This window comes from Siniperca chuatsi, linkage group LG17 (assembly GCF_020085105.1).
Source record: "Siniperca chuatsi isolate FFG_IHB_CAS linkage group LG17, ASM2008510v1, whole genome shotgun sequence".
Taxonomy (NCBI): domain Eukaryota; kingdom Metazoa; phylum Chordata; class Actinopteri; order Centrarchiformes; family Sinipercidae; genus Siniperca; species Siniperca chuatsi.
Window position 1 is genome coordinate 25129140 of NC_058058.1, and position 72089 is coordinate 25201228.

The window sequence follows — 72089 nt, forward strand, 5'->3', positions numbered from 1 at the left end:
TTGTAGTGAGCCATAATTATTCCATAAGCACCATTCAATTTGAAAAGATATAAGCCAACTAAAATCTGAAGTCAAAGTCCGCTCAGTATTTCATCAGCACTTTCTCACATTCCCCACCCCCGGAGTGCAGAGGAGAGGGCCGGAGTGATGAAATTATCATCATTGGTTGTAGAAATCCAAGATTACATCAAATAGCATTAAAGAATTGACAGAACATCAGTAGTTTTTAATAATATCTTCTAATACTGTGCATATCACCAAGTATGATTTTAGCTGTTATATAGTTTTTGTGTGCCATGAACATGACTGCTGTCAGGTGCACAGAGCGTCCTAATCATAATGCAATACCATTAATCAGCAGACTGATTTATATGCATCAAAATTCATGTGGTGCTTTGCATTGACCATTTATGGTTTAATGTGAACGTGTAGAGGGTGGGATATGAGGCTGAACCATGTGCGCACATTTCTGGGTGGACTGTGATTTATAAAGGGAACATTGCCTGCAGGTTTTATTAGATCATTCATTTCATTCAGAGATGCACAAACTCTCATTCGTGCTTTTGTCTCTAGCCATCTGGTTTACTCATTATTTTAGACTTCTACATGCTACCTTGTGTTAGTTCTAGTCTTAGTCGGACTTTGGATAAAATTAAATATGAGAACTCATTGCACTGTGTAATGATTTCACCTTTCATCCATCACTCTGCTGTTACTTTCCCTGTCTGCAGTCTTTGTTATGCACATGCATACTTCGATTATAAAACTGGCATAGATACATGGCAGAGAAATCAACGTTCTCCAGCAGAAATCTAGCTGGGGAAATCAGGGTTCTCTAATCCCCTACCCGGATTAAAGAAGCCAGGTTTCTCATTTACATGACATTTAAGAAATCATTTTATTGGAGAAAGCCAACTGTAACCTGGTTACTGAAGTCCATGTAAATGCACTAACTGCTCAATTCATCAGTCTCATCTTGTGATGGTGAAGGCAAGTCATCCCCATGACCAGCAGCATGATATCTCAAAAGAAAGAAAATTATATTAATGTAACTTAAGATAACAGAACTTAAGTGTTGACAATACAAAATTACACACAGTTGTTTCATATACGTCTCTGAATGGTGAACCTGAAGGGCTGCGTAGTCAGGTCCCAGAGAATGATTCTCCCTTTACTGTCCTTTACGCTTTCCAACCAGCGAAGAGCTTTATGGTCAGTCTCCAGGGTGAATTTTCGGCCGAGGTAGTATTTAAGAGAGTAAAGGGCCCACTTAATGGCGAAGTGATTTGTTTTCCAGCATGGACTAATGGACCTCTGTGGGGAACAGTTTACCAGTTGCCGGTTGTCTTGTTGTCCCTGTAGGGGTACAGCCCCAAGACTGCTCTTGGACGCATCAGTTTGACAAAATGATTAAAATCTCGACCGAGCAAAACATTTCTTACTGAGTGAATCTTGGAAGTCATGAAAGGCTGCCACTGCCTCCTCTGTCCACTGGAGCTGGTTGGGTCATCTTGATCCAGTTACATCTGTATCACTGAGCAGAGCTGCCCTAGCAGAGAAGTGAGGTGTAAAGCAGTGGTAAAATCCAGCCATCCCCCAAAAGGACCTCAGCTGCTTCCTTGTTTGTGGCAAGGGACAGGACTGGATGGCCTGGATCTTTTTTGACCTGTGGTTTTATTACGCCAGTGCAAATGACAAAGCTCGTGATGAGCAAAGCAGTTCTTGTGTACGGAATCATTAGAATCAGTTCATTAAAAAAGATTTGTTCAAAAGATTCGTTCACTGAATCGTTCAGTGCTTGATTAGAGCTCCGACTGCGTAGTCCCACTCACTGAACTGAATTACGGCCGAACGTTCAGTTCTGCTCGCTAACTAGTGAACTGAGAACGGTTGTTCATGAAGGATAAGCCAGTGAGCTGAGAATTACTGTTTGCAACCTTCCTACCCTATTATATACAGCACTTATATTTTCACGACACCTAATTATTAAATAAATTATATGGTACTACTTCCTACTTAAAGACTTCAAGACATGAGAGGGAGGGTGAGGGAGAGGGGCGGGCTTGAGCAACTGTCTGTCAGTCAGGGCTCACGTTCACTGTGTACGTTCAGTGAACGAATCATTGAACACGCACCATTCCCTCGCTAGGATCTGAGACAGCCTCAGGCTCAGCCACCCATTTTTTCCATATTGAGAGATTTTAAACAAATTCAGGGATTGTCAAATGTAACCTAGCTCATTTTAAATTTATTCAAAATCTAATGAGTACAGATGCAGCAATTTTGTTTATGCACTCTGTGATACAGTACCATCCCATCTCGCATATTGTGTCACAACTTGGTCTCACGAGCAACACAACAGTGCAACCGCTATAAACAAACACTAAAGGTACTGGATAAAAAAATCAAATTCTATAAATCCTTATAGCTGTCCTCTTATGCAAACAGTAATGTGGTACAGTGCGCAGTAACGTTAAATGTTGAAATGAATGTATTGTTTCAGGAAGTGATTCAGTTCAGTTTGTTCACCCAAAAGATTCATTCTTGATGATAACACACTTGAAGGCATTGATGGTCAGCACTGTAGATTGATCAGTTCAATTAATCAACAATGCTGGTTATTAACACAGCCTAAAATTTGAAGAACTCTGGTACGACGGTAAGGACTCAAAAGCAAAAGGGCAAGGCAGGGAAGGTGAACGGCAGTTTACTTTGTAATAAGATAAAAACAGGTTCGGCAACAGGTAGGTAGTCAGCCAGGCAAACAGACAGGTTTCTGAGCAGCGTCATCAGTAGGATGCACACGCACAATAGGGGTAGAAAACAATCCAAAATGACTGAGAGCTTATGGGTAGATCACCATGAAAAGTTCTTTTGTCATAAACTGTATGAACCACAAAAGTAATGGGTGGAAAATGTTCATTATCCCAAGAAGGAAACCTCCTGGTTAGCTCAGTGCCGAAGTAGCTATTAGCTCTAGCAATCTGGTCAGAGCCCTGGACTTTATATGGGGCAAAGTACTGGAAGGTGGTGGATAGTTTTACACAGAACCTGGTCAGGAAGAAAGCATTTTAAGCAACATGTTCTCATTGTTTTAAGGCAAGTCTGCTCACACTGCATGTTTTTGGCTGATCAATGAATTTTGCAAACATTTGTCAGATTCTGTGATCAATATTGTGGTGATCAGTTTAGTGGTTAGAGTGTCAGTGTGGGACTCTGTGAAAGCTGACAGAGCTGCAGACTAATATTAGTTGGAAAATGCATCACGTAATAACACTACATTCTTCAGAGAAAAAAAAAATCTGAGTCTCTTAATTATCTTGTAGAACTAACTTTGTGTATCGTCTTGATTAGCATTATCAGTGCTACTAGCTGCCGTTTCTGACTGGAATTCCACATGCATTGTTAGCTACCCAAAAGGGAAGAGCAGGGTAGCAGGTACAGTATATATACTGAGAGGTTGATTGGATGCAGGTGTGTGGGCAGGAGGGAATCAGGACAGAGGAAAGGTGGGAAGGGGCAAGGGTCACTGCTGGTCAGGTGAGGGATGGCAGGGTCTAGAATGAGATTAGAGTTAGTACTGGGAATACATGATGAATGGGATGAGCAGAGCATTAAGTGGAAGTATTCAGATCCTTTACTTAAGTAAAAGTGCTAATACCACACTGTAAAAATACTCTATTCCAAGTAAAAGTCCAGTTACTTAGGTAAAAGTATAATCAGGAAAATGTACTTAAAGTATTACAAGTAAAAGTACCCAATGCAGAAAGATTTCCCCTGCAGACTGCTTCACTATTATATATCATTAGATTATTATTACTCATGCATTAAAGTTGCAATATTTATGTTTTGGCCCGAATTTTAGCATAAAACATAACACATAACAGAATATGGAGAAGTGACAGTGCTGACATCGTGTCAAAGACGTCTATGTACTGTGTTGCTGAAATGTCTACTGAAGTTAGCCTGCCAGCCTGCGAGCCCCGGCCCGTCCTGTGTTGTAATACCACTTGTGCCTTGAGAGGTGATAGTGTGATAGCTTTGCTCAGGTAGTTAGTTCCAGCAGGGAGATGTGTGCGAGCGGCGGCTAAGTTACACAAGCTCTCTTAGCTTTTTTAGACTAATAAATAAACAAAATAAACTCACAAAATGTCAAGAAGGAAATATCCTTACACCTATTTTCCTTATCAAACAGAAAAATACAACCGTACACCTTCTGAATTCAAGTTTCTTTCTTTCACTGAACTATTATGTAAAACACACTCGACAAAAACAAAATAAAACTCACCAAAACCGTCTTGGTGAAGTCTTTAAACTGTTCCAACAATCACCAACTCTCAATCCACGCGTTCGATGTAAAACATATTCTGGGTCTACAGGCTGTTGCTGCCTCTCTGATGCTCGACCTCCCTCTCGCTCCTCTTGGCATGCTCCTCTCCTGACCCGTGGAGTGTTTGTCATCCCGGGAGTCAGAGTCCTGGTCGGAGCCGCTGTAAATCACCTCGGTATTGTTTTCCCTGTCATCAAACAGGCCTCCGACAGTCTCCGAGGCTGCGTTCAGTCCCAGTCTGGCCGTGTTCACTGGGAGGCTGCTGGTCCCGGTCTGTTGCCCACTCACCCGACTCCGGTTCAGGTGCTCAGTCAGCTAATAGCACCATAACTAAGTTAGATGCACGACTAACTGAGCTAACTGAACTAGCTAATGGCAGCTAGCAGCAGTTATGAACTGATATGTGACATGCTGCCCCCTATTGATTTGGAGTATGAATTTCTTACATATTGCCCCTTTAATGTAAAAACAGGATTTTACTCTTGTAGTTGGTTGAGGTGGAGCAAATTTGTAACTATTTTGCATAGGACGCCAACTAATTATTATTCACAATGCTATAATATAATAGTACAAAATTCAAAATTATTAAAAATAAATTAAAAGTTTTAAGCAGCAAATCTTCACATTTGTAAAACTGGAACCTAACCATGTTTTTCATAAAAAATTACTTTAAAATTGTATTAAAGCCAATTAATTTTCTGTCAATCAGTTATTTGATTAATCGACTAATCATTTCAGCTGTACTTGTAGAAACTGTTGGATAGTTTAATTTGTAACCAAACATTTTATAAGCTGTCAGTACTTTAACCTCATTTTCAAATAAATGTAGTGAAGTAAAAAGTACAATATTTCCCTTTGAAATGTAGTGTAGTAGAAGTATAACGTGGCATGAAAAGAAAAGATTCAAAAAAGTACCACAAATTTGTACTTAAGTACAGTACTTGAGTAAACGTACTTAATGTTACATCCCACAGCTGCCATCCACAGAAACATGCAGAAGGCCATACAAGTTCCAGTGATGTGTTCATGACATGGGGTTAATTCCTGATATTTCAGTGACTTGTAAGCCATGGGTAACGGAGATAAATATTTTGTTCATGATCTTAAAACTTAACAGCAACAATCTTTGATCGCCAAAATGACAGAATCAATAGCTAACATATCTTCTGTAACTTATCACCATGAGCTATTCTCCCTCTGAAAGCAGAGCTATGCTATTGAAATGTGCATAAAATATGTTTTAAGAGATTCTGCACCCAGTAAAACTGACAAACCACATTGTTTGAAGCATGAATGTCACAAACTAAAAAGCCTTTTGACTTTCAGGGGTCACATAATTGCTCCTCATTCATTCTTTCATAACAAAGCTTATGCTTCCCACACAGTCTCTTAACCACTAAAACAGCTGTTGTATATCATTACAGTGGCAATTACAATCCTAATGACATTCACATGAGCTGTCTACAGTACAAGCTGCAATCATATTTGGTGATTATCAGTCATTATAAAGCACCATATGTACTGTAATTAGCCAATTCAAAAGTGTTCTGTACTGTACTGCATTCTGCTTTAGTCTTTTTAATTATCTTCCAAAAGAGAATATTTTGCTGTGCACAGTTATAGTACTGCAGAATTATAGCACTGCAGCAGTCTCTCCATATTGAGTCTCTCCAGCCTGGTTAGAAAAAAATCAAGTCATCACAGTAGCTGTTACAGACAGAAGGGCAGGAGACACAGAGGTGGAGACAGATGTGGTTTTTATTCAATACAGCAATGAGAATACAGTACATTGGTAAGTGGTGGGTGATGGAGCAGTCTAGACTAGCGAGTGGAGTACTGATACCGTCCTTTGTAGAATGGGGTTGGAGATGGGAGCTGGAGCTGGAGCCACACACACACTGGTGAACACTCGACTGGAGGAAGGAACACTGGAGTGGAAGCGCACACTGGCGTAGGAAAGGGACGGAATCCAACCATCATCTTTTCATCAATGGGTCGAGTCCTTAGTACAAACAAGACCAGACAACTGGCTGAGGTGAGTAGGGTGCTTTTATACTGCCGGTGATGAGGTGCTGATGGGGAGCAGGTGTGTGTGGTAGGGAACAGGTGTGTGGTTAGAACTCTGGTGAGGGAGTGCGCTGTGATTGGGTGATCGTGGAGCCTGGCGCGTCCGTGACAGAAGCACTGAGAGTTGCTCTCCACATTTATGATCACAGAAATAATACAGGTAATGCACAGTATTTAAAGATTCATTGTGTCATTTGCGATAGCTTGGTATAATTAACAAGAAATGAAAGCTACTCATTCATTCATGCATTTTCCATATGGTTTTATCCTTATTCAGGGTTATTTGCTGTTCACTGCTTCCACCATCTGCCACTGCCAGAAGCTTCAAGTATTTTATACACAACAACAATAAAACCAATACAAATATCAATAACGATAGTGATGTTGACAGTCTGTACTGTAAAGCTACAACTCAAGAATTTGTTGCAGCAAATAAAAACAATAATCTATCTTTAAACAATCTCCAAAACTTCCACTTGTATTTATTTTTCAATCAATTCAATTCAATTTATTTCTATAGCGCCAATTCATAACAGAAGTTATCTCATTGCACTTTTCCTAAAGAGCAGGTCTAGACCGTACTCTTTATAATATAATTTACAGAGACCCAACAAATCCCACCATGAACAAGCATTTGGCGACAGTGGCAAGGAAAAACTTTCTTTAAGAGCCAGAAACCTTGGACAGAACCAGACTCAATGGAGGGCGGCCATCCACCGCTGCCGTGTTAGGGAGAGACAGAGAGAACCACCTAGAATTTTTTTTCAACTCATGAACTTACAGTTCTTACAGTTCATTATATTTGTTTTGATTACAGAACTTTTTATTTAAATCTATGCTGTTTCTTACACATTGGTTCTTCTTAAAAAGGGACCTGATGTCTTCCATCTTTTGCTTTTTGTTAAAGATGGTTGATGTTAAAATGACATGTTTGAGAAAATTAACATATATTACTTGAATGATGGGTTATGTCCAGCGAACACGTTATTTTTAATTTGCTGATGTTTGTATGGTTTGTTTGAATGAAAACTAAAAATACAAACCGCTTCAAATTCACTGCCATACATGTGTATCACATAGACCCACTGCTGACAATGCATAGTACAGCCTAAGGGTTGCCAGATCCTCAGGTATCCCACATACCTCAGGTAACACACAAACCTGGCAATTCTGCAAAACCTTACTGGTAACTATTTGTGATGGGTGATTGTAAGAAATATTGGTAGGGAGGGACACTTGCATACTGTCCATACCCAAATCCATGCTTATGCTGTCTAGCATCACAGAATGTATGATGCAGTGTAAAGGCTGGTGGAGGCTTGTTTATGATAAGTCTATTAAAGTTTCTAAATAACTATGGTAATGATTTATGAATAATAAAATTATACTATGATGCAGCTTTAAAAGAGTAATTAATTTCAGTCTTGCAAAGTCACATTAATGTTTGAACCATATCATTAAGGTAAAGGTAAAGATTACCATCTGTTCGTCTGAAAACAGCTGTGGATGTCATTCTCATATATTCATCCTTTACTCTGGGACTACCTATTTGTCTTGACATTACAGAACACTGATAAAACACTACCAACCGGCCGCAGGATACACTAGCTCTGTAAAGACTGCTAATTCACGCATATAAGCCTTTCTCCTGCAGATTGTAACCTGTATGGCACGCTGGTTCTGGGATATCACCAAGAAACAACTTCCTCATCTGCTCTGTAGATCATATGATTGCAGTAAGTAGAAGGAAGGATGAGAATCCTCTATCATCTGCTCTTCGTCGCATATGGAAGGTCTCATGAGATGATGCAGAATTGTTAATGTCAGCCGTCCGGCTGCAGCGCCTGTCTCATTGTAATCATATAAAACTTTGTCTTCTGTGTCTTTTCAGCACGTTTGAATCGAGTTTGTACCACAAATACGAGATAAGGTATGTCGTCCCCTTTTTTTTAAAATGGAAAATGTCTCATGAGAATGGCAATGGCCTTTTGACAGTGTGTTGATATTCATAAGACTGTGTTCTGAAATAGTTGGAGCAGCACCATTGTAGTGTGAATGTTTAGACAGCCTCCACGAGCTGTCAGGAATTCAACAGACGCTTCTCACACAGCACAGATGGAAGTATTTCTCAAAACACTGTCCCACAAGCCAATATCACCAACACAAACCGTGTCTTCACTCAATACACTGCAAGGCATTTTGGTTTTCATGAATATTTCACAAACATTACCACAGAATGTCTATTGTAGCCATTGATCACAATACCCATTACTATTTATTATCCTGCATTATATTGATGCCCTTCAAGGAACAACCAATTTAACAAGTCGTTAAGTCTCATATCTTAAATGAGTACCTTAAAACAAGACAGAACAAGAAAGATTGGTGCATTAGTGTCAGAAAAATGTCACTTGAATTTAGAAGATTCTGGAATCATTAAAAGTTAATAACAATAACAATAAATATACACCAGAGCTGGATCAGAAATCTTAATTCTGTAAGCATGGCAGTATGAATGCCCAAACTAATTACACAATGTTTGATATGTAAATATGGTCAAAAAATTATGAATATAGTCAACTGCAAACATGACCTGTTGTGCTGCAATTTCATTGCAATCTGTCCAGTTTCAATTAGACTTGCAGGCCAGAAGTCATTCTGTCACTTTACAATGAGAATGCTCATCTTAGTATAGCTAATGAGGATGGTGATGTCAAGGGAGTTCACCACATCATTAGCATTCATCCTCTGGGGATCATCAATATTCACAGCACAGCATTTAATGGCAATCCAGCCTGTGGTAGTCAACATTTCTTGCTCTGGATCTGAGTGTTGAACAGACAGGCCGACTGGCTGGCATTGCCATTTTTAGGCCAGGGTGCTACTTGTGGAGGTTATTAAGTTTGAATAGATTTGTAATTGTATTAAAGCAAATGAAAGAGAGCAGTATCAATATCCATTTCTCATCTGCACTTCAGAAACTTCCACATTGTGTACTTGACATTGTGTCATGAATGCAACAAGACCTGACTTGTTATGACAGGGTGAAGACAAGTGAACAAATCCTGCAGAGAAGGCCGACACTGTTTCTGGACTCTCTTCTTGATCTCAATCACTTGGGTTTATTGAGTCATGCAAATTTGATTTATAGCACGAAAAGCTGAAATTCATCTGAAATCATGATCATTTCAGAAAATGTTTGTTAAAAATAAATGTTGCACATTCAGTACCAAAAAGTCCACTATTAACTGTGGAATCAGTATTATAACAGAGCCATGCCTGTGTGAAGGAAGCAGTTTATTATGAAGCTAAAATGGTCATTTTGATGATGAGATCCACTTGTTCTGAGAGCCAGCAGCAGCAGAGTCATGTGTCAGCAACATGACAAGGAGCTACCCACCGCCCACATTTAATATTTCATTTCTTATTGTACAAATGAGTCAGAAACATCGTTCTTTCTTATTCATTTTTATTCATTTTCTATTTCCTCGATTGGCTTGTGTAATTGTGTTTATGTGCAAATATCCAGGATAGACAATTTGGTAAACAGCTTTATTTTTTGTCCTTTGAGCAAAGCCATCCATCCGTTTCCTATACCCCTTTTATGCTCAGGTTGTTAAACATAACATAACAAATAAAGCCCTGTTAAAGCATGGTCACACCTGCATTTTAAATGGCAAAACCTGATTTCTTTTCTTTTTTCCTTAACTTAGTAGCACCTATAACAGACTGACAGGACAGCGTGTTCAGCTCTACATACACTTCAGGACTGATGAGACTGCAGTCTGTCCTCGTGATCCTAATCCTGGATATATCCTGCAAGTATAACAGTACATGATTCATTGTTAAGGTTGAGCTACTTTATCTCTCCCATCTCTTCCAAAGCCAGAAACAATAAAAGAAAAAATGTATTCATTGAAAGCCAATAAATATTATGGCAGTTTATAATTGCCTACACCAAAACAGGTGAAGATTTATATAACTGAAAATAAATGAACACTTTTATTACTATCAGGTGGAAACCTTATATTTCCAATGTGCCAACACAACAATGTCAAAGCATTCAAATTCTTACTTACTGTACTGTTGGAGGGTCCGGAAAAAAGCTAGTTAGTGGACCACGAGTTAGGAATATTATGTACAGAGTCTGATTCCAAAAGCAACTCAGTATAACTTAATAACAAAACTGAGATGCTGCCATCAATAATCTAATTAGTTAGTCACTGCCACCCTTGGTGACATGGTACAGAAGGATGGTGAACAGAACACAGCAGCTGAATGAACTGTACCTTCTCTTCTCCTGCACACACACACACACAGTGTTGTAGACTAGATCAGAATGAATTTATTCACCTCAGAATTCTGGGTAAGAAGGCAGAGGGAATAAGAATGTGTACATTTACATTTCTATTACATTGTACTTTGCATTTATCTTATCAGATGGTTTCACGTTTAATATCATACTCCACTTTGTGTTGCTATACCAGACAAGGAGGTAACAAAGGTTAAAGTAGAACATGAATTCATACAGAGTATAATTAGAAATAACTATAATGACTGTCTGACATGCTATATTAGTTCCTTACCAAAAAAGCAGTCATTTAGACAGAAAATTCAACATGAACATACGTGTTAGATGAGTGTTTGTGTTGCTATCAGGACATTGTAATATGAGGACGAGAACTAATGGGCACCATGTTGAGGACTGTCTAACTAATAACAAAAATCTTAATTTGTCTCAAGTGTTTCATACTGTACTTATGTTCAAGCATGCTCTTCAGTTCAAATCTGATCTATCCTCCCAAGACAGATTTTGTAGACTGCTAGTGAAAATGTAATTATGACAGCTGATTAGTGCAATCAAGACCCCATAATTCCAATTTGCGTCTACTGATTGATCAGTAAATTGCACGGTGGCAGAGCGGCTACAGCTCCTGCCTCCCAATAAGGAGATCGTGGGTTCGTGGGTTCGATTCCCGGACCGGACCAACATCACACAATCTCTCTGGGTGGAGTCTGCATGTCCTCCCTGTGTTACCGTGGGTTCTCTCCGGGTTCTCCGGCTTCCTCCCACCGTCCAAAGACATGCATGTGTAGGTTAATTGATAACTCTAAATTGCCCGTATTGAATGAATGTGTGAGTGAATGGTTGTCTGTCCTTGTCTGTGTCTGTGTTCGCCCTGCGACGAGTTGGCCACTGTCCAGGGTGTGCCCTGCCTAAGGCCCGAAGTCACTGGGATAGGCTCCAGTCACCCGCGACCCCCTAACGGGGACCAAGCGGTAGAAAATGGATGGATGGATGGATGGATGATTGATCAGTAAATGTGTGTGAGGAGGTGGGATTGAGATGTGGACGGAGGACAGATGTTTTTCATACTGTAGATAAGTAGACAATAAGTAAAAGTAACCTAGGTTACAAAGTGCTTTACAACAGAATAAAAGGTTAAAAAAAAGAACACACACAAAACATAATAGGGTTCTTGACTCAAGCACAAAAATACTTGAGAGATGGGTCTTCTGCTGTGACTTAAAACATCCAAGGGAGATTGCTGACCTGACTCCCAGGGGGAGGCTGTTCCACAACCTGTGACCCAGGACAGCAAATGCACAGCCCCCTTGTGTTTTCAGTCATGAATGAGGTATAACCAGCAGGCATCGTTCAGAGGAACTGAGAGGCCTAGCAAGGGTATAAGGCATTAGTGCTTCACTAATATACTCTGGAGCAAGATTATTCAAAGCCTTAGAAATGAGGAGGAGGATCTTGAACTGAATCCTAAATTGGAAGCCAGTGTAGTGACGTCAGAACCAGGATGATGTGAAAGCGATATGAGGTCTTGCTGAGTAATCTTGCTGCAGAGTTTTGGACTAACTGTAACCGGGCAACTGCATCTTGCCTTAGGCCAAGAGCATTACAGTAGTCTAGGCAAGAGGACACAAAAGCATGGATAACCATTTCCAATATGTCGTAGTGTATGAACCAGAACCCACAAATGCAGAACACAATGAGTAGATGAGGTAAGTCAGTATTTATTCAAACAGAGGACAATGAATGAATATAGTCTTTTGTCGAGGGTGTAGCCAGGGCTGTCCACTGTAGCTCTCGAGGACGCGGTGAGCCCAACCTGGGGCAGACTGCACAGATCCTGAAACGGAGAGTGGGGAGGTGTGCTCTGACCGGATCCGTAGAGTTGCGAGAACCTGCTCCGAGTGGCACGGGAGGTGTCGTTGATGGAGCAGAGGATATCGCTGGTTGGCTGGCAGAGCCGGGAGACCCGCTGGTTGGCTGGCAGAGCAGGGAGACCACTGGGTAGCTAGCAGAGCTGGGACAAGACAGGCAAACAGGTTGGCAGAGATCTGTAAGGTGACGTGGCTGTGATCACTGGCGAGAGGGATGTCTGCGGCAGAAGCAAACAAGAGTTCACAAAAGGCAAGATAACTAGACAGAGCTACAACAGTACTTAGCTGTATGAGGAGTGGAGCCGTTACGTTGGGTCGTACAAGTATACAGAGACGATCTGGCACTGGTAATGAGGAAGAGCCCGGTCTTTATGCTGTGGAGACTGATGACTAATTGGTGTCAGGTGCGCTGGTGATCAACAGCAGGCGGGAGCCCAGGAAGCCAGACCAGGAACACATACACACACACACACACTAGAGTCAAACGGAGGACACACAAGACACACAGGGAGAGGGAAACTGCACTGGATTCTGCAGGGGTCGCACAGCATGGTGGCTGACCATGACACAATATTCCTCAGGTGAAAGTAACAGGACTGTATAACTGTCTTGATGTGTTTATCGAATTTCAGCTGGTAGTCAAAAATGATGCCTAGGTTTTTGGAGAAAGGTTTTCTATTTGTAGCCAATGAACCAAGGTGTTGGAGGATGTTAGAAGAGATCTGATCTCAGGCAAAAACCAGAACTTCAGTTTTACTGTGATTTAGTTGAAGAAAATTATGAGACATCCAGTTACTAATCTCAGCCATACATGTGTGCAGAGTAGTTAAATGTGAGAGATCACCGGGCCTAACGGATAAGTAGAGTTGTGTGTCATCAGCGTAGCACTGATAAAACACACAGCTGAAATGGTGGATTAAGTGCCCTAAGGGGAGCATATATAATGAAAATAAAATGGGTCCTAGAATTGACCCCTGAGGCACCCCACAAGTCAAAGGAGCACAGGTGGACACCTTGTCATCAGTAGATACAAAAAAATTCTGGTTGAATAAATAAGAAGAAAACCAGTTTAGTGCTACACCAGATATCCCAACTCATTTTTCTAGAAGATCAATTAGAGTAGCGTGGTCAATAGTGTCAAAGGCTGCAGACAAATCTAAGAAAACTAGAATTGCAACTTCACCATGGTCTAACTGCATAAGAATGTCATTCGTGACTCGTAGCAGAACTGTCTCAGTGCTGTGTTTGTGATGAAAGCCTGATTGGTATTTATCAAATATGTAATTTTCTTCCACCAGTTCCAGAAGTTGCTTGCAGACCAATTTTTTTAGAAGCGGTTGAACTGCGGCCATTTTAAGATTCAGGGACTTAGCCTGATGCAAGTAACTGGTTCATTTTAACAAGTAGAGATGGTCCAATTATGCTGATGGCGTCTTTAAGTAGTCTGGGAGGCACAATGTCAAGGGGACACATGGAGGAACAAGTGTGGGAAACAGTATCAATCAAATCCCTGAGGGAGATGGGGGAAAACTGATCTATTAGGACGGGACATGTGTGAGACGGCTCAGTACGAGGGCAGGGGAGGCTGGGGGGCACAATAGATGCTCTTATTCTGTTGATTTTGTCTAGAAAGAATGATAAAAAAATTTCACAATCAAAGGTGAGGACATGCAGAAGGCTGGGTTTTAAGAGGTGGTCAATAGATTTAAAAAGAAACCTAAGATCGTGTTTGTTTGTGGTGATGAGATTATTGAAATAAGCAAATTCATGCATCCTTAATTTTTTGATTCAGCAAGATTATCAAGTCTTTCATTTGATTATAATGGAGAAGCAGTCGTGTAGTTTTCCACCTGCGCGCTGCTTGTCTACATTCTCTTTTCACAGAGCGGATGTCATCATTTAGCCAGGGAGAAGAATTGGTCTTAGAAACTGCCAAGGTTATGGGTGGACCCTTTACATGTTGTAAAAAAATAAAAGACTCAGTTACACTAATGAAATCCCTTGCTGGGGCATTTGTTGCATCATCAACATGGAAATTAAAAGCCCCAACCATAATCACTTTATCATACTTGACAACTGCAGCAGCAATAACATAAGAGAAATAAAAAGTTACTGTTCAGTTGTGGTGGACGATAAATGACAATGCAACATACAGGATTTGTGCAGCAGATAAGAGACACGAGAGCCTCAAAGCTGGTAAATTGTTTAACAGTAAGAAGAGATCATTTAAAGCGATTTTTAAAAACCACAGCTAGGCCACCACCACGGGAGTTACAATAACTACAATCTGGGAGGCATAGCTCTAAAAGGTGACTACATTCTCCTTCTTTCAGGTTTAAATTATATTACCTAATATATTTTGACCAATATAAATATACATTTAATGTACTAGAAATATTTGTTTAATATACCGTAAATATGTACATATCATATCTGGAGTACTTTGGTTAAACTGAAGTTATATTTGAAGTATGTCTGTATTAGGTAAACAGGAAGGTGTATTTAAATACATGTAATCATAACTTTGTGATGTCACAAAATCAGTCAGGTGCATTTAAGTGCAGTCAAGTATATTTTAAGTTGTACTACTTACATATCAATAATACACTAAGTACAAAATCAGTATATCAAAAAGTTAAGGTACAGAAATCATAGTACACTTTTGAGTACAATCGAAATATATTTTTACATAAGTATATACATTTTTTGAATAACACACTTGAAAATATGATTTCTGTTTCGAGTCAAGCTTATCATCGAGTAAGTACAACAAAGTGTATAAGGTGATAATATTTCAAATATGTTTTGATTTTACTGCCCTGAAGTGGCCAAAAAACATATTTGAAAATGTCATGTCAATCAATGCAATGAGTATGTATTTTAGTGGTTCTTTGCATTACATTTAGTTCATAACACTGAGTTCAGTATTTTGTCAAGTTAAATTCTTGCATTACTTATCGTTTGACAGTATACCGAGTCACCAACCTCTCTGTGGGGTTTTTCAGGCAAAGCCACAATGCGTTGCTCATGGTGTGCGAGCATGTCAAGTGTTATTAATGTCGGACTGGGGAAGGGAGACCACAGCTGCAACTGTCAATGCAGGCAATGCAGAGGTTATTACACCAAATATCAGGGGAAACAGCCTGCCCTGCTTGCCATGAGAATCTGTCAGTCCTGACCTACCCGAGAGGATCCACATGCCTGCTGTAGTGACTATATTCAACCCTGTACACTAAAGGATTCTGGGAGTAGCTATGACTTACTGTCCAATTAAATACATCCTGTTTTGATCCTGCACAATTTCAACTAATGGGTTGATTAGGTCCTCTGCCAAAGAACAGAGGTTATATGATCACCACCTTCTGTTTGTTTGTATTGACCTTAAGCTGCATCTTACCTAATGCTCCCAGAAGAATCTAATTGTTTGATTTTGGTGATGACCAACTGCAGGCCAAACTTTGCTTATCTTTATGTAACTGTTCTGTCATTGACGCAGTGCAGTAACATACTAATATATGAAATGTACACATAAGTGGGGGATTTTATTAGGCCTAGGTGGAGGCATGCACTCCTCTTAATGGAAAACATATACATTTTTCTTTAAAGAGGAAGTTAACCGCAGCTGAAAATCTTGTTTTTGCTGACCTCCAGGGGTTTAAATTCTCACCTTACTGCAGTGATGTAGAAGTGTACTCCAGGGTGTGTCAGTACACTGTGACATCATTGTTGGGTTTAGGTTAGTACATTTCTTTGGGAACCATGTACAAGAAACATTAATCTCATTCAAAGAGAAGAGATTGTTGTACCAGATTTAGCTGCTAGCTAATTTCCATCTGCAGTCCCTGGGTGTGGTTACACCTCTAACTAACACCACTAAAGCTCACCAATTAACATGTATCTTATTCATGTAAGTGTAAAAATTTCAATCTGTGGTTTCTGAGGGAGTTACATGCTAGAACTATTTCTTGGCAAACAACAGATGGGTTCAATGACTGTGTGCAGCTTCCTGGAGTCTGTCATCACAGTGAGGCTACCAGGTGTGGTACCATCACGCCTGTACTCACCACCAAAACCTGTACTCACTGACCGTATCTGGCAACCCACGCTATAGCTGAGCATGCTGCACAGAAGCGCTGGGTGAATGGATAAATCGTTGCTTAACACAAGCTAAGCTAGTTAGCCTAACATACAGACATGAGATTGACATCAATCTTCTCATCTTACTCTGGGAAAGAAAGCAAATATGTGTATTCCCAAAATGTTTAACTCTTTTAATCTTTTCACTTACCCAACTAAATATCAGGTAACGCCAAAGTCTTACTGCCATGTGACCCGGCTTATTGAAGTGACTACAGCTCCTTTGATGGGTTTCATTTCATTCTCAAAGCTTTGGGTTAAACGACTAAAACGAATGTATTATTTTGCATATAACGCAGGCACTTGGAGGATTTGACTGTTTCATTCAGTGCAACCTTTGTCTTTTCTCTTCTGCACAGTTTTAGGCAATTATCATTCATAATGTGCTTTAAGACTTCAAACACGAGTGCTGAGGCTTGTCTCTAAATATACACTGAAAAGTTCCCCCCAGAAGTCTATTTTAGTTTTTCTTGCAGATCGAAACGTGACCCAGAGATACCACTGTATTTCAGCGCTGTGAAGTATTAACGATCTGTAAATGACAGCGAAGGTGCTTCTCATTCTTTCATACTGAAGTTGAGAATGTATGTGAGAGTCTTCCCAGAGGAACGAGATGAGAAGATCAAGTGAAACGGTTGGATAATCATGTCCTCTTCATATTTAATTGCTGTATGAAGGCAGGCCATTTTTAGCCCCTTTATCAGCAGGGTAAGTTTAGCTGTAGTGCATGTGTGTATATATGTGTGCCTTCACTCTATGCAAGTGTCAGTGTTGCATTGCATTGCAAGACGAGATGCCATCACTCAATAAGTCTGGTATTTGTAATATATCACTTATGAAGCTTATTTACATCAAATCCCTGACATTTAGTTTGTAACTGCTTCAGTGTTGTTTGGCTTTGTTTAACAAGAGACCCTCCCTTTCTAACCATTACATTATGCTGAGTCAAATACCAACATGAATGTACCACTATGACTATGTCATGTTGTTCAGGCCGTAATTACGAGCAGCAGAGTGAGAAAAAACGTTCATGCCAGCCTCCTAATCGGAATTCCAAGTAGTAGATACTGGGAATTATCAAGTATCAACAAACCAGTGGGAAAATGGCTGCTTTGTATCTGGTTTCCCTTCCCTTGATCACTCCCATGTCGGAATAAAGAGAGCTTTCCCTGTTCTTCCCATTCTGCAGACATTGCCTCAATGCAGCAAGCGGTTGATTACAGCTTGTTACAACTTGGGTCTTATTTAAACCCTGTCTCCTACAAATTACGTTTATATATTACTAAATTGTTTTCCCAATTATGTTGTGGTGGAACACATTTTTGCTGCCTGGATTATGTTAATAGGCAACTTTTTTCCATTTATGTACACGCTGAAGTCGCAGGGGGGTGGAACTTTTTCTGCATTAAACCAAGAACACGATCTTTCCCTAGCCTTAAGTTGTGAGTGCCAAAATGTAAATATCTTGCATGCAGAATTTTGGCCAGTGAAATGTGCTGATGGAAAGCTAATGGGGTCTCCAAAGGGTTGATCCTCTGGGGAGCATGACTGTGCTCAGTACATTTCAGGACAATCTATCAGATTTTAATATTTCTGAGTGCAAGTGGAAATTTTAACCTTGACGGTGGCGCTAGACAAAAGGCAGGAGGTCACCAAAACATTAGCGTTCACTCTCTGGGGGCCATGATTATCCTTAACAAATTTTCTGGAAGTCATTTCATTAGATTTCTAAATAAGCAAAAGATTTTATCCAATGGTAGTGATCAACAAAAGATCAGAGGGTCATCAAGCTAATTAGCAATCATCCTCTGGGGACCTTGAATATCCATACTAAATGTGGATATCTGGCAGGTCATTGTGAAAATATCTTGCTCTGGACCAAAGCATTCAACAGACAGATGGATGGACAGAATGACCAATGACCAATGGATCAATAGATAGCGAGATCGATGTTAATTGGGCCTATTGTAGCTCAACAAATAACATGCGTCTATAAAGGAACATGAACTCATACATGAATTTCTATTGTTTTTCTCTTCTTTGAGCAGATCTAGAAGTGAGGATATACTGTCTCTGATCGGCGTCAGTTAAAGAAATCCCTCCATCTGTGCTCCACTGTCAAACACCTCCATCATCCCTCTGCATGAATTGACCAGTGAGACTCTACTAACCCACTGCATCGGAGCTGACATTTCCATGAGAGCATCACAGATCGATAAAATGTTATTTGATGGTCATGTTGATGTCCAAAGAAACATCGAGGGGCCATTATATTGTCCAAATTCAATACAATAATGATTCATGAATGATTTATGAGTAGTTGATATTCCTTCTGGGAGTTTAGTTACTGTAAATTCCTGGACTCTGTATCACAGCCAATGTGTTCTGTCAGGCTTCTCTGTGTGTAAACATTTGTAAGCTTACATGGCTGAAAATTGTAATAGGAAACATGTGAGTCATCCCGTGACATTTGAACAGGAAGCATTGTTTATGCTTCACACCAGGTGAATGGCATAATGAGCTGTGTATTGAACAGATAAAAATAAGCATTTGTCATGCTTCTCTTTCCTCTGGCTCCATTTACAGCATATAATTATCTCCAGGCTATAGGAAGACTGACCACCTCGTAAAGACGGGAACAAGTCATGACCTTGTTTCATGTAAGTTACATGGAATGAATCTGTGTATTGTTCCTCTTAGCATTAGTGGAAATACTCAGAAGGAGTCTTGGGAGCGCAGTGGAAACGGGTGTTGGCCCTCACACTTTTGGATAATGACTCATCTTGTGCTAATGAACCTTTTGGAGATGCACTTGTCGTAATAAATGAGCAGTTCAGCTGAGCAGAGTCGGTTCCTCGTGACAACAGAGTTGCCAAGGAATTTAAATGACAATACCAAGCATCATCATAACCAGTCTGTCTCGTTATCCCTATTCCTAATAAATCATATCAATATTTCAGCTATAATCACAGCAATAAGAACAACAACAATAATGTAGCTTAAATCCTCCAACTTTGTAAGTAAGAAAATTGCAAGGATGAATATCCAACAACTTGGGAACCAGCCTTGGGGCCCGCAAACCATAGGGGCCCCAAAGCCCCAAGCCTTCTGTGTGTCACCTTCTGGATCAAATGGAAAATGCAATTAGTGGGTTCGCTCACCGGGGCGAAGTAAATCTGCACAAATTTTTCATGTTGAGTTTAACTTTGGTGAACTTTGATGGGCAAATGTACGACGTTGACCAATGGCAAACCGTCTTACCAGCTCCGCCGTAGCTTCCACTGAGGTCCCTGAGGTCTGGACCTCGGTAACTTGTACCACGAGCTACACTTTTTTAGGTGTTTTTTTATTAAATAAAGCGATTTTTGTAAAATATATTTTAATTGCCCCTGTGGATATCAAGTTTTAGGACAACTGTAAATAAAATGGGTTAATAAAAGCGAGCGAATCAAGCGCTGCACTATAGCGTCAAAATCTATCTCGATCTCCCAGTGCTGCGCACCTGTCTGGGATGCTGTCAGTGGCACAGGGAGTTTGGAAAAAATACCATCAGTATGAGTGAGTAACTCCCAGGCATTCATTTATCTTCATGATAAATAGTGTTTGTGTAGGTGAGCATGAATCTTTCATATAACCTATATAACAGCATTTTCACCAGAGGTTTGCATTACACAGTACTCATGATAACCAACCGCAATGAAACGCATCAGCGCACAAAACGTGGGGGGGAAGACTGTTAGCCAATGTTATTTTACAGATAAAGACAGGGTTCGATGGTAAAGTCGATCTGAAAACTTTTCATTTCGTTTGCGAAGTGAGTCAATGAGCACTCGGTTTCCATAGCAACCAGCACGCCAGAGTCCACCAACTGAGCCTCTTGTCAATGCCATGGTTTGAGACTATTTTCCAAAGGTCAGACTGTGTTTGTAGAGCCATGTGGATGTTTAAGGACTACACAGGGTGACATGGATCACACTGCCTTTTCTCATATTGTTTTACACAGTTTTTTGAAGGGCCTGTCCTGCAGATCCAGTCAGTCAGCTGTGATTTTAGCATTTAGTAAATTGCTTGTAAGTTATTTCGATAATAATATAAACAATAATAATATAAAAGAGAGACGCTAATCTTATGTCTTAAGCATTGCAGTGATATACTGTATATAGTGTTATACTGTATTATCATCATCAACCGGTAAACCCACTTGGTACTTCACACTTATTTTATCTTATACTTATACCCACCTGGTACTTAATTTATTTTCTGACCTGTTTTTATAGCGTATTGTATTATATTGTTTGCTAGTACTTTCTCCTGTGTGCACTGACGTAAAGACGAGCTGCTGTAACAAAGAGTTTCCCTTCGGGGATCAATAAAGTATTTCTGATTCTGATTCTGATTCTGATAACATCCCAAGACCTCTGATTCTTGTTACTATCGTTTCAATCTATAAAATTATAGACCATAGAATCAAATTTCAAAGGGCCTTGAACATAATGTGATCACCCCATTACTGTCACATCACACATTAAAGTGGCTATAGTCGATATTTTTAGAATAACAGTGTATCAGATGTCAACGGAAAGCAATGTCGCCCATATTGATTAATTTCCACAGAGCTTTATAGCGACTTTCAGCTCACTGTTTTGCTGTCCGGCCCACAGCTTTACTGTTTTGGTTCACTCTCAGCGCTCAGAGTGTTGTTTTCAGCCGCAGCAGGCAGCTGTTTTGAGTGGAAAAGCTCTAAAAAGCCACTGTACGCTAGCTGCTCAGCACCAAACAGACACATTGAACATTCATTCATTCATTGGAAACCAAAATCAGAGCGAAAACAGAGGAAACTGGAGGTGGAAACAAACACAACTTCAAATGAATAATAATGTTGCTCTATAGCGACTGGATGTGTAACTAAGCAACTGTTTGCCAACAAGTTCACAATATCAACTTAAAAGGTGATGATATGTCAGTGTTGTGTTTCCAACTGGTTTCTGTTGCCCCCAAGTGACCAAAACAAACCGTTACTGCAGGTCCAAATAATAAAATAATACTGCAACGCTACTTATTAGTGTGAAATTATTAATGAAGCTAAACATTTTTATTTCAACTTAATATATGTTGAATACATTTATTACAATTTACTGTGATATATTAAGCTAGTATTTGGATTTCTTATCTGTTTTATTGAAACAGCTGAGGGAGTACCCCCGGAGAAGAAGCCCCTGCTCTGCCCAGAGACCTTTAATGTCAGAAGGGAGAGGAGATGCAGAGACAGAGGAAGGATGCTACAGAGAGCAGAAATCAGACAGTTTAAATGTGCATTTAAAAAATAGCTACTACTGTATTGCACCATCCACTTTTATTTAACCTCCTACAGTACTTTATCAACTAGCCCTATGAGTGGTCCCTACATCGCCGAGCTTCTACAATCACCTAGTGCTCGAAGATATGCCGATGAATTTCGCTGTGCCACTTTCTGTTGTGACCAGGCTTTTAGTCTTTTGATTCAAATGTGTATTAGTTTCAGTCACATTTTAGTCATTGAGTTGTGTTAGATTTAGTCTAGTCAGTGAAATGTTAGTCTCATTTTGGTTGTGAATTTAAAATTTCTGTCTGCTATAAGTATTTCGAGGCTAACAAGACACTGTTTACTTGCTTATACTAAACTGTAATACACACACAGACAGTGTCCATGTCACTCTGTGGTAATGACTGACTACTTTGTAAATCCACCTGTCACTCCCAAACTCTGGCTGTCTGAACAGAGCCGCTCACTCACTGAAATTCCTGCTCACGTGGTATTTTTGCAGCTACCTGAGCACTGCAGAGCATCGCAGAGCAGTGTGATCATTGCAGACTAACTGAAAGTAAGTCTAAGAAAGTTTTCCTTCTAAGGGCCAGTAACATTAGCTAACAACACTGGCAGACACATGACATTACTGAAATGCAAGATTGCCGACTGCTGTGGAAAACAAGGTTGTTGTTTTGTTAAAAATATTAACAATGCTAGTTTGCAGTTATTTGATTAATTCCTATAAAATTTGATTGGAAATATGTACCACTAAAGCACTGTATCAACTGACGTGTTAAGGTCCCTGAAGTGGGTCCTGCTTTATTTTATTTTTTATCTTGGGGCTCTGTCTTGAAGATGGTCACATGTATCAAAATCTATTTTTAAGACTTTTATTATTTTAGTTCTGTGCATAAACTGTATGAAATTTCAACAGCAAACCTGGAGCTCTGCAGTATTCCAGCATAGGAATACCATACGCAATTCAGTGTGGATGGAATGGGGGGGTTAATGGGGGTCCAACATCTCTTTTCTGCCCCGGGGCCCCTTAGAAGGCACAGCAAAGTGCTATTTAAATTATTATTATTTGCTTAACTTAAGCTGCCCATATTCAGTATTTTAGGCTATAGGCAAGTTTCTGTCAGAGTAATAATGGCAGTAAGACATACTGTATGTGTACCTCTGTACAATCTGATCAAATTTTACATTTTGCACTCAACCCCTTTATGATTAGACAGTTCTACAATACACAAAAACACTTTATAGAGAGTAGACCCCCACCAGGACCCAAAAACCTTCCCAGGTTAGATTACGGAATGGTGTTGTATCAGTAACCAAAATCTGGCCTCCTGGTGGAACTAGGACTAAGGCCATGGGATCACCAAAATCACCCCAATCTTTGTGTTGGGATGTTTGAATGTGCAACAGAGCGGTGAGGAGATGTACCCATGGAAACATTAGGGGAAAAGGTCAAAGTTCAAAGTGTGAATGTCCACAGAAAATTTCATGCCAGTACAGCCTTCACTGCCATTTTCAAGATGTGTTGGTCAAACAGACGGATGGACAGATGGAGGCAGACACAAAACCTCTGCTGCTTGCCTGAGGTAAAAATGGCATCAAACAAACTGTACTGTATGATTGCGGTTATTACATCAGAGGTGGACAGCACTCACTGTAGCTGATAGCTGAATTACTGCATATGCGTGTCTCGCCCTGCCAGTTTTGACTGAGGGTGAAGACTGATCGGCTGGCAGGCAGACGGCCATGGCCTGAATGGGTAGGAATGTGCGTTGGTTCCCTTTGGATCGGCGTGACCTGCTGAAACACTGGGACAATTTCATGAGCAAATACCATTCTTAACATAACACCGGAACTTAAATATTCCACAACACGGTTTCACATTCAGCTACAGGAACAAAGCTGAGATATTCTATTCTATTCATCAAAAAGAACTCTGTTATAGATACAGAATATAGCTATACTATAGAGATGCAGATAGATATAGAACATTTGTCTGTAATCTCTGGTATGTTACAGGCCCCAAGCAGCTGCGGGTCCCTCCAATAATCCCCCCACCCCACCCCAACAGCAACCACACCATAACATCAACAACAATAATAATTATATTAATAATAGTAGATGAATAACTGTCCTTTGGAAATGTGTTGTGATTAACACACGCACATGAAACATTCCATTCATTCCATCTGCTCTCTACATGGTGAACACCACGACTGCATCAAGCTGCCGCAGTTAGCCACAACAATACCAGGAAACCAGGTGATTCTGCTTTCAAAATAAAAGCAGACCATTTGCCAGTTTGGGGAGCAGAGCGTTTCAGCTATCGTATAAGATGTCTCCTATCAAGGATTGGAAGGCCAAAAGCTTTATTCAAATAAGTTGTAATAAAAGTGCTATGGAGGAAAACAAAAGCCATGGCCACAGCTTTGCGGCTGTGTTGGATAAATAGTTGAAATAAGTAGCCTAATGGATAAATGACACACAGACATATGTAATTAAACAGGCACACGAGTCCACAGACACCTCAATAGATCCCTCAACACTTTTTTCCAGCTCCTCCGTGACTCAAAGAAACTCGTCGTCTCGATTGGCAAACACACACAGAGGATGTCCTCATGGAGGACCTCTCCCTCCGAAACGGCCCTCTCTCCAGACTCTCCAGGGCCGTCGATGGTGAGTCAGAGGGGAATCCAGCGGAGGCCCAAAGGAGGCTTAACCTTTTAATATTTCCGCTTTACTAATGTTTGGAATAAATGATCGTCACACAGGTCACTGTTCAACAACGGGGAAACAGACAGACTCCCCCCCCGTCAGGCTCAATCTCAGCACAGCGGCAAGTGTATTTGTATAGCATCATTAAATCACAGAGATAATTCAAAGTGCTTTACATAAAGTAATGAAATGCCTAAAAACAGAAATTAAAAACACAACGAAAAGGGAAATATAGGGGCCGCCCTGTGGCCTAGTGGTTGCAACTCACCACCACTCATACCATACAGCTGCAGCATCCCTGGTTCTGGAGCTGTATCCCACGGCTTCTTCAGCTAATGGAACTTGCTCAGAAGAAGGAAGTGGGATGTGGTTGGATGCACTTCAAAAAGCTAAAGACCTCTGTTATTTTAGTTCATAGTGTGGTATATGGTCCTTATTCTTGAATAAAGTTGTGTTTAACCAAATTGCCACAAATTAATTGCCACACAGTTGTGGAAAGCACTAGTCATTTTTTTCATTTGGAAGACTTGTTGTATTGTGTGCACTGTTCTTGATGGGGGCTTGGAGGCAGCAGGCTACACAATGCACAGATGGGAGGAGGTGGGAGGTCAGGGCTGGGTTAACCTGTTTAACCTGGAGGCCACCTCCAGGTTAAACAGGTTAACCCAGCCCTGCATATGAGGATGAGTTGAACAATTCTGATTCTGAATTTTGACAAACATGAGCCACGAGCCAGATTCAGTTCAATTTATTATCCAGAGAGCAAAACCTAAATACATTTGAACTTGTCTTCAGTTAATTCTCCCTTAATGATAACTAAGTCCATCTTTGACATTATATAGGAGCTAATAACGCCGACTTGCATGAGGTTTTATACTGAAAGTTGAGACCAGAAGTGGCGTTGTCTTTTTTTACCCGGTGACTTCACACAGAGAACCCCTCCCTTTCTCTCCATTCACTCCTGTGCAGTGTTTTATACTGAAAGGTAAAGATGCGAATTCACACTGCGACTTGTGCATCAGCGAGCGGATACTCCAGCAGGCAGGCTGCCCTCACAGCCTGTCTGAGCGGCTTCGTATGATATGAACGTTTTCCCTTCAACAGCTGGTGACTGTCTCCAGGTGAGGAGACTTGTGTCGCCTGTTGCTCCTGTGCCTGTCTCTGCTGTATTGTGTCTGTGCTGTCTGTCCTCTGCTATGGTCGCTGCCTTTATTAGTTGTTGCATGGAGCAATTGTTTTGATCCATTTGATGTATAATTTAAATGTTGGGTGATTATAAATGCGAACTTGTCTTTGTCGTTTTGCATTCTGGCTTTTCTCACAATGAGCTTTTATTTGCTGTCGGCAGTTCAGGTAGGCTGATGCGTGATGTTTTCACAGGGAACGTCCTGCCAGACGCCATTTAAAAACAACCTATTTAATGTTTTCTTTGATTATTACCGAAGTGACACAACATATAAAATATAACCAAAGAAGGATTTCAAGTGTTTAAAGCCAGGCATCCATTCGGCGTGTGAAGAACCCACAATCAGCTGTTTGTTTTTTTGCAAAATTCCAACTTTAGTCCTGCTGCGCCTGCAGGTTCTTGCCATCTTTCTCTATAGAAATGCACCGCGCAGGGCGGTAGCGACCAGTGCGACCCATTTATAAAAGTTAAAATGCTATTGAAATAATTGCTGCTGGGTGTGTTCGGTGTGTGCCGAAATATAATGTCGCTCCTATACATTCGGAATCCGAGTCTTATTTTCTAACAAGTCTAACTATTGCTTGCCAGTAAGGGTGGATAAATTAAATTGCAAAATTATTAAGTTGAGTTTTGCGTGACGTTCTTTCCATTTATGAGGCGTATCGGGGCCACAGCCGGGGCCACAGTTAAGGCAACGTTAGGTTTATTGGACTGGTAACGCTGATAACATTACGTCTGTTCGGGACGGTAACTGTCATGTTATCTGCGGTTGTTTGCCCAGGTCACAGGGAGGACAGGCTGTGTTTGCAAAGCCACGTCTGTCATATGACCGCAGAGCTTTAAATGGATCCAATGCATGCGGCAATTAAGTAGTTGTGTTAAGGCAGGGAGGTTTTCCACATTTGAGGCAACAGCTGGATCCTCCGGGGAATCTCGGTGTGTCCCTGTGTCCATGCAGACCTCAGGGGCACCCGGTGGTGCACCAAGGTGTTGTGTTGCTTCATAAGGTTATTCAAGGCGGCCTGCCACATTCTCAAGGCGGCAACCATACTCCTGACGGACGAGGTAACCCCCGCAACAGTTATGGAGTCCTGTCTCATTTGTATAGAGAAACTCTATTAAAAATATGTCCCTTAATGTGTCATTGGTTAGGCAGTGTGGTTAGGAGTGTCAGCGGGTATGAATAACTTTTAGAAATACGTCGTTTTGCTCTGATAGGAGAGCATTGTTGGGGCCCAATTCTAAAAGCTTAAATAAAAATGAATAGCCAGTGCTGCTTGTCTTTAACACAGGCCGAACTGAAGAGGTTAAATCATGTTAGATGTTAGGAAGCAAGCACCTCTATACAGTCTGTGCAACAGCATGTTAATAGTAGACGCTTGAATTGATCACTTGCAGGTGAGGAGACTTATGTCTAGGATTGAAACTGACTTATTTTCACTCTCACTTGTTTTCTTGTTTAATCACTTAGCTGTTTGAAAATGTCAGAAATCCCAAGTTCCCGGTCCAAGGTGACATCTTCAAAAGTCTTGTTTTGTCTCACATACTGCCCCAAACCCCCAAAGATATTTGATTTACAGCATATATAAAAGCAGGAAAAGCAGTGAATCCTCACAATTGAGCTAACTGAACCGGAACTACTGAATGTTTGGCATATTTGCTGAAAAACTGCTTAAATGATGAATCAGTTATCAAAATAGATGCAGATGAATTTTATGTCAGCAGGCAAAAAATATGAATCAACTAATCGTCTGAGCTATATTTGCCAACATGCAAGGCCTCAGGTTCTTAGGCTTGTTTGCTCATTTTTTTGATACCCAAGCCTAGGCCCTTACAGTATTTATTCAATTTGTGTTTGAATAAAAGTAGTCATATTTAGGTATATCAAGTCTAAACATGTTGGAGTCAGTCTGTAAAATGCCCATCGTGTGTAAGGTTTTAAACTCAGTGCCCTGTGTTGGTGTATTAGTTGCTATTTTTCATTTTTATTTTTACATGAAAATTGAAGAGTATGGCACAAAGCATTAGTTATTAGCAGCTTTAGATTAAAGTGTATCAATATGTAGGCTACCCTTAGTCTAATGAACCTTTAAAAACCTATGTTACTTGTCAGTAATAGTAGTGGTAGTATTAATGTTTCCACAGCCCGCTGCAGGATGAGGCTGTCTGCTCTCAGCAGACAACAGATAATAGGTTAAACGATGCAGCCGGAGGTATTTTAATGAGGCCAACAATGGTCTAATTGGAGACACTGTGATCTCTGACTACTGATTGATTATGTCAAATATGTCCACCACCTGCAGCTTTTCTGGTTAGGGTTAGTGTTAGCCAGCCACAATGCACATCTGGTAGACAGAGCAACATTAGTCTCCATTTGGAGTCTTATTCATATACAATATTGGAGTCAATATTCACTCCACTTATAGCTCTGTTTTGGTCTCCTGAGAAAAAACATCTGGCTCTTTAGCTGTGTTCACCAGCTTGTCTGCTAACTTTGTCCCTCTGCTGTTTGGTGATGGGCAGGTAGTTGGCAGTGGTTTTCTAGGAGCGTTTTCACAAGAAACAGTGAATATAAAATGATTGATTAGTGCAGCTTTAAAGAAGTTAACTTGTCATCCCTGGTCGATTGGTAAGACTGTGTATAATCCCTCCAAAAAATCAACAACAGGTTGTTGGCTGGTTGTGTAGCAGTTGTGATCTTTTGAACATTTTTGACCCTAATAACTGCCTTAACATTAAGCTTATCAGTTTTTTTCTTTAAATGCTGCAACCCAGTGTCTATATGCACCCCCCCACCCCTCCCACCCACCCCCCCATCTGTAATAGTCAGATGTCACCTGAGATTTTAGCCTGTTAGCTGATACACAGCATGTAATCCTTCATTCTCACAGGCTGGGTGATCTGACCTTTCACGATCTAACCTGTAATAGCAGTGGAGCAGCTTTGCTGTGAGGTTTTGGAGGTTGTAGTATGTCAGCCCTGCCAGCCTTGCCTTGTAATTCATCCTGCTGAAAAAACAGCACAGAGCAGAGGGACAGTAAGTGATTCTCACCAGCAGGCTAATGTTTCTTTGATTGTATGCTTCTCCCCTCTCAGGAAAAGCACAAATATTCTGATTGCAGGCAGTTCTGATGCAGGTAGAGACCACTCGTGGCTGAGGGGAGCTGAGGGGAACTACAGAATTAAGCGATAATTCTCTGTGGGTTCGTCACTACGAGCAAAACTTTTCATATTATACATTTCATCCATTGATAAAATAAAAATGTTGATTAGAGCAGCTTTAATAGTCAGTGTCTTGTAGAATAGCAATATTGACTTTGCTTAAATTAGTCAAAAAATTCATAGAGCTTCTTGTGCCATCAGTTTAAAACAGGTTGTCATGGCTGCACTTCCTCTTATGGCCACTAGATGCTACCTCCAATTAGATGCTGACTGTATTGAAGTGAATAGGAAACCCCCCTCAACCTCTCTCTGGAAAAGTGCACTCAGTCCGTTTTCTCCACAATAAATTAGAGTACACATAGATAATGCTATCTTTTCTGATGTGTCATGCAGGCAATTTGAAATTATTGCTTCATCCAGTTAGATAACCTGGATTGAACTACAACTTCAGGATCATCCCTTAGTACGCACTGATTTAGTTATTTGCACGTCAAAAAACATCTTGATGTTTAGGTTAAGATGGGACAAAATTTAGCTGAGAAGTGAAAGTTGTTTAGATGTTAAGGTTACATATACATACTTGTCGCTTCACTCTGAAATGCTGTTGAAACAATGGCTAAGGTTTCAGTATGCTTCAAGCATAATTGCTGCCTGGAATGTTCACTGGCAACAGTTTATCACGTAAAGGATGTACTATGTTCTGGTACCACACACACCACACATGACAAAGTAAATGCATCCTGTGTCGTGCTTCAAGTCAGTGCTGACTTTTTCCATATTTCACCAAAACTACAAGCCTTTCCTAACCATAACCAAATGCTGTGAGTGCGTACACATAACCATAAAAATGTAAATCGTGCTGTATAGTTGATATGAGTGGATATTGTAGGGAAAACAAATGAAATATGTTGTCATTTAACATTTCGAAAATATGTTCATTATAAACATTTTGTTCAATATTACATTCATTAAAAATGTACTTGCAGTGGCAATACATTGTTGCAAACTAGTAGTATACAAAATGTAATCTAGGAGACGGTTGATTAATCAAGACAGAGTTCTTGGTGAGAGATGGGGGAAGCAGTGTGATGCAGTTAGAAGGAAGCTATGGCAGCAGGCTTTTCTTCCTACCTTTGAGTGTGCCCATTCAGAGCAGGTACAAACACTTGCCTGTAGACAATATTTCATATGGACTAGTTCCTTAGAAGCATACTGAGATCTTAAGACATCTAAAAAAATTTAGCCCAGATATAACTAAAATGTCTATAATCATGAGTTGAGTTTTACTTCAGTTGGTGGGTGCCCCCCGGGCAAAATGGCCGCCTATTCAGCACCATGGACAGGGCCGGCAGGCGCTTAACTACCAACTGCAGGGAGAGTGCGTGTTTTCGGAGCAATGGGCGTTTGTTTTCGGGATAACGGGCTGATAACGTACAAATGGACTTTTAGTCCAATGGGGTTTTGGAACAATGGCATGGCACCTTTCACACCTCCAACAGTCTGTATCATCTTTAAGTCAGGGATTTATAGAGCATTCATAGAATCCAGTAAAAGCTATTAAAATCTTAAAAAGAGTTCTGACATCCCTTGGAAGCTTTTTGAATTACTCTCAGCAACGTTGTTCTGTGACTGGGACATTTATTTAATTTTCCCATGCCATCCTTGAATCATTAGGGACCTTAATTGACTGGTACATAAACAATGAATAATAGTGAGAGGTTTCATAACCCAGGAATCCTTGAAATACTGGAAAGAAAAATTGAACTCTTGAGGAGGCGTTTCTCAAGAACCTCTGACCTGACACAGGAGATTGTCTTGGTTGCACACACTGCTTGAAATTCTGTGTAGGAACACCAATTTTCGTCCTACCTTCCCAAAACTTTAAATGTCATTGTATTACAAATCACTATGTGTAAGGAATTCACTGGTAACCTTACCATATTCAATTTGGGGCTTAACCAAATGCTAGATGGAGGATTTCAAATACTGAAACCTATAGATGAGATGAGATGGGATGAGACTGTAGTTCAGAAGGTTATGTGGAATCGTGCCTCAAGTTAAAGAAGAGAGCAGACAATCTGTCTCAAATTAAGACCTCTCTCAGCTGGCACAGCCCAGTATTTTTAATGTCCAATATCAAATGCAGAGTGATAGAACAGAGGGAACAGAAGTTATGGAGGTCATACTCTCTCACACTGGGCTGGATTTCCCCAGCTGCATCCTTCCTGTTCCACAGCAGGTTGTTTGAAATTTTTATTTATTTATTTATTTATTTATTTATTTATTATTATTATTATTATTATTATTATAAATATATTCTGAAGGACCAAAAGACCTCATTCCTAAATATCAACAGCACAATAGGTAATTTGTCGTTTTTCCTTCTGAAACAACCAATATGACTGTTAAAACGATTCATATAAGCATTTTATATAATTAAGTTTAGGCAACTAAAACTACTTAGTTAAGGTTATGACAAGACTGTGATCAAGGTTAAAAGAAACTAACATCGACTGTAACTCGTAAGCAAACGAGAATGTAAAAACAAATTTTTGGTTTTAGAGGGAGTCACATGCTGGAGAATCGATGTACCTTCATCTCAGTCGATTTCCTATTCTGAAATGAAAGTCGGAAAATGAAAAACAGGGCTTTAAAAAAAAAAATGCTACTGCCACTCAATTTATATATATATATAAAAAAAAAGGATTTCCATAGGAGAGTTTTCTTCCTCTGTTACGCTAATACAGAAGTGTGGAAAAGGTCTGGCAACGCACAGTCCGTTATTGATTATTTGGATGAAAATATGCCTACTGATAAAAGCTGCTAACAGTAATTATCCTCTCAGGTGGACAAATTTCCCGATCACAAGAAAAAAAAACCTTGCAGGCTATCCTACATATTAACAGAACATAAGTTATGGTTTTGGAAATGTTAACTGAATATAATAAATGTTCTCACATGGCCACAGATTCTATTGACAGCCAGTAGTTGCCAACAATAACCTAATCGCCCTATGATCATAGTTAATTAAATCTCATCAGACATATCAGCCAAAACGGAAAGAAAAATATCGATCCCTGACCACAGAATAAGGAAATCGGCTATAATGTATCCTAGTTTTTTCCTAACCTGTCTTAACTATACTCTTATCATTTGGGTTGTATTGTCTAACCAGTGATGTAAAGAAGAGATTTTATAGAAACAAAATAATTACACTTGATTAATAAATTTGATACTGATTCACTGTGTGTGTGGGGGGGGCAAGCATTAAGGCGGGGGCGCGCAATGCACCCCTCGGTGCACAGCGAGGCTTCCCAGAGTCTTGTCATCAAAAACATTGCCAGGTTTGGCACCATTTCTCTTGTAGAGAGCCCAATCCCTGTGCTCAATGACTACATCAAGCAAAACATGATCTAGTTGGAGATGCTGCACAGAAGTACTGCGCGGATGGATACACTGTTGTTCATGAAGAAACTGCTCCAACACGTAACTCCCCGTAAAACCACAAATTGTTGTTTTTTATATTTAAGTTTGTGTATAGATTAAAGAAATTATATACATAGCATTCATTTATGACCTGTCCCTACAGCTGCTGCTGCGAAGCTAACAGCCAGAGAGGACGAGACGGTTTCCCAGAGCCAGCACAGCAGCTCCAGACAGCGATACTCACAACTCTCCTGCTACTGTAGCTAACATCACAACAGCAGCATGTCTGGGCAAACTAGAAAGTAAGCTGAATGTCCGTGGGCAAGTCGTTTAACGTTACCTGACGCACAAATCGTGGCTGGAATAGTGTTGTGTGGCCCGGTCCGAGCCGCTTTGTTTGTTTCCCATTAGCAGAGCCAGGGCTGAGTACGAACAGCACACACACTGAACAGACAGCTAGCGGACTGCGAGGAGATATTCGCTGAATTTGACAAAAAGACGTGTACTGGATTAGAATCGCATACCCCACCTTAAAGACAAACTGTAGTGATATAAGTGGCATTTAGACTTTATATACGACTGCTGAAATTTGATCTTACCTTTTTCTTGAACAACAGTGAACATTTAAGGCCACATTAACATTTATGACAGTCCTGCATACCAAAAGTCCATCCATCCATCCATCCATCTTCTTCCGCTTATCCGGGGCCGGGTCGCGGGGGCAGCAGTCTAAGCAGGGACTCCCAGACTTCCTTCGCCCCAGACACTTCCTCCAGCTCCTCCGGGGGGATCCCGAGGCGTTCCCAGGCCAGCCGAGAGACATAGTCCCTCCAGCGTGTCCTGGGTCTTCCCCGGGGCCGCCTCCCGGTGGGACATGCCCAGAACACCTCCCGAGGGAGGCGCCCAGGAGGCATCCGGATCAGATGCCCTAGCCACCTCAGCTGGCTCCTCTCGATGTGGAGGAGCAGCGGCTCTACTCCGAGCTCCCCCCGTGTGACTGAGCTCCTCACCCTATCTCTAAGGGAGCGCCCAGCCACTCGGCGGAGGAAGCCCATTTCGGCCGCTTGTATCCGCGATCTTGTCCTTTCGGTCACTACCCAAAGCTCATGACCATAGGTGAGGGCAGGAGCGTAGATTGACCGGTAAATCGAGAGCTTTGTCTTTCGACTCAGCTCCTTCTTTACCACAACGGTCCGATACAGCGCCCGCATCACTGCAGACGCTGCACCGATCCGCCTGTCAATCTCACGCTCCATCCGTCCCTCACTCGTGAACAAGACCCCGAGATACTTAAACTCTCCACTTGGGGCAAGGACTCCCACCCACGCGAAGAGAGCAAACCACCTTTTTCCGGTCAAGAACCATGGCCTCAGATTTGGAAGAGCTGATTCTCATCCCAGCTGCTTCACACTCGGCTGCAAACCGTCCCAGTGCATGCTGCAGGTCCTGGTTTGAAGAAGCCATCAGAACGACATCATCTGCAAACAGCAGAGATGAGATCCTGTGGTTCCCAAACCGACACCCTCCGGCCCCTGACTGCGCCTAGAAATTCTGTCCATATAAATTATGAACAGAACCGGTGACAAAGGGCAGCCCTGGCGGAGTCCAACATGCACCGGGAACAGGTCTGACTTACTTCCGGCAATGCGAACACAGCTCCTGCTCCGTTATACAGGGACCGGACAGCCCTTAGCAAAGGGCCCCGGACCCCATACTCCCAGAGCACTCCCACAAAAGCGCCCGGGGCACACGGTCGAATGCCTTCTCCAGATCCACAAAGCACATGTGGACTGGTTGGGCAAACTCCCATGAACCCTCGAGCACCCGATGGAGAGTATAGAGCTGGTCCAGTGTTCCACGACCGGGACGAAAACCACTCTGCTCCTCCTGAATCCGAGGTTCGACTATCGGACGAAATTCTCCTCTCCAGTACCCTGGAATAGACCTTACCGGGAGGCTGAGAAGTGTGATCCCTCTGTGATTGGAACACACCCTCCGGTCCCCTTCTTATACAGAGGGACCACCACCCCGGTCTGCCAGTCCAGAGGCACTGTCCCAGACCGCCATGCGATGTTGCAGAGACGTGTCAGCCAAGACAGTCCCACAACATCCAGAGACTTAAGATACTCAGGACGGATCTCATCCACCCCGAAGCCTTGCCACCAAGGAGCTTGCCAACAACCTCAGTGACTTCGGCCAGGGTGATGGATGAGTCCGCCTCCGGCCCCCAGCCTCCGCCTCCTCCTCGGAAGACGTGACAGCGGGATTGAGGAGATCCTCAAAGTATTCCTTCCACCGTCCGACAACATCCCCAGTCGAGGTCAACAGCTCTCCACCCGCACCGCATAAGGTGTTGGTGAAGCACTGCTTCCCCCTCCTGAGCCGTCGGACGGTTTGCCAGAATTTCTTTGAGGCCGACCGATAGTCCTCCTCCATGGCCTCTCCGAACTCTCCCAGTCCTGAGTTTTTGCCTCTGTGACCGCACGGGCTGCAGCACGCTTAGCCTGCCGGTACCTGTCAGCTGCCTCGGGAGTCCCACGAGCCAACAAGGCCCGATAGGACTCCTTCTTCAGCCTGACGGCATCCCTTACTTCCGGCGCCCACCACCGTGTTCGGGGATTGCCGCCGCGACAGGCACCAGAAACCTTGCGACCACAGCTACGAGCCGCCGCATCGACAATGGAGGTGGAAAACATGGTCCACTCGGACTCAATGTCCCCAACCTCCCGGGATCTGGGAGAAGCTCTCCCGGAGGTGTGAGTTGTAGACCCTGCTGACAGAGGGCTCCGCCAGACGCTCCCAGCAGACCCTCACGATACGCTTGGGCCTGCCAAGTCTGTCCGGCTTCCTCCCCGCCAGCGGATCCAACTCACCACCAGGTGGTGATCGGTTGACAGCTCCGCCCCTCTCTTCACCCGAGTGTCCAAGACACGCGCGCCGGAGGTCAGATGATACGACAACAAAGTCGATCATCGACCTCCGCCTAGGTGTCCTGGTGCCACGTGCACTGATGGACACCCTTGTGCTTGAACATGGTGTTAGTTATGGACAAACTGTAACTAGCACAGAAGTCCAACAACTGAACACCGCTCGGGTTCAGATCAGGGGCCGTTCCTTCCGATTACCCCTCTCCAGGTGTCACTGTCGCTGCCCACGTGGGCGTTGAAGTCCCCAGTAGAACAACGGAGTCCCCGGGTGGTGCACTGTCTAGTACCCTCCCAGGGACTCCAAGAAGGCCTGGTACTCTGCACTGCTGTTCGGCCCGTGAGGCCGCCACAACAGTGAGAGACCTGTCCCCACCCGGAGGCGGAGGGACGCGACCCTCTCGCTCACTGGGGTAAACTCCAACACGTGACGGCTGAGCTGTGGGGCTATGAGCAGGCCCACACCAGCCCGCCGCCTCTCCCCCCCCGGCAACGCCAGAGAAATGGAGCGTCCAGCCCTCTCGAGGAGACGGGTTCCAGAGCCCAGGCTGTGCGTGGAGGCGAGGCCGACTATATCTAGCCGGTAACGCTCAACCTCCCGCACAAGCTCAGGCTCCTTCCCCCAGCGAAGTGACATTCCATGTCCCTAGAGCCAGTTTCTGTGTCCGGAGATCTGGTCGCCGGCCCCTGCCTTCGACTGCCGCCCAGATCTCTCTGCACCGCCCCTCACGGATCCTCCTGCGGGTGGTGGGTCCACGGGAGGACGGCCCCACGCCGCTCCTTCGGGCTGTGCCCGGCCGGGCCCCGTGGGGAAAGGCCCGGCCACCAGGCGCTGCCGCCGGGCACCCACCCCAGGCCTGGCTCCAGGGTGGGGCCCCGTAGCGCCAATCCGGGCGACGTAACTGGCCTTGATTTTAAATAATCCATAAGGGTCTTCTGAACCGCTCTTGGTCTGACCCGTCACCCTGGACCTGTTTGCCATGGGTGACCCTACCAGGGGCATACAGCCCCAGGCAACATAGCTCCCAGGGTCATTCGGGTACTCAAACCCCTCCACCACGTTAAGGTGGCGGTTCAAGGAGGGGCATACCAAAAGTTTGCTTCAAATATTGAAAGAGTATTTGAAGCAAAATTTTTGGGGGTCATAATGGACCACAAACTTACTTGGAAACCTCATGTAGAATATATAAAGAGAAAAGTGTGTAGAAGTATTGCAGTTTTGAACAAAGCAAAGGACATTTTAGATTTTGTCTCAGTTCATATTGTTACTGTACTGTTCACGTATTCTTCCTTATTTTGGTTACTGCAAAGAGGTGGGGCAACACATATATGACTGATACCGAACCTACCTCTGTATGTATTACAGAAAATAGCAATATGACGAAGATTAAATGACGAGTATCATGGGAGGAAATGTAATTTCAAAAGTCCATATGCACGTACGACATTAAAACAGATGTGTATTTCAGTATAAGGAGTGAAACTGGAATTCTCTGGACAATGACTTAAAATATTGCTCAAATATTCAATTTAAGAAAATTTATAGAGAAAAAAATACTGTCATTGACAGTATTTGAGTATGTATTGTTGAATTGTTATGTGATCTATGAAAAGACAAAAGGATAAAAAAGGGTTGGCCATCTATATTTATGTTATGTCATTATTAATAAAGGGGCAGGTAATACAAGATTTATTTCTTCTTCCTGCTTCTTTTTTGGTCATGGAATGTGTAGAAGTAGTTTAGGTTACAGGTATTTATTCATTTTGTAAAATTGGTTTTGGGAATTACTAACTGAAATGAGTGAAATAAACTAAACTAAACATTTCACAATGTGAGATAGTACATAATAGAAATTAGAAATTTGCTATATGACAGATATGGTGGCGAATAAATATTAAATCTCACAAACCTTGTAATAAAAGTATATTTGGACCTTAAACAGGCCACAAAAGCAGACTGTTTGTTTGATATGGGATTTAATATACAAATGCACTCATACAGTCTATAGTTTTGTGACCATTACAGTGTTGGATATTCTCATTTTGGTATTTTTTTTCAAAGGCTTGCTGAGTTTTGATCTAGCAATAACAAAACTGAAGCTAAAGCAGACCTAAAAACACAATAAAAAGACTAAATTACACTGATGCCATGTGTTGGGATTCAGGTAGGGCAGGTTTGGTTTTGGCAAAATATCAAATATATTTTTGAATATTAATAATAAACATAATATAATAATAATTATTGTTATTATCATTATTAATATGGATTTATAATTACAGGGCACCACCCTGGGATCAGGGACCAATAGCCAAACATGAAAAACAGTCCCAAAAGGTGGCTGTCCACTTAGAAATGCTGATATTTAAAGTACTGTCTTACATTAATGATGGTGGACAGTGCTACCACGCTATCTGGGTTGTTCGAGATGTGTGTGTGTAGGTGTGTAAACATATGTGGGTCACTGAAGAGGAGAGAGAAAGAAAAGCACACACAGAGTAAGTTACAATATATCTCAAATGCCATGGTGAAACACAACAGCTGTCCCTTTATCACACAGGAAACCCGGCAGCGAACGTTCATTCAACAGCCGTGTTGCTGGACTTTGGTCTGATAAAGCACAGTTATTAGCTTCCACAGTGGCTACAAAACTAACACAGTTAAACGGCCCAGCTGCGTGGTACCGATACACAATGGAACCTGCTGAGGATGAAAAACACACAGCAGAACAGGACACGGCGGTCCATTACGTTCCACAATAATGCAAAACACAATTCACAACAAATGAAGCTTAGATGAAATAACACAGTTATAAACTCTCTCTCTGCCCAGACACAAGCCTCTTACTTGAGATCGCTCTTGATAGCGATTTATTGTGTCAGTCTGTGTGGATTATCCGGCGGACTCCTCTCAGGCTCGGACGATGACGTAGCCGGGACCCGCGCTGTTGGCGGGTTCAATTATGAAACTGTTCCTTCGGGCGACAATGGAGGGAAGCAGCAGTCACCTTCTCTCTGTGAGGAAAAACCGTAAATCCGTGTCTTCCTTCTGCAGGCAAAGATTGTTATGCGGAGTATAACAATCGGAATCCAAAACAGTCTGTTGCTCGTCCCGCGAGTTAAGCCCTTCCTAGGGGTAATAAAAGTTCAAGGTTGAGCGCCTCATGTAGTGACCAGAGTTACAGTGGAAAGACGGGGTTAGACCGGTGTGCTGTGAGTTTATAGGCATGATGAGGTCATCGAGGCTTCCTGCGCTCCGGTGACAGCTCATCCAGTAGGAATCCAGGGTTTGGATTCAAGCTTAAATCTTGTACACAGGTGTGACTTAATGGACCTGAGGGGGTTTGGCGCAATTCTACTGTTTGGCCTTTGTTTTCCATTCAAGCCTCTTAGTCAAGGCTTTACGTTTTCCAAGTAGGCCTCTGTCTTTGTTCTCCCCACGTGGTGAGGCCCAACACATGGTTTCAATGAACTTTCACAATCTATTTGGGTAGCATTAGATCACAGTGGCCCAGCTGTTCATCCACTTGTCAGAAAATTCAAGAATTAGATCAAATTCAAGTGCCCAATATATAGTTTTGCTTGTCTAAACAATCTAAATTAACTAAACACGCTGCGCACTTGGTAGTATAAGTAGGAGTCAAGAAAGGAAGTAGGCAAGATAGCATTTCATGGATCAGTAAAGAGGGAATCCATGTCTGTATCTGCAGAGGTGCTGCCCTTTGCCTGTATTTTGTTATTTTCCTGTGTTCGGACATTTCAGCCTTTCAACCTTTTAGGCAGTAGGTGTGTAGCCCCCAGCCAATAACAGTGTGCAGGGCAGAAGCTACGAAAATTACAGAAACAGTGGCGAAAAAAATGCAAAATGCCAAGCAGACAAAGCTCGTTCCAAAACGAGAGTGAATCTTGGGTTGGCTTTCACCCTCTGGCGAGCACTGAAGAAGAGGATGGGGATGAATAGTGTTGGGATTTACAATAGTTAAAGGGGCACCATATTGTATAAAATAATAACTTTAGTTAATAAAGTTCCTAAATTGATAACGTCTTAGCATTATTGTACTTCGGCACTGTTTAAAAAAAGATCGCATCTACCGTAATTAATCACTGATTTAATGCACCACCCGGCGAGCACACTAAGTAACCCAAGTCAAACTCACACTGTTGCGTGACCAACAGGTGCATGCTGGGTTTGGCTAACATGCTAAATGCTAACATGCTCATGGTGGATCCTCCCAGTGATTTCTGTGTTCACTTTGAAACTTTTACCTTCATTGAGGTGTGTGAGGCGTTTTTGCTGTTTGTGACTGTAATCAATTCAATTCAATTCAATGGGGCTTTGTTGGCTTGGGAAACAGACGTTTACATTGCCAAAGCAAGTGTGAAATAAAAACATGTACATAAGCAGAAGAATTGTGCTAATCCCTGTCACAGATGTGACTCATCCAGCTCTAAATGTTAAAAAACTTTGAGGAGAGGCTGAGTGGACTGGTTATAGTGGGACAGAGAGGCTGAGTGGACTGGTTATAGTGGGACAGAGAGGCTGAGTGGACTGGTTATAGTGGGGCAGAGTGGACTGGTTATAGTGGGGCAGAGTGGACTGGTTATAGTGGGGCAGAGTGGCTGAGTGGACTGGTTATAGTGGGGCAGAGTGGACTGGTTATAGTGGGACAGAGAGGCTGAGTGGACTGGTTATAGTGGGGCAGAGTGGACTGGTTATAGTGGGGCAGAGTGGCTGAGTGGACTGGTTATAGTGGGACAGAGAGGCTGAGTGGACTGGTTATAGTGGGGCTGAGTGGACTGGTTATAGTGGGACAGAGAGGCTGAGTGGACTGGTTATATTGGGGCAGAGTGGACTGGTTATAGTGGGGCAGAGTGGCTGAGTGGACTGGTTATAGTGGGGCAGAGTGGCTGAGTGGACTGGTTATAGTGGGGCAGAGTGGACTGGTTATAGTGGGGCAGAGTGGCTGAGTGGACTGGTTATAGTGGGGCAGAGAGGCTGAGTGGACTGGTTATAGTGGGGCAGAGTGAACTGGTTATAGTGGGGCAGAGAGGCTGAGTGGACTGGTTATAGTGGGGCAGAGTGGACTGGTTATAGTGGGGCAGAGAGGCTGAGTGGACTGGTTATAGTGGGGCAGAGTGGACTGGTTATAGTGGGGCAGAGTGGCTGAGTGGACTGGTTATAGTGGGACAGAGAGGCTGAGTGGACTGGTTATAGTGGGGCTGAGTGGACTGGTTATAGTGGGACAGAGAGGCTGAGTGGACTGGTTATAGTGGGGCAGAGAGGCTGAGTGGACTGGTTATAGTGGGGCAGAGTGGACTGGTTATAGTGGGACAGAGAGGCTGAGTGGACTGGTTATAGTGGGGCAGAGAGGCTGAGTGGACTGGTTATAGTGGGGCAGAGTGGACTGGTTATAGTGGGGCAGAGAGGCTGAGTGGACTGGTTATAGTGGGGCAGAGTGGACTGGTTATAGTGGGGCAGAGAGGCTGAGTGGACTGGTTATAGTGGGGCAGAGTGGACTGGTTATAGTGGGGCAGAGTGGCTGAGTGGACTGGTTATAGTGGGACAGAGAGGCTGAGTGGACTGGTTATAGTGGGGCAGAGAGGCTGAGTGGACTGGTTATAGTGGGGCAGAGTGGACTGGTTATAGTGGGACAGAGAGGCTGAGTGGACTGGTTATAGTGGGGCAGAGAGGCTGAGTGGACTGGTTATAGTGGGGCAGAGTGGACTGGTTATAGTGGGGCAGAGAGGCTGAGTGGACTGGTTATAGTGGGGCAGAGTGGACTGGTTATAGTGGGGCAGAGAGGCTGAGTGGACTGGTTATAGTGGGGCAGAGTGGACTGGTTATAGTGGGGCAGAGAGGCTGAGTGGACTGGTTATAGTGGGGCTGAGTGGACTGGTTATAGTGGGGCAGAGAGGCTGAGTGGACTGGTTATAGTGGGGCAGAGAGGCTGAGTGGACTGGTTATATTATGCTTTGAGAATGAACAAGTTGAACCTAGAGCAGATTGTGGAGGACTTTGTGGTGCACAAGACTCATATAATGACGTTCAGACAGGTGAGTACAAGAAACAAACTCTCCTATTGTTGTAACTCTCTCTCCTGAGTGCATTACTTAGCAACATACTGTTGTGTTTGTGTGTGCTAAGCAGTCTGTAAAAACTGCAGTCTCGTTGCTTTAATGTGTGTCTGCTGTTGATTCTAAAAGAAGTGTCATGCTATTTAACGCTATGTGGCTTAATATTGCTTGTTGCACCCGCCGCGGTGTCCATAGGCTTTATTTATTGTCAGCCATTTTTGTTTAATTGTCTGAGTTTTGTCCTCTTTTATGGTTAATTCTAGTGAGGCTGCAAGTGTATTGTATTGTATATTTATAACTGATAATCAGTTGTATGCACAGGCTGAAAAGTGCCCATCTATAGAAATGGAATTTATTGTTGGTTTTGACATTAGGCTTCTGTGGCATGATGTTGTTCCACTAGTGTATACATTGACATTTAATGCAATTTATTCTGTAGCCACGAGGTGTTAGCCCCCCTTCTCTAAAAATGTAAGGTAGTAACATTTACTCAGAGTACATTTTAACCGACCTACTAACACTAGTACTTTTATTTGAGTATAATATTCTAGTACTATTTCCATCCCTGCTAGGGAGTAGCAGAATGTATGTGGGATTGAGTCAAAATAAACTACAGTGTGTGAATTCATGGTAATGAAACATGTCACCCAGTGCAACAATGCGGCTCGTTGATGTGTTTTTAATAGTCTTTGGACAACAAAAAAGCTCTATGGCACAGAGCAATAACATATATCAGGTTTTGGATACACACACAATACTTGTTAGTATTATACATGCATTGTTGATTTGGGTCTTGGGAAAAATATAGAATAGCACCAGACTTATCCTTTAAACATATTTTTTTAGGAATATGCTACATGTGAGCACAGTAAAAACAAAGTTGGTACAAGGCCCATCTACAAGCCTTGAGCTGTTTAGGATCTTATTCTAGAACAGGGCTGTTGGTTAAACCGACAGAAATAAGACTTCACACAGTAGCATATTCATGTCATCTGAAAGGCCCCTCAAGCTAATGGCTCCAAATTCCACTTGACAGCAAAATTTTTTTTTAGTCATGCAGGCTGTGTGGCTCTGGAGATGAAAATGTTTTGTCAGTCCATCACTTTGGCCTAGACTGAAATATCTCAACAAATATAGGATAGATTTCCCTGACATTGGACACACATCGTTCATAATAAAGTTTGAGGACCATGCAAGAGTGCATGAGTTTTGCGGGAGAAACAACAAAACGGGAGGGTGCCGGGAGGTGGCCTTGGAATACAGGAGAAACTGGAGTGTTGGCAGGTATGCATCTATTGTGCCCTGAAGATGAATCCTAATTATTTTGATGATTCCCTGACTTTCCGTCTAGCTCCACCAGAAGGTCAAAAATGTCACTTATCCTGTGAAATATCTCAACGTCTACTGGATGGATTGGCACAATATTTTGTACAGACATTCATGGTTCCCAGAGGATGAATCTGAATGACTTTTGATGATCAGTGATTTTTCCTCTAGTACCACCATGAGGTTGACATCTGTAGTTTTGAGTGAAATGTCTTGACAACTATCAGATGGATTGTCATGAAATTTGGGACAGACATTCATGTCCCCCTCAGGATGAATCGTAATAATATTGGATATCCTCCTAGCCTTTTCATCTAGCACCTTCAGCAGGTCAAAATTTCTGTTTGTCCAATACTTTGGTTTATGACCAAATTCCTGCAAAACTAATATTCCCATTAGCTTCAGCTAACAAGCTAAACTAACATGGTAAACATTACTTTCTAAACATCAGCATTAGCATCTATGTTAGCATTGTCATTGTGATTATGTTAGCATGCTGTCATTAGCATTTAGCTTAAAAGTTAAAATTCTTAAGATTTCAGTCCTGTTTATTTGGCGACAGCCCTGGTTACTGTGGTAAGTGCGGTAAACTCTCAGTTTACAGTGCAACCAAACAAATGTTTTAATAGAGAAGTCAGTCAATAATAATTGCCACAGTGATCTGATTTCATGCTACACACAGCACCAGTAGGTTTTCACACAACAGCAGGACACAGTAAAGTTGGTTAACTTGCTGAGGAGTTGGAGGTGTGCAGGCTAATTTTTGTACCATTAATCCCTGCAAAATTCCCACTGACAAAAAAACGACTAAAATGATGTTGTTTTGTAGATGCATTTTTGATGAACGACTGTGGTCAGTGCTAACCTCTGTGACAAATACACAGTGTTCCCTTTGACTGCTTCACAATAAAAGCCATTTATATTTCGCCAGTTGGACACTGTTAATGTCAGCTAGCAGCGGTAGGAAATGTTGGATTTGCATTAGCAGTAACATCTTTTAGAAGCGCTGCATCGTTTCCTGTGAATCCCTCAAGTGTGTGAAAGCAATCTGAATCCACCAAGGGAATGGCGGACTCACAAACAATGAAAACTACAATACAGAGAGGTGATTATTATAGAATGTAAATAAACTCTTAGTCCACGCCTTTTCACAACACTGCAGATCATTATGATATATTGTATCCAAATAGAAGAAAACAGCAAGAGCGTTCACAAATAGACACTTGATGGTAAAAAACTCAAAGTATTTACAAAAACCAAGCTTCACCATTATATTTGAATTGTAATATAAGATATTATTAAAGATATTTCTGCTATTTTTGTCCACTCCCTGTGGATCCACTGACAGCTTTTGTTATTCCCATGTTGTGCCCTGACTCTTCCTGATGAACAAACCAGTAGGGGTGAGGTAATTTATGAGGTGGTTTTAATGAACAGTAATAATGAGGCCACATGTCAAATCAGGCCTCCTATAAGCACAGTGCAGGTCTAATAGATCTAGCCTATTTCCATACAACAACAGGTTTTGCCTCTCGTGGCAGAGCAGCTGCTGGATAAACAGCTTGATGTGGGCCTGGGAGCTGCCACTGGTCCTCACTGTGCTGCAGAAAACAGATGATCCCTCGCCTCTTCACTTCCTCCTAGGCTGTTGTTAGACATTATTGTATTGTCCTGTGCCAGGACGGAGAAATGGAAGAAGCAGCAGTCATGTAGTAGTACTGTATATCTTTTCATCCTCCTCAGGGTCTCCCAGAACAATCTGTTTATGCCTTCCAGTTTACAAAGATGAAATAATTATGTAAAGGTTATTTTTCAGTTCAGCCCCTATGTATTCCAAACATACTCATACTGTAAAATGTATCACTTTCTGTGCACCATTACATTTTTTCCTGGAAAAGATCTACCAGGCTCGAAGAACAGTAATTGTTAAAGCTTTCATGAAACAGAAAATGGACATGTATTATTATGTTGAAACATTGCAGGGAATAGAGAAAAGAATAGATGAACACATACGTATGTGCTTCTTTGTGTAGATGATGGCATGATGGACAATGCAGTGTTTGTACTGAATGTGAACACCACAGGTTGTAGTGCTGTTGTCTCTTTATGCTGTCTTGAGATCTGCCGTAACAATAAGACGTGTCTGAGATCAGTATGTGATGGCTGATGTAGAATTAGTCACCTAACAACTTATCATAAATCATATTATTTCCTTCCTTACAAATGGTTAAGAACATTAATGTTATGAAATACTATCTGCAGGTGTTATGAATAAAAACTGTATTTCAGTTTTTCCCATACATTTCATAGAAGGATAATTACAATTGTGTTTATTTAGGCTGCATTATATACAAATGCATGGGCAGGGACATTTTTAGGCACAGGCAAGTTAGACGGTCACCTAGGGCACCACCAGCTGGGGGGCACCAAAGGGGAGGAATTTTTTTCAGACTTACTTTCAGACACCTAATCTATTTTTAAAGGTCTGTCACACTGATGCCTGTGCGTGCATTACATGGTTATATAAAGCTAATGCTTGCACTGCAATATACACCTGATTCTGAGAGGATTCTGCAGGCAGACTCTGATGCTAGCCATTAACTTGTGGCAGTCACTTATTTTGTGACCTATGCAGTTTATTTCTCACACTGCTGCATCCCAATCAGAGACATGGATAACCAGATTATAATAATTACAACCAGATAACCACGCAAACATCATATCCCACATACTGTATGAACTATACCAGGATAACAACCATGACTGGGATATTGTGCATGTATGTCCGCAGATACAACCTCAACTCCAGTCATGTAGTAGTTAATCAGTTAAACAAAATATATAATGATAAAAGTTTTTTAATTATCTACACCCTACATTTAAAGTGAACCTCAGGATGTCCTGAGCTGATCTACAGACTTGAGATTCGGGCAAATCATCATTCATTTTCAGCCTAGGTATCGGCCATGAAGGCAGATGTTTGCCCGGGAATGACAGCTGTCAAAAACGCCCACTTGTGCCCAGATAAAACACTACAAAACATTATAGGAAACCACCAAGGGAAAGCTATTAGGCAGGTTATATTTTCTGAATGCAGAGCTATTCAGCTGTAAAACATACCTAAATTGTTTTATTCATTTTTAATGCAGGCCTATTGTAGGTGCTGAAAGAGAAATTCTGTCTACTTTCGGTTCTTAATAAAACTGAATCAACATAACTGTGAATACAAGTTTATTTGTATCGTGCACACAGAGAGGACTCTTATTGAAAATCACACAGCAGATTTAGAAGTCTGGGAGTAGTCTCTGCCTGACACAGGAATTCCACTTGTCTTTTATATTGAGTGGCAAACAAAACGTACGGAACTCGTGGGAACAGCTTAGCCTTCACATAATTCCAAAAACAAAGTCTCCCAAAATGACTAGTTCTAATTGGCACTATATACACAATTAGGCGTCTCAAGGTTTGAGATAACAAGCATGCATATCTGTTCCCTCTTCTGTCACATCGAAGCGCACACACATTCTTTTCATATGACAAGCACTCAGTAAGATTCTACATTAACATGGTAAGCTGCTCATATTAACTGTTACAGTATTAACCTTTTAGCTGCTAAGTCACAATTTATCCCCAACATAGGCTAAGTGTTTACTGTAAGTTGTATAATGTAAATACAATTAAAATAAATATAGTTTTATAGAACGTGGTCAGGACATCCACAAATGTCCGATGCAGATAATACTTGCGCTTCAGTACAGAAATGAGAGACTGTGATTTGTTGAGGAGTTAAAGAAACTCTTTCACAGATGATCATCAACCTGGATAAGGGGTATGAATAAAGGTTTCTTTTTTATGTTCCATATCACATCCCTAATATGATTATTTATTTATTTACAATTTATTTATTAACAAGGATAAAACAAAACAGGGACAATAGTATGCATGTAAACATACAGAACATATTGGTAGACTAGGCTATGTGTTGCTGATGACAAGACACAGACCAGAAATTGAGTGAAGTTGAATAAAGTTGAATTAAACTAAAATATCATTAAATCATTTGGCAATGAAAAAAATCAATCCCCTCGGCAGCAGCAGATAACTGGCCTAGGGCAGAAATGTCTGATCCAGCTCAGTGTGAAGGCCAGTAATGGTACTGATCCTGAAAAATTCAATATCTTGATATTTGACTATTTTTTTGCACATGCAAAAGAAATATACTCAATGTTTGGGAACATTCTGGTACTGTTGCCTCTGAAAGAGAATTCAGATCATGGGAGAGTAATCTCTAAAATCTCTCCATTAAACAACAGGGTCCCATTATTTATACAATATGTTGCTTCACTAAACCAGGTTAATATGATGTAAGATGTAAGTACCTGAAGCAACATGCCCTGACCAACAGTTGAGGTTGATGGGAATGTCATTAGTTTTGCAGGTATTTGGTCATAAACCAAAGTTTTAAACAAATTTTCACCAAGTGATGGCACTAGACCATGAATGTCTGTACATGCCTGCCCTTTTTAGCTGCTAATGTGGCTGAAAGATAGAACAGAGTGGAGTGTAAACCATGACCAGCAGCAGGGACAGGGTAGTTTTACTGCAGCTGGGTGTGAGATCATTTAAGGCTATGAGGCATGTGATCTAAAAACACACTGTATGTTAACTGTGAAAACAAACACTGGCAAAGCCTCTAAACTGACACATCAAAACGACTGTGAAACAGGAGTTGAAATAAAATGTGTCAGACTAATTAAAGTTGTGTCTGTCAGCCATATTACAGAATTGAATTTACCATAACCTAAAAGAATATTGTGGTCTGTTTCAAAGGTTTATGCATTACAGTATACTTTATATGCTTTATATAATATATGGTCACAATTCCTAATATTGTAACTCTGTTTCTCCATACTGTAACTCTACCATTGCTAATTCTGTACATGTGAGACTTACTGCATGTCTGTTGTTGGTTCTGGTCCTATAAGTAAACTAAGAAGCTAAATAAGTAACTGCTAACATCAGCATGCTAACATGCTCACAATCAAAATGGTAACATGCTAGAGTTGAGCAGGTACAGTATATTTAGCAGGTATGTTTACCATTGTTGTTGTTTGTCTGCAAAACTTTGTGACAGATAGATGTCCACTGTATAATTGAAAACTTTGACCTGCTGTCAAAGTCATTAGGATTCATCCTCTGGACACCATGAATATCTCTGTAGCACAAATGCATTCATTTGTAGGAAAGATGACGAAGAGTGATTGCACTCAACTTCAGGCTATCAGAAATGATCAGTATTTATACTGAGTTATGGAATTTCTAAATTTTCCCTTGCGATCGGTCCCACAGGGTGGCTCAGCCTGGACTTTCACTTCAGCAATTTGTTTTCGCAAATACCGGGTCGAGAGATGTGACAGCAAACGGAACAAACATTGCCAAACATACAGACTCTTGTCATCTTTCCTTGCCCCCACCCAAAACCCCACCCTGCTGCCACTGTGACCAGAGACAGTGTACGGCCTAAGCTATATACCATACTACTTGTTGGGAACAGGGACTTTGTTGCTGCTCTATGCGCCAGCCGGTGTAATGGGAATGACTGACTGACTTGTTGGGAACAGGCAACTACAAACATGCACCATTCCAAGCCAATAATTTCAGACCATTAACCTGCAGTCACTAGTCTTGCAAAACATAGATTACACACATCGTGTAGATTGATAATTTACTATATATATATATATATATATATATATATATAGGGTAGGGTAGCTCTTTATTTATCCCAGAGGGGAAATTTCAGTCTCACAACAGCAGAGATATGTGTATGAAAAGAAAATGAATAATAAATAATAAATAGATAAGGAATACAATAAAAAAAGAATAAAAATATGTATATGGAAACATATATAAATACAGAGAAAATAGTGGCCACGTGTATAGTCTGTACGGTATAGTACAGTCCATGAGGAGTGACCATCATGTAAGGCCTCAGAAACCACCGGCTGAGACTGAAGTCATTACGGCAGTCATTGTGTGAATGACTGTTGGCACTTGAAGCGCTCCTTTGAACACCTCGGTAGGACAAGACGGTTACTGAAGGTGCTTCTTAGGCCGTTCATCTTCTCATGAAGGGGATGAGATAGGTTCTCCAGTATGTTCCTTATTTTGGACCTCATCTTCCCCTCAGCCACCTCCTCCAGGCTGTCAAGGCGCACTCCTACAACATAGCCCGCCTTCCTGACCAGTTTGAGTCTGTTTGCATCACCAGCCATAATGCCGCCTCCACAGCACACAACAGCAAAGAAGAGTGCACTGGCCACCACTGTTTCAAAGAACATGCAAAACAAACTATTGCACACATTGAATGACCTGGGCCTGCTCAGGAAGTACAGTCTGCTTTGTCCCTTCCAATAGAGGGCACCACAATTGTCTGACCAGTCTAGTTTGTTATTGAGGTGTATCCCCAGGAACTTGTATGACTCCACCACATCCACCTCCTCACCCTGAATGGTGATAGGTCTGGGTGGCTCCCTGTTCCGTTGGAAGTCCACTACCTGCTCTTTTGTCTTGCTGATGTTTAGCTGGAGGTGGTTGATGTTACACCAGCTGGCAAATCTCTCCACCAGACTCCTGTACTCATCCTTGTCCCCAGTGATGCAGCCGACAATGGATGAGTCGTCGGAGAACTTCTGAAGATGAGTAGATCCAGAATTGAATCTGAAGTCAGATGTGTATAGGGTGAACAGGAAAGGAGACAGAACAGTTCCAGGTGCGTCCATGTTACTGTCCAGTACGTCTGACTGGCAGCTCTGGAGCTGGACAAACTGTGGTCTGCAGGTGAAATCCAGCATACCATGGCACAATCCACCTTCATGGCTGTAAGCTTCTCTGCAAGCAGGAGTGGCTTAATGGTGTAGAATGCACTTGAAAAGTCAAAAAACACTGTGCACCCGGGCATCCCCCACCCCTTTTTTTTATTTATTGTGTCCGCACTATAAGAACTGGGAATGATCATAGTTCTTAGAATTGACTTTTTTTTTAGCTCCTACTTCACAGTAGGTACTCTCCCAGCACAAAAGGAACCTTGAGTGACATAAGTGTATGGTGATTGGTCGACATTGAAGTCCAGGCTTTATTGAGCATATATGTGACGGGGGACATACAACGTACGGAAGTGACTTGCTATACCAACAGCCAGCCGGCTTACATCACTTCAGCGTTCCTATTGGCAACGTGAATGCAAACAGAAAAAAGTCCTTGAAGGTACTGTATGTAGTTCTCAGGTGAGCTCCCCAGTGGGCAATTCCTCTCAGGGAGTCCCCAGAACTGTTTGGTCCGAAAACATCTATTGAGAGCACTGGTGCATTCCCTCTTAGGCACTGGGACGATGCATGATGTTTTCCATAGGGAGGGCACCCTCTGCATGTCCAGGGAGAGGTTGAAGAGGTGACAAAGAATGCCAGCCAGCTGATCAGCACATCCAATCAGCACCCTGGGACTGATCATCAGGGTCAGCAGCTCTGCCTGGGCGTTGTTGCTCTAGATGTGTCTTGCCTCCTCTCTGTCCCGAGCCTTGAAAGCCAGCTTCTTCTGGATAAGTAGGGATTTGATGTCAATATTAATCCAGGGCTTGTTATCAGGCCCTGGTGGTGACTGGGATACGTTGGACAGCAGGCACCTAGGTGGCCACTAGGTGTACTAGGTTATGATGAGATCTTCTTAGTGAGGGCAGAGCAGTCGAGGAATATGCCTTACTGACATTTGCATACAGTAAATACAGTGTTTTATTGTCCCTTGTTGTGCACTTCACATACTAGGTAAAGTTGGTCAGTGTGGAGGAGAGGGGGGCATAGTTGAAATCACCTGAGATGATAAGGGCATTTGGGTGCTGTCTGAAGTCCTGCAACAGTCGAGTGGATGATGTCACAGGCCACGGCCCAGTCTCTTTCTTATGGTGGAGTCATGAACACTGACCTTAACTGAGGCAAGTGAAGCCTGCAGTTCTTTGGATGTTGTTGTGGGGTCTCTGAATGGCTGAAGAAGAACAAAATGAAGACTTTGGAGTGGCCTAGTCAAAGTCCTGACCTGAATCCTAGGGAGATGCTGTGGCATGACCTTAAAAAGGCAGTTCATGCTCGAAAACCCTCCAATGTGCCTGGATTACAACAATTCTGCAACGATGAGTGGGCCAGAATTCCTCCACAGTCCTGTAAAAGACTCATTGCAAGTTATCGCAAACGCTTGGTTGCAGTTGTTGCTGCTAAGGGTGGCCCAACCAGTTATTAGGTTTAGGGGGCAATCACTATTTCACACAGGGGCATGTAGGTTTGGATTTTGTTTTCCCTTAATAATAACAACCTTCATTTAAAAAAAGCATTTTGTGTTTACTTGTGTTATCTTTGACTAATATTTAAATTTGTTTGATGATCTGAAATATTTAAGTGTGAGAAACATGCAAAAAAATAAGAAATCAGGAAGGGGGCCAACACTTTTTCACACCACTTTATGTCATTGTCATTCATTACATATCCAAACAACTTATCTGTATCTTTTCAACAATACTGATCTCTTGGTGCCACCAACTCATATGTGACATTGTGAGTTCACAACTTAATTAACAGCTTGGTTAAAACAGCCATTTTGAACCTGAGGACTTGTTCCAACGAAAGCCCAAGATAAATCTTAAGCCACCTTTAAAAAAAAATCTGTCCTGAGCCGATCCTTAGGATGGATACTGGGGCATATTTTGATGGATCGGTATTGACTAAAATAAAGTTGAAAGAAATCTGATCCTTTCTTTATTGTACTCTACTGTGTTTTGTCCACCTCAACCTGCTAGTGTTACGGCGCTGCTCTCCTTTACCACACCCAGGCTATAATGCAGCATCCTGCTGCATATGAGAGTGAAAATTAGTGTGTGTGCTAAGCTCAGACAGCAATTACCATTAGCAAAGAGCAGTGTAGAAAACATTCAGCAAGCCAGCATTTTTAGCCAGGTTTAAATGACAAATGTTGCAGGCAGCAGGTCATATCAGCTGTTGCTGTTAATTCCATGAGTAACTGAATAACAGGCCAAAATAAATTTCTGTTGTCCAGTCTGTTGCCTGGTTTGTGTGCTGCAGCCGGTGTCTGTGCTTGACGAAAGATTGTTTGTGAGGGACGAAGCTCCACTTTGTAAAACCACTGTACAATCACGAATCAAGTGTTTCTCCATCAGAGTGATACGTCTTCTCTCTTGCTGATCTCTTGCTGATTCAATCAATGTCAGGACTTGCAACTTAAGATTTTTAAACTAGGACCTCAAGTTCTTGGATCAAGTAGCTCGTGAAAAAAAAGGTGTGTCAAATTTAGAAGGCTACAGCTGTTATTTCAATGTGTCCAATACATATTTAATCAATATGAGTGTCGGATTAGACTTGGTATCAGTAGATACCCAATATTAAAGGCCAAAAAAAAAACCTGATCGGGACATCCCTAGAAAAATATCCAGATCCAAAGTATCCAAATTTGAAGGGCCCATGATGGTGATGATGACAAACAGAACAACAAATAAAATGTCAAATAGGTAAAATGCAGGAACCTTATTTGTTTACCCTGTCTTTCTGTTTGATCTTGTTTCAGGCCTCAAGGCAGCATGACAACATCTGTTCACACTCCAGTATCTCCAGTGGTCGGACAGTGAGGACCAGTCGCCACTATGCGATGTGTGTAAGGGACCAGTGGCGGTGTTGTGGCCCCAGGCGGGATGCTGCTGACGGCCGGTCAGTATGACTCTGCTGGACTTGTGGCTGTCGCGCTCCATCCCCATGTGCCTGCTCCTTCAGAGCCTTGTACTCATGGCCCTGTGCTTCCCCTCGGCCAGCATGTGTCCAAAGGGCTGCATCTGCCAACGCGACCCCCACCTCCATGGCCTCAACGTTACCTGCAGTCAGTCACGCCTCAAAGAGATCCCCCCCAGCCTCCCGTTCGACACTGTCCTGCTGAGGCTGGACCACAACCAGATAGGTGCCGTACCCGATCAAGCCTTCCACGGACTCAGGCTTTTGAGGGAGCTCAACCTTTCATACAACGCGGTGGAGACTTTAGGGGAAGGTGCCTTCAGTGGCATAGAGGCGACATTACAGGTGCTGGACCTCTCCCACAACCGCATCACTAGCGTACACAAGGATGCCTTCGCTCGGCTCAAGGCCCGCGTCATTGTGGACGATAACCCCTGGCATTGTGACTGCGCCCTCCAGCAGGCCATCGGTGGAATGGCCCATAACCACGAGGCCGCCGCCCGTGTCCTCTGCAGGAGCTCAGAGCTTCGTGACCAGGAGGGACGACCTTTCTTGGCAGTGGACACTGACCTCTGTAACCTGGCCAAAAGGACCACAGACTATGCTATGCTGGTGACCATGTTCGGTTGGTTTGCCATGGTCATTTCATATGTGGTGTATTATGTCCGTCAGAACCAGGAGGACGCCCGACGCCACCTGGAGTACCTCAAGTCTCTCCCCAGCAAGCCCAAGAAACCTGACGAGGCTGATGACATAAGCACTGTTGTCTGACAGCAGTGTGAGCAAGTGACTGTGTCCCACACAAACCTAATGAACACCAAAATGTTTATGTAACAGGACCCACATTTATAGTGTTTACTATTTCAAAGTTTTAGGTGATGTGAACATCAAATCTGCTGAGAAATCTTTGTATTTTGGAAATGTTATCGTACGTCCTTACCAGGGTTTGTTCATGACTGATCTGAGATGAGAAGGGAGGCCACAGAGTCCAATAGTATAACACTGACATTGTCTTTTCTACAAAAATTGCCTATGGAGTTTTGAAAATTAGAATCTCAGGTTTAAATACTGACATGATAATGGCTTTTTTAGATGAAAATTTTAATTGAATATCTGATAAAAAGAAATATATTTGTAAGACATGACGCCCTAAACTTAATTTCCCAGAACCCTCATTTTGGTATTTCAAAACCCACGATAAAATGTACATTGAGTTTTGCAAACATTTGCTAAACCAACTGCATCTTTCATACCCCTTAAAATTAAATGTAAATTAAAATATCTGAATTTACAGTTCTGCACAGAAACTTCAGCAATTCTCCATGGCTTGCTTATAGAGACTATTTGATATATATATTCTGTAATATTTTAGACCACCAAAGTCTTGGATTTGGGGTATGCAGATATGAGATATAAAGTAGTCTTATTTTCCTGCTTTCTTTGAGCTTTATACAGACAAATCACAATTAAGACAAATTTGATAGAGATGAGTAGACAAGATTTCACTGAAACATTTAGTAAACCATGTCAAATCGTGGTTAAGGTGAATACTGGAAGCTGTGGAAGCCCATTTCTGTCAATAAAAGAAATTAATTAAAGGTTAGGAATAATTTTAAATAATAATGTGTCAAAGTTATAAGATACTAATTTAAAATAATCATATATTAAATTACTTGAAAAGATTTACTTTTGATGACAAAATTAAGAGATAGTAAGTCAAAATTGTAGTTAACTTTAGGTAGCTTGTCAATGTTACCTGCTACATCACCATTTTAAGCCAGGTTAAATGATCTTAGAACCAGGGATTTTCCAACCACGGTTCAGGGTTGCAGTTCTGGCAAGGTAATAGTACAAAAGCCACCCGGAACTGCTAAATAAAGAATGGAAAGTACAGTTGTTAAAACTGTAGGCTGTAACTCTCACGCTCTAAATCTGCCCAGTGGGAAATTAATTCAATGTGTAGCGCACTGAGACAGATGTTGAGGTGAAAACAGCACATTATGTGTTAACTGTTAACAACTGTTAACAAAATTACTAGTATTTTACTGTATGTGTGACGAGTAATAAATATAATTTTACTACCAAAAAAAAACAATTTTTGCAGTGTAGTTACTCCTTAAATAGTCAATATGACTTAGTATCTCAAAATAATGACTATCTCATAATTTTAACTGTGAGTAAATATATTTTTGTCATTCCTTAGATTTCATATATGTTTTTTCTTTTCTGTGCGGGAATGAGTATCCATTGGATCCTGGTTGGTCAGAGGGTGTGCATTATTTTCAGATAACCACATTTGTCTGATGCAATGTTCTCATTGGCATTATGAATTCATTTTCATAGATAGAACGCTGCTGATTTCAGTTTATATGAGGCTACAGCTTCTCCTTATTGGAGTAGGAAAGCAATGGTCATTACAAGGTTGAGAAAGATAGTGCCAATACAAAGAGTCCATTTAAAGAATGTACTGCCCCAAAATTTGAAGAAAACAAACTTCAATGACTGCATTGTGGATTATTCGTTATATACAAAAATGTAACAATCATAATGCTAATCCTAATGATGATTTGCATATAGGTTTGAGAATAAGGCTTTTTAGCTGAAATGGCATGGCAAACACTGGGCTTCATCATTGAGGAGTTGACCCCGTGATCAGGCATGGTGCCTAATTTATTGATGTTGATTGAGTTTTTGTTCCAAAACTACGGCAGCCTACTGCGGCCATCATCACAAAAAAATTCTGCTCAGTTTCTCGTTATAATGATAAAATGTTCTCATTATAATGAGATAAATTTCATGTTATAACATAACATATTTTTGTTATAACATAGTTTCTATAGTTTCATAATTATTCAGTTTTAACAACTGTTGTTACCAACCTTATCTTGTCACATCAAGAAACTTTTTCATTATTACACAATATTAATATATTTCATTAAAACAAGAAACCTTTGTTGTTATAATGACATACCAACTTAGCTCATTAAAGCAACTTCCATATTATGTTAGAAAAGGTTAGTCAACGCCTGAAAAGAATACACTGGCGTAAATCATTTCATTGCTATATGTTAAAATAATGTATATCTTCACAACCAACCATGATGTCTTGGTCATGGTTAGTCTTTATTAAAATACCACTAAACCATGTCTTCTTAGTGACCAACCCCTGAGTCTGAGTCTCCTCCAGTTATTACCATGAGCTCACAGCAATTAAGCTTTACAAGCAATAACGAGTGAAATACCGACTTTTTTGCCCCGAATTTTGCCTCTCAGGCATAATATAAGCTGCTCTACCTTCTTGGTGGAGTTTGTTGGAGCTGTGTGCAGCTTGTGAAGAAGACTGTAGACAGTACTCCGGCTAAAAAAAAAAAGTTCCCCGCCTCCTTTGCATTTTCGGGTAAAAAAATATTTTAGCTATTTTTATTTACAGATAATTCTCCTAAAAAGATTCTAGAACTGATCATCAATCAAAGATAATGCAGTAAAAGATAGAAATAAAACATTATTTATTGAGTTTAAAGGTTCATTGCTGACGTTGAAAATAGAAGATTTTTTTGGTAATTTTATATTAATTTGATATGTAGTAACAAGAACAATATCTTGTTATGACAAGAAACTGAGCAAATAATTTTTGTCACGGTGGCAACAACAACCTGCCATACATAACAGCACATGTGAGTCAGACGTGAGTCATTGCTATTAACAACTCTGCCACCATCCACAAATACATTAATGTCATTATGTGCTAACAGTTCAATAAAGATGTACATGCCCTTATGCCAAAACATCAACTAACAATCTAGCAAAATCGGACATTTGCAAGCCAGAAATATTTTAGTGGATATATGTAAATTATGTGTAAAAAAATGATTTGATTTTGCAGCACACCAAGATTAATGTCTATTTATATTAGATTGATTTATCTGCCTTGCAATGACAAACTTTTTAACTAACCTCTTAAATGTTATCAAAATGAATGTTAGTTATCAAATGTAGTATATGTTACACAATGTAATTATTTAAAATATACCCATAGACCTAAATCTACAAAAAGCATCCGTACAGGGTTGCATGTTTTAAATCTATTTCTGTGTTTAATTTTATTTTGGAGTACTTAAATTCCACAAAATATGCTCATACGATGCAGAAATCTTGAATTTGAAAATCTGTATGTCCTGAACGGTACACGTCATATGACTTTAGTTTATGGTGCTATGTATAGCAATTTACCATCAGTACAGCATTTCAGATTCCCCTTCTCTCTTTACATTTAACACCAAAACCTTGATAGTCTGCAGTTATTGTCTCACAATCGAAAATCCCTCCAAATCACAGATGAACTGCTCAAACTTGAGTTTGTTCCTTTAAAGAGTAAGTTAACATCCCCTGAAAATCTTGTTTTTACTGTCCTCCAGTGGTTTAACTTCTCACCTTGCTGCAGTGATGTACAAGTGTACTCCCAGGTGTGTCAGCAGACCATGACATCACTACTGGGTGGGGTTAAAGGGGCAACAAAGCACACTTCTGACCAGACCCAACAACACCCAGCAGTGTGGTCAGAGGCGAAACAGGCTTGACGGTTTCAACCAGATAGTGGTGTATTAAATATGACATCCGAAGGAACAGCAAGGACCCTGGACAAAAGACTGAATCACCAGAAAAAGGGATCAAACTCATCGACCAGAAGTGAGTAGATGGCCGGCAGAGGGGGAACATTTACATCCAATGCCAGAATCCATCTTTGAACCAGCAGAGTAACCTTGAAATGATGCCCACGTTGGACAATTCCGCACCTCATGATTTACGTCCAATGTCAACGTTCAGTACTAATGCAGGAAGTAGTGTGCTATTTAGATAGCGAGTCGGAAGGTAACGGTGTGGAGGTCAGGGTGATGGAGGGTGTGTAGCATGTCTGACTTTGATACAAGAAAGGGGAGTTTGCGTCCTGTTACGGACCTGCAGTTAACGTTCACGTTTTTATTAACCGTAATCCCAATATTTCCTTAACCAAGTGTTTTAGTCGCCTAAGCCTAACCATACCTTAACCACAGTTCATTTGCCATAACCACAGACTTTCCCAAAACTTAAACATTCCATAGTTGCCATGCGCAGATATTGTAGAAAGCAAGAACGTTGGCACACAATGTTAAAGTTCCTTGAACGTATTCCAAGGTTTGGCAGAACTGCCCCCCATGTATGTACAGGTTATCACATGGCAAGTTCCTTAGGTCACATAATGACAAACTGAACTATCTCTGTGACAACAGAGCAAACTCCCTCTGCAGATGAAGACTGTGAGACTAAGAGTGTCTTATTTGATGTTTTGCAATCTAAGGTTTCTGGTAATGGTTTAATATCTGTGGACAGGCTGTTGCAGGTGTTGTACTACCTTAAGTTTGTGAAGTCTACGTTTGTTCCTTTTGTCTTTAGTCAGCTGTTGTCAATCATAGTCAGCCTTTGTATATCTGTACTTACCAGAAGTAAGAACAAGACTAAATGTCAGTTTCAGTGGACTTGTTGGTGTTCTGTGGTTACTCCAGTCCTTCAGAGTCAATGCTGTTACTGGTAATTGTTACCGTTTGCCTTCACTCCATTTCAAGGGGAGGATGGATTTCTCAAACATGGGGATGGCAGACTATACGATCATCTCAGTCATGACAAATCAACACAAACATCTCTATTCAAGCCAAGCTGCCAATGCATGCATCATTTCCCTTTAATAACACTGTGTACAGCAATGTTCCCGGCGGCGGGTATAGAGAAAAGTGATGCTGTCATTTTCTCAAATGGCTTCCCTGCCATCACAGCCGCTGGAGCGCACTAAAACATAGGACCAGTGAAAGCCAATGAAAGCCTTGTGAAAGACGAGATTGATATGTGATGGTACAGGAAATTAGATTTTCACCAAAAAGCTCATTTCATAAATACTTTAAATAAAAACCTAAAGAAATCCTGCACATGCTTGGTGACACGTTATACGTTAATATCTTGTGACATTTCCTTTCAGTTCATGTTTTAATTGTTTGTTACAGAATTTGTACAATAATGGTTGTTAAAATGACGTCTTAGGGGATATGCAATGAGAATACATAGGTAGAGAACACTAGGATCACATGTAAATAGGAACCTTGATGTTGTGTGAAATACTTGAAATCCCTTTAATTTGTTGTTTTTGAATGTGCTACACCCCATAGCCTTGTCTAGTAGAGGCAACCTCATACTCCTCATGACAGGATCAGGATAGGCTATTAAATGCATGTACAATGTAATGGAGCACAGTGTAGCCAAGGACCCGAGAGAATTTCTAAGTGCCTGAATACTTCTCTCACCATTTTATCTTTTTTATTTATGTCTTCTTTCTCCACCTCTGGTCTTTGTTCTGAACACATAAGCCTCTCTTAGTTTAGGATTGGTTGTTTTAGGTTTATTTTGCAAGTTAGAAAAAAAGCTAAATCAACCATGCTGATGTAAAGAGCTGTTAAACTGAATTATACTGTACAATATCACAGTTTTCCGTGCACAGACAGGGTGTGATAGACTAACTCGCACAGTTGAGAATGAAAATGTTAGCACTGACTATCATGGTTGTGTTGTAATGGCATGACATACAGAAAATTAAATAAAGGAGGTATGCATTGGTTCATAGTATATTTTCTTTCTTTGAAAATACAAAGCCTTTGGCAGTAAAGGAGTAATGTATTACAGTAATGTGATAGCTTTTTGCAGGAATCAGTATAAGACAGTGTCTACACAGGAGGCATGAAACATAGGTGACCTGTCTACGCAGGCCATGTTTTTCAGATGCATTTTGTTTTCAGAGTACACAGCTTCCAAGAACACCATCCTAAATACATACCCTTTTTCTAGACATTCCATAAAAACAATGAAAATAGGTAAGTTAGTAAGTAAGTTAGTAAGTAGCTGAGGTCAAATGCCATCTAAAAAGCCTGTCTTTGAGATAAGAAGATGCATGTAGCGCAATGGCTGGTTAAAGGAAGTGTTAATGGTGTAAATGTTTTTCTTGGGTTCTACAGTGCTCCTGATACCACGGCAGAGACACTTTTTTCCTGCATCAGAGACATCTTTATGTGTCTGAACTTGCCCATGGATCGCCTTCAAGGATTTTGTTTTGATGGTGCAAGCAATATGTCTTGCCATTTTGTAGGTGTCCAGGCAAAACTGAAAGCACAATGTCCCACTGCGCTGTATGTGCTGGATTTAACTTTGCAAGAGGTTGCTAGGGAGGCACACCTGGGCACAGACACAATTTTGCGCAGAGCCTTTCTGTTGCAATGGGGGAATCATCAAAGTGCAAGGCACTGTTCCTGACACTTTTTGGGGCCGACGATGTTGTCTGCAACTTACTGTCACTGTGCCCAACAAGATGGGCTGTGCTTGTTAATCATATGCAGTGCGTTTGGAGACACTTAAAGTGCTGCAGCAAGGCAAAACTATGAGAGGCGATACACAAGCGATTGTTTAGTGATAAAGAAAGTATTGGCAAAAAATCTGAAAATTGAACTGAACTTGATTCAGCTGAAATCCAGCCGTGACTGCTCATGCCTGCCAGCTCGGTCCCTCACATCTGAAAACACCAGTTCTGTGGTGCAATGTTCCATTTTACTGCCTCTGCACTGACGTCACAGCCTCACAACATTAATCTTTGTTTCAGGTTCACATGCCTGTTATGAATTATTTTCTAATTATGCATTGTTGTTTTCATTTGGACTCAAATGGTACACTAGGCATTCTTTTCTTCATTTAAATGGTCCTTTTTCACTTGTCTACACCTGCAGTGTTTGCTGAGGTGTTTTGTACAGCACTTTCCAGAGATCACATAGCTTTTCTGTTGGTGTCACTTTTGTCCTTGGAAGTAATTGTTGTGGTGTTCTTGGTGGACACTCTTGCAGGAACTGCTTGAGATCTCGCAAGATCACAAGGACATAGCCTACAGTATAGCACCTGTCAGAGTTTGAGATGTTTCAACAGTTCAAACAATGTTCTAAATCAGTGTGCAAGGTATATTGAACTGCATGCAACCATAGCAACAATACTGATGCTTCACTGTACATTACCAGTTCACTTACTGGTGAAACAAGCCATGAGTTAAACTGACTACAACAAAAATTTTAACAATTTGAAAAGCAACATTTTTGATGTATTGAACGATCATTTGAGACAAACTTTTCATCTTTGGACAGCTTGCAAGTGTTGTCAGATGCAGTAAAATAACTTTTCCAATGGGAAACAGCCATGACAAGCCATGTGAAAGATACTGTGTATTTTTAGAATTATGGGATGTTTACAAGCATTCATGTCATCTGACAACTCAAGGTGGTTATATGATTGCAGAGTTGCTTGTGTGAGGATTAAAACTACTGAGCTTTATAGCCATAAAATTCTGGTTTAGTTACCTTGAGCGACAGGAGGCATCCATGTTTGTATTAGGCACCAAGTTACATTGGAGCTTTCAGAAATATCCCAATATAAATTCAACACGGATGTTTACATGAATAGTATTTACCAGTCTGAAACTGGTAATTAAGTTCTTGTTTCAAAGTATTATTTGAATAATGTTTCCCTGTGTTTCTTGTAGTGCTAAATTCACTCGGTCATAGATTTATTTAAAAGCTGAATAATTATATTCAGTCTGCAGGTGTTGGAAATGGTGACCTTCACAGACATGAAACTGTGCACTATGATCTAGTATATAACAGGAAGTACAGCTTAACTTTCTATTAAGTTTTCCATTTAGGTGAAAATTATATTTGTTGTTCCCAATATTTGGTCCTTATTTTACCTCTAATTTCCTCTGAAATGGAGCACAGAAACTGTTTGAAATTGATACCTCTGTGTAAAATAAATCTTATTATCTCTTACGTATATTTAATGAAAAGTTCATTTGCAAAAACGGATCAGCTATTCTTAAAATTAATTAACAATCACCAGTTTGATTGATATTCCCTGAAGTGCACAGTGAAAAAAAAAAATTTGTAGGATAATAAATACAAACTGAGATATCTGTTTTTGCAAAATAACCCCTCAAATGTGTTATACAGTTGAATCAGATATCATATTAAATTGGATCTGTAATTATTAAACAATACTTGTTATGAAATGTATTCTCATAAATCATGTCAGTGAGATAATGGCTCTTTCACTGGCTCTTTCAGGCCTGAGTTGTGGCTTGGGAGCTAACAACCTTAAACAAATGGCAGCTTCACCTGCTGTGCAAACTACAAAAAAAAAACCCACATGCAACATGATGTGTTTGTGCTCACCAGTCCATGGGATGTTACCTGAAGCATGGGGGGGAAAGATGGAGAACAGTCGAGGGGTGGTGGGGGGAGGCTGTAGATTTCAGACTGGATGCTGTGTCTAACACTGGGCTCTGGCTGGTGGCAACAGTTCACAACAGAGACACAGTCACTTTAATCAACCAAAAGCTCATATACTGTAACAGGAAACACGCAACCAATATACAGTAACATGGACTGCTAGCACACTAAGGTGCAGGCATATTTCTGCCCTGACGACATTGGTTAAAAAAAAGAGAAGATATTAAAAAAAATGAATCATCACTGTTGGATGTAACACACAAACTGTTTATTTTACTTACTTGACAGGTCTATGCCATTTGAATAATTTTATCATCACAAAAAAAAGACATTGTTGCCTTAACACATTTGCAGTGTTAAGGCAGTAGTGAATAATATGCACTTATTTCGAAATACTGTTTACTTACGGACAGTAGAAATGTAATTGATTGTTATGCCAAATATGTCGTTAGGTTACGAGAGTGCTTTATTTTAAGACAGGGATGTAGTGTAGTATTCATGTAACCAATCACTATACAGTTGACCTGACGTGTTATGTACTGACATGCCGGATGTAAACTGAAGGATTAGCAGAGGTCTAGTTATAGTTAATAAAATGGAATCGGTCGATTAAACATGTCTGAGATTAATTGTGTTGAGGTCCAGCTAAAGGAAATATGGCCGAGCTTCACCGGCTCAAATTCCCCACAGAACTTTGATACATAGTAACGATAATTGAATAATGGAAAATGGACACAAAAGAATTAAAAGATGAAATAAAAGAAGTGTTTCCATGAACTCTGACAGTTTGCACCTTCGCTTTCAGTTTGGTTGCTGAAGGCATTGAATTGCAGTGGACGCTAGTGTAAGAACTGAGGATTTGTTTTTAAAACTGGAGTTGTTGTTAAAGTGATAGGGTTATCAGAGGCTCGATGCAGCCTCGTCAAACCAGGCGAGGCTCTTGAACCCAGTTTCGAGTCTCCCTCAGGCTTGTCTCTGAACATTTACTAAGACATTTTGGGCCTGAAAGAAGTGATACAACCAAGCTGGATATCGCCAGTTAACTTAGATCTCTTAAGCAGACTCTAGCATAATGTTTAACTGTGTATGTAGAATATAGAGACCCGTCTGACACCTAGCTCATCAGTCAGCCGTCTTCAGGTAATATCCCTTCTTGGAGGCGGTATCAGCTAGGAACCACGACGATAAACAAACATGACAACTATCATCCTAACGTTAAATTATGCTAATTATTTCAAACTATTAGATAATGATATACAACGTGTAGATGTATTATATAGAGGCATAAGATGCATATTAAATCGCTATGACTCACTGACTGCGATGTGCCACTGTTTATCACCCAACAATTCCACAGGGCCTCCATCCATCAGTATGGCGAGTGACATGAGCTGGCCTCAAGTGATTTCACAGAGGGGGGCAGAACAGTCCACTGACAGAATGAAACGGATTCTGAATGTGCTGTGAGATATTTACACCTAATGTCAGTTTATTTTTTATGATTGAAGGTTATGTTCAATATTTCCAGAAATGCTGTTCCAAGTTAGGCCAGGAGACGAGACTGCACTGCCAAACTAGGTGGGGGTAGTTTCCACAGAACTAGCATCCCTAATTGCATGAACGGTGTGGTTTCAGAAAACCTTAGCTTAGTAGGAAGACAAGATTCAACATAATGTGTGAACATGTTACATTGCAGTATAAAATATGATAGCAAAAGCATGGAAGTATTACCCATAACTGTATAGGTGAAGCATTAAACCGTATGAGTATACCAAATGCTATTGTAACCCACTGTATTCTAAAGGTAGTACAATCCAATGCAGTGGTACATCAATTCCAGCTTATACAGAGACTGGCTTATATTCTTTAGGACGTTCTGATAGAAGAAACACACTGACACAGTGAGGCACATTTGACCTTTTATCTAAGGATCAACCAAAATTGGCACACAATAATGGCGACAACACTGAACCCAAAGAGGTCCACGAGAAAAACAACAACAACAACAAACTAAATATAATGGGTACCCAACAAGTCTTTTTAGGTGTTCTGTTCCTATCGCTCTGTGTGGTCGTCTCCAATGTTCACCTTGAAATCCTCCTGCGAAATCCTTTATCAAGTATTGTCAAATCTTCCTCCATCTTCCATTTCTTCCGTGATATTCTTTTTTTGTTTCTCTATGTTCACTTCTCTAATTATTTTTCTTCTGTCTAATCTACCACACGTCCAGCAGAGAACAGACTCTTCGCGCTCGCCGCTGATTCCGTCGCGCGACGATACGCTGCTGCCTGTCGCACGTTTTTGCCATTTTAGGGAGCAATCATCAGCAAAACACGATCTCCAGTGAACCGTTTCGGTTAGGGCTGTCGGGAAGATATACTGGAACTGTGAAATAGCATGAGCTACACTATGATGCTGAAGATCCACATGGCACAGGTGAAGAACTTTTGAAAGGGCTTGTTATAACTTAATGGCACAATATCGTCTGCCTAATGGCAGCGAGGCGAAGGCGGTGAGGGCAGTCTGCAGAGTGGTCCGCAGGCTGCTTTGTGATGCAGAGAAACCCAGACAGCACTTTGAAGCTAGATCTCTACACTCTGGAGGTCAGTGTCAACCACTTTCCTCATGTGGCAATCAACTCTTTTAAAAAGGACTTGAGTTACTGTGGCCTATAACATCACTGTACATGCTTAACGCCTGCTATCCCACCCTCATAAAAACTACGTAGCAAACTGCTATCCGAGGCAAAATCCCTGGAATAATATTTTTTATTAGTTATTAGTATAATATAATTTAATATTAGTGAAAACTACAAACATACTGAACATGGATGGATTTCTGAACAGGCCTACCAGAAACAGGCCCACGGGCTCACATGGTCCGGGGGCCTGAGGGTCAAAAGATGCAAAGCTACTACAAAAAGACACAAAACGACAGAGATGAAACACCACAAGGAGGCGCAAAACCACTACAAAGAAACGCTAAAAAAGGGACGCCAAATGACTACAAAGAGGCGCTAAACAACCACAAAGTCGTTTGTGGTCATTTTTAGTCTTGGTGTCTTGCCTCTATGTATGAAGTGTGGGGACCTTTCATACGTCTGTGCCCAGGGGCCCGTTGTCTAATAATCAGTCTATGACACTGAAGGTAGACTGTCGTTAGAGGCCTTATCTGCAAAGAGAAAATTGAAGGTTGGTGAACACTATGAGTGAACTAAAAGTGAAGTGAACTTTACAAAGCTGTGGGCCTGCACTGAAACCTGGACGAACTGGATTACAAGATACTACTTCATTCACGGCACACCCCACAATTTGTTAGCGCCATGTTTTCACACCGTTTCGTTTTTGAGCATTTATGTCTCAGTTACACAATGAGATTCACAGTCCTGATTCCAGTCAAAAATCCAGCATGTTTAACAAAAACTTCCTCTCAACAGCAGCTGGCCCAGACTCAACTGTAATGTGTTTCGGGCCCTGTAAAACAATAATAGAGCAGGTATTATTCAATAATTAGGGAGTGTAATGCCCTCAGACAATATCTGCATCAGTTCCATTAATGGTGATAAGGGTCTGTCATCTGTCATCAGTCCACTTCACAAAAATATTCATGATGAAGTGCAGTGAGTCGAAGTTCAAAGAGAATATAGTTAAAGTTTTAACCAATGTCCTGCAGCCAAACAAGTCGTCCAAACTAAGCAACTCAATTTTGTCTTTAAAATCGACCAATATTGCTGTTTTCTGACCTGGCGTCCCTTTCAGCACGACAACATCTGTGTGGCAAGGCCTTCCAAAACCTTTACAATAATGATTCATGTTAGTTTACTACTTAGCCTACTACTACTTAGAAAGGTTAGGGAAATATCGTGGTTTGGGTTCAAACAGCTACTTTGTTAGCTTACTTTGTTACCTTTGTTGTCATGGTTAAAACAATAAGAACTTGGTTAAAGTTAAGGAAATGGTAGGTAGGAAAGGGGTGTCCCATCTCGCACACCGCTGTATGTTGGTGCACTCCTTTCGCCGCTCACAACGTCTGGCTACTTCCACCTTTGTTCCTGACAGACAAGTCAGAAATCTACACCAGAGGTGCTTATCAGTTACAGTAAAGGTAAACATTGGTCGTATTTAAGCATTTGAACAAATGACTGATGCTGTATGTCAAAATTTTTTAACTCAAGGTCCACTCTCTAGTGTCACGGCTGGCAAGCAGGGCAACAGGGAAAGGACCCAAACGCAGACAGTACAGGTAGACTGGTGCAGATGAGTGATTTATTTGTGGCTCACTGGCAGGTGCAGGTAGCAGACAGGCAGACCGGTAGGCAGGCAGGTACACAAGAAGGCAAGCAGACAACAAAAAGGATACAGGCAGATGGGTAGCTACAGGTCGAGGCAGCAGAAACACAAGGCAAAAACTGATGAGAGAAGGGGGGACAAGTGTGTAGATGGGGGCGGCTGTCAGGTGATGGGGAAAGGACTGGAGGGAAAGTCCAAGGGCATCTGGTGGACAGTTTGAGGACGGCAGGTGTGGGGAGTTGGGGCTAGAGACAGGGACAGAGAGCACTGCAGAGGGCTGAGGATGAGGGAGTGTGGCTGAAGAGAGGGACTGAGGAGCAAACTGGGACATCTAGACTTCTTCCAGAGCTTTCTGGCACATCTTTGGCCTTCATCAGCAGATGGAGTTTGCTTAGCTGTCATGGAGATGGTTAAGTTGACATCGCATGAACAAAGTATGGAATTTTGGTCACATAACACAAAAAACTCAGCAGATTTCAGCACTCTTTTCTCATTTTTTGAGGTCTTCATTTTATTGCTTAATTTGCAAAATTAAGATGAATTACTTTCCAACAAGTGCCAGCCCAGTCTGTTGCAACATAGAATTAGCATAATAGCACGTTAGAAATTTAAAATCACAGTCCTTAATAGAGGAAGTAACTGTTCTGATGCTGCTGAAGGTTTATTTCCATTAAAACACTACAGTGAAGTGGTTTCAAACGTTATTACTGGAGAAACATTGCACATTACAAGCATCTTAAAAATGTATCCGACTGTATGATACTTATAATGTACAATAAAACGGAATGCTTGATGTTAGTGCTGCAAATCTCCTTACAGTGTAAACTGCTGCTGGTGCAAAATGGCTGTTTGAAATGACTTTAAGTAGCCGCTTCATGAGCTCATCTTGCCCGACAGCTTCAGTAACAAGAGAAGATGGTGATGATGGACCTGCAGCTGATTCACTCTCTGTGGCGGTCCTTCATTCATTCATTCGTTCATTTCTCAGCAAGCTTACTCTTATAATATTAGCTACCTAGCCACATTACAGACATTAAACCATCTGAAACACTGCTGTGTGTAAAAAGCAACGTACTTCCCCTCTGATTCTTTTCTTTCTTGCCCCTGTCTGTCTGGTCTCTTTCGGGAGCCTGATTTTACTTTTTAAATGACATAATTGCTTCAAAGTTTGTCTGAAGTCCTCTGAATCAGCATTAGCGCAATTACCACATTTGGAGACAAACTATTTACGTCCACCCGACTGTGGGAGTGGACTAAACTATGTGCCCTTCAGAGAGGACGTAAACAGCAGTTCTTTACTTATAATGCTAATAACACAAGTTTTCAAAATTGCAGATAAAAACAAACTTTTAATTCCAGGCTTTTTGAGGGCCCTCCCCATGTTGGGCCCCTGGGTACTTCGTTCCAATACTCCCCTCACTACTACGCTCATGGTCATGTGATAATGCACAATGAAGGCCATGAAATGTGGCTGACAGTGCCGGACGAAATCTAGTAAGTGGCCCTTGAGCCAAGGATTCTCCGTGAACCTACAACTTCCTCGGACAAGAGTGAATCCTCAGACTCGACTGACGCTCATCTTTTTCTTGGGAGGACAGTCTGGCCCTGTTCAGAGTGAATGTGGATTACAGTTTAAACAAAGAAAAGAAGGGATGCCAGTGTTGACCTGATGTGTGGTCTTCTTCTGCACCCAAAACTTTCAATATTATAGAAATAAAAATAACTTTCAGACTTCAGAAACCAGACCTAGGATGGAATTCAGAGAGGTTTATTGCTTTTTGTCTGGCAGCCTTGATTCAGTGGACACAGTCAAAAGGACCTTACAGCTTTGAACACCTTCACAGTCACATTGAAAATATGATTCTAAGATTTGCTGAATGGCTTCAGATTCTGCCTCCGCTGCCTCCATCTGACTGCATTTTGTGTGAGAGTATTGTGTTTTAACATGACCATTATCAATCGAATTCCGCTGTCTGCCTCTCTGCACTGTCTACAATAATAAATCAAGCAGAGCTCAGAGGCAAAGCGCCCGGTCTGCCTTACAAAGGGACAATATGGACCATCTGGAAATGTTTTTGTTGATGATGCAATGAAGCCAGCATTTCTTCTCACACAAATCATTACCTCCTGGCTTGATTACTCAGCTCTGACAACAATGCCTTCATAAAGACTTTTTTCAGCGTGTTTGCTGGAGACAGCTCCCTACAGGGGGTTGATGAGAGTGGCTCAAATTCAACCTACAACCATACATTAAAATTAAAATGGGGCTAAAAAGAAAAACACTAAAAAGCTCAGAAAAGAAAGAAACCATTTAATGGTGAACAAGCAGCTACATTCCTGCTGGCGTGAGCAACCTGTCAGAGGCTGTCAAGAGGAGTTTTGATGATGTTGATTTTAGTGTTAGTGTTATCTGTTAGTGAATACACTGCACACATCTGTAATTTGATCAAAGCATTGTATGTAAAATACCGTCACTAATTTGATTTGCTACTAAATTCATAGACCCCTCGCAGTCCCCCCGCAGATCCTGGGGAACACGTGATACCACTATTCATGCAGGGTTCTCAAGCAAAGACTTTCAAAATGACCCTTAAATTGACCTCACCAGGATGCCATATCTTTGATCTAGAGAGCAGTAGCCCTGCTCTGTTAAGGTCAGCCTCTGTTCCACTTGCCACTAGCCCACCAAATATTTTTACATTGAAAAGCTGAAACACGATTCTGGGGGTTTCCATCCATCCAAGTCAAATGAGTTGCTCCTACTTTCTAATAAAATTAGCAAAACAGTCTATCACTTTACCAATGATATAGTAATGATATATATCTCGAATCATGGGAGCTGTAAACGCAATTACACATAGTCATTTCATCTTTGTTGATATCAAAATTTAAATTAATACAGCTTTAATTTGACATCAAATATGACAGGTCAACCTGGTTGTCCAATGCCGTCCAATGCCAGTATAATTTTGTTTAGCATCCATTAAAGTGAATAAATACTGTATGATTAGGATGTTCACTTTTGGTGATTTGAATGATGATGACCTTACTACTTAAACATTTCACATGAAGAACCCTAATGTCTTGCAAAAAACAACATACTTCTCTTGGGGGATGGTATGGATGCTGGCATCTTTCAAGTCGTAAATTTGCCTTTGACAGTCAGCAGGGACACAGATTATTCTGAAAAAAGCACTTCAGACTGTCATAAACAAAAAGTGAATAGATGCATGGATGTTTTTCCCTACATAAAGTATGGTACACATTTCATGCAGCACTCTTACAGTTGGTGTCAGCATTATGGAAAACCGAGGTGATGCTTGCCCTGTGGAAACATCTGTCGATCCTGAGAAGTTGAGGCCACAACAACTCCCACAATGCTTCTGCTTTTACCTCTGCTGCTACTGTAGTTGTTTTTAACACTACAAACATGCTTTCTCCTGCATATAAGGTCACAGCTCTTGTTCTTGCATGCTGTATAGTATGTGGGCTGACCTGGAGGAGTCTGCGCGCAGCGCGCCTGTGAAGACAATCTGTTTTTAGTCACTTTCACACCTGATTGTCGACACTCACTTGTTTCTCTCACTCCTTTAACATTAATTTCCTCAACTCCCCCGAGGCTCAAGGTAAATTGGGAGGTGTGAAACCTCATTATGTAAAAAAAACTGAAAAACACTGTCTCGCTGTTGTATTAACTCTCTGCACTTTGCAAAGGAAAACATGACATTTTGTGTAAATGCACAATGGCATGTAGCAGAAGGAGCCAAGTTATTTCCCGTTTCTGTTACTGTATTGAAATGCTAATGCGGATGTCATTAATCTGGGAATAATTCACCTCCTGACCCTTGGGGAATCAAACTGTGCTCCTTTTATGTCTCCACAATAATCAAAGTAACCTTTCGCCAAATCTGATCAAACATGTCTGATTTACATTTTTGAAAAACACAGCTAATGAAGGCTCATACAGTATATAATGAAGGAAAACACTTGAAATGTGCAACAAAGTTTCAAAATCTGGATCTCTGAAGCTCCCCAAGGTGTGTTTCCCTATCGGTAAGTCTCCAGCTGATTCATGGACAGAGTAATCAAAGATGGCTTCCACTGAAAGCCTCTTTGTTTAGCTTGTGCTTTGTGAAAAGTGGATGCCTCATGCTATTATCTTGAAAGTTTATTTATTTGCTACCATCTCAAAAAATCTCTAACTTGCAGCCTCCTCTTGGGGGTGGGACTGAGTAGGTGGTTTCAAAGAAATCCCACTTTTTCAGCAGAACTCACTAAGCTCTGGTTGTTTTTCTAAAGTTTTGAACATGAAGGGAGTCATGGGAAAAATGCCAGTTTCTCTCAAATCTAATAAAATGTATAAAAACAAGCAGGGCTTTGTGAAGGACCAGGATTTGACAGTTTTCTGACAGTTACCATCTGGACAATACTTCATCTCTGACTTGTTAAGTACAAGTTTCATCAGCTATGCTGCATGCTTTAGACTTTACCTGTGTGTGCAAACAGAAGAACACAGAGAATTACTGGTTGTGCAGAAAATCAGCAGAGTTTGACAGTGAGTTTGTTTGAGTGAGAACAAAAAAATCAAGGCATTAGTGTAACATCGATAGACAAATAAGACACTCTGTATAAAGGCCCATCTAAGGATGGGTACTGCTGACTAGCTTAGGCTATAAATGCTGTGGTATGTGGCTTTATATATATACTGACATATGTATGCACACTCATATGTCAGTATTATTACACTCATGTATCAACATGTATAATTTTATATGTCAAGATATACATCCACATGTCAAAATGTATACACTCATACAATCCTACGACAATACATACACTCATGTATCATATGTCAATGTATACACACTCATACAGTATATCAATATACACACTCAAATGTCAATATATGAAATCAAATGGCAATATATACACACATATTTCAATGTATACACACATTTGTCACTATATACATTCATATCAATATTTACACACTCAATGTCAATATATAAACTCATATGTCAATATATATGATAAAAAATATATATATAAAAAAGTTCAGTAAGTCACACTACCTCACTCTCCCACCTATGCTCTACTGTTTAGTCCTCATTCCCTCTCATTTTTCTTTCTTTCTTTCTTCCTTTTTCTACTATCCACTTCCACACCCTCCTAATCATTCAATCAGTAAACAGAGCACATTCCCTTTTTTATCAGTTCATGTGGGAATCAATACTTATCCTGTGTGCTCTGTATATACCATTCAGCTGTTCATGTGTCTTGCTGCCTGCAGCCCATGTGGTTGATATGTTCTTTCACCCAATACCAGTATCAAGACTCCATTCCTAATCCAGAAGACAATGATGGGGGAAATCACACTTTGTCTGCTTGTGGGGATCTCCCTCATAACTGGCAATAAAGCTTTTAAATCATCATCAGTTTAACACAGCTTTAATTGTGACTCACTTTTATTCATGTTTTCATAATGATTACGTAACTGATGATGTGCGATGTCTTTAGAACATGTACTATATGTGTATACTTCCGGTGTGTACACGATCACAGGCTGAATACTGTCACTTGAACGTTGCTCACATTGCAGTGGAGACCAACACCATGTGGCAACAGATGGGGTAACTGAGCTGTGGTTATCACATATGAACAAAGAAGAGAAAAGACTGTACACACACAAAATCACCACATGCAGGCCTCCCGTCTGTTGTCCTCTCTGTTCATATGTGATTTTTCAGATTTTTGTGGAGGCTGGTAAATGGAGAAACCACTCAGTAGCTCTAGCTTACTTGTCTTGATAGTAATGTCTAGAGAAAGAAATATAATTCCAACCTCGGGGCTGGAAAT

General features: G+C 41.3%; 1 protein-coding gene and 1 long non-coding RNA gene across 2 annotated transcripts; both read left to right on the forward strand.

Annotated features, from left to right (window-relative positions):
- The first annotated feature begins 7124 nt into the window (after nt 1-7124).
- On the forward strand, nt 7125-10215 carry LOC122864113. The gene is made up of 3 exons (XR_006375146.1): nt 7125-8133; nt 8289-8327; nt 10111-10215. It is a non-coding gene; the product is annotated as an uncharacterized LOC122864113 (long non-coding RNA).
- A 15404-nt stretch (nt 10216-25619) lies between these two features.
- lrrc3b (leucine rich repeat containing 3B) lies at nt 25620-59244 on the forward strand. Its single transcript, XM_044171219.1, has 2 exons — nt 25620-25849; nt 52449-59244. The coding sequence occupies exon 2, from the start codon at nt 52595-52597 to the stop codon at nt 53375-53377; it is 783 nt and encodes a 260-aa protein (XP_044027154.1). The 5' UTR covers nt 25620-25849; nt 52449-52594; the 3' UTR covers nt 53378-59244.
- The last annotated feature ends 12845 nt before the right edge of the window (nt 59245-72089 follow it).

Excerpts from the sequence above, each read along its gene's own strand:
- lrrc3b (XM_044171219.1), top strand. The coding sequence starts at position 52,595 with ATGACTCTGCTGGACTTGTGGCTGTCGCGCTCCATCCCCATGTGCCTG.